This window comes from Telopea speciosissima, chromosome 2, assembly GCF_018873765.1.
Source record: "Telopea speciosissima isolate NSW1024214 ecotype Mountain lineage chromosome 2, Tspe_v1, whole genome shotgun sequence".
NCBI classification, from domain to species: Eukaryota; Viridiplantae; Streptophyta; class Magnoliopsida; order Proteales; family Proteaceae; genus Telopea; species Telopea speciosissima.
The window spans coordinates 16,442,261-16,506,432 of record NC_057917.1 but is presented as its reverse complement, the minus strand read 5'-3'; the positions used below and the strand labels follow the sequence as shown (position 1 = coordinate 16,506,432).

At 39.1% G+C, this 64,172-nt stretch overlaps 4 protein-coding genes across 4 annotated transcripts; 3 read left to right on the top strand and 1 right to left on the bottom strand.

Moving 5' to 3' along the window:
* The first annotated feature begins 11,465 nt into the window (after nt 1-11,465).
* LOC122649636 (uncharacterized acetyltransferase At3g50280-like) lies at nt 11,466-18,623 on the top strand. Its single transcript, XM_043842868.1, has 2 exons — nt 11,466-11,471; nt 17,089-18,623. The coding sequence occupies exon 2, from the start codon at nt 17,093-17,095 to the stop codon at nt 18,554-18,556; it is 1,464 nt and encodes a 487-aa protein (XP_043698803.1). The 5' UTR covers nt 11,466-11,471; nt 17,089-17,092; the 3' UTR covers nt 18,557-18,623.
* An 11,009-nt stretch (nt 18,624-29,632) lies between these two features.
* Nucleotides 29,633-31,099, top strand: LOC122649635 (uncharacterized acetyltransferase At3g50280-like). Its single transcript, XM_043842867.1, has one exon. It carries the CDS (start codon nt 29,633-29,635, stop codon nt 31,097-31,099), a length of 1,467 nt encoding a protein of 488 aa, XP_043698802.1.
* An 11,385-nt stretch (nt 31,100-42,484) lies between these two features.
* Nucleotides 42,485-42,880, top strand: LOC122650496 (secreted RxLR effector protein 161-like). Its single transcript, XM_043843908.1, has one exon. The coding sequence runs from the start codon at nt 42,485-42,487 to the stop codon at nt 42,878-42,880; it is 396 nt and encodes a 131-aa protein (XP_043699843.1).
* A 6,377-nt stretch (nt 42,881-49,257) lies between these two features.
* LOC122652676 (sulfoquinovosyl transferase SQD2-like) lies at nt 49,258-63,839 on the bottom strand. The gene is made up of 11 exons (XM_043846481.1): nt 63,452-63,839; nt 59,308-59,374; nt 57,607-57,677; nt 56,955-57,072; nt 56,780-56,853; nt 52,082-52,137; nt 51,909-51,992; nt 51,135-51,222; nt 50,969-51,046; nt 50,374-50,430; nt 49,258-49,841 (listed from the first exon to the last, which is right to left on the bottom strand). The coding sequence occupies exons 1-11, from the start codon at nt 63,802-63,804 to the stop codon at nt 49,346-49,348; spliced, it is 1,542 nt and encodes a 513-aa protein (XP_043702416.1). The 5' UTR covers nt 63,805-63,839; the 3' UTR covers nt 49,258-49,345.
* Between the last annotated feature and the right edge of the window lie 333 nt (nt 63,840-64,172).

Sequence of the window (64,172 nt, the reverse complement as noted above, 5' to 3'; positions counted from 1 at the left end):
TAATCTTAAGACAGAATATAAAAAAATAAAACATAATCGATATATTGAGAGAGAGAGAGAGAGAGAGAGAGCGAGAGAGAGAGGGGGGTGGCCCACGTAGGAGAGAGAGTGGGTGGCCCACGTCAATGGTAGGAATCCTTGAAACCTTAAAAAAAAAAAAAAGTCGGCTCAGATGCATGAACGTACACCCCTGCCCTATTGACCTATGTCTCATCCGCCCACCCATGACGCCCATGACGCCCCTTATCTTATATCTCTACGTCCTCATCTATATATTTATATTAGGGGACAGTTTTCATACACTGCTGTGTAAGCCGTGCATGTGAGAGGGTGAAAGTTTCGAGACATTAAAAATGGGTGGGAGGATTATGACTTTTCCAATTCTTTGTGAGAGGGACACGATCGTGCAAGGTCGTGTGGTATTATTCTTATTATTCTATACAGATTACGTACTTCATATATATAGACAAACACAAAAGAGAAAGAGAGAGAGAGAGAGAGAGAGAGAGAGAGAGATGCTCTTGCATGCGTTCTTATTGACCCTTACGTTGATGCATGCACTATATGACCAGACATTGATGTCTTGCATATTTTTTCTGGAGTTGGTTTGGATATATACTTATTAGGCTCTCATACGGCCGTATCTATGATTTGCTCTGCTTCATGCCATTGAGAATAGTTTTGATCAACTTATCTTCGAATAGGATAAGCTTGAGTTGATTGACTACATCTCTGGTATCTGTCATTTAGCTCCCTTGGCAGTTCGGCCTCTCATTGATGATATTAGTCATATTGCTTCTTATCTAGAGAATTGTTCTTTTGTTTTTCTTCTAAGGGCAACAAATACTGTATCTGATTCCCTTGCTTGGAAGGCCACATTTATCGTTTGTTTGGTTTGGCCGTTGTCCACTCCTTGTCTCCATGATGCTTGTATCAAGGATGCCTTGCGTAACACACGCTCTCATCAATAGATTCTCTCTTTCCCCTCCCCTCCCCTCCCCCCCAAAAAAAAAAAAAAAAATTTCTGAAACCTTTTGTATTTCATGGCTAAAATACTTAGATGATAATATTATTTATTAATCCATGGAATCCTTTTCTTATTAGAAGCATTCTACATTAATTTTCTAATGTACGAGTTAAACATTTCTCACTTCTAAGGCAGCCCAACCCAATCGATCAGTGGGTTAATGGCTAATGTTGTTCCATTGCAACCACTAAATAGCAAGTTTGGGTCATTAATTGTAGTTTTTATTAGTTTTAATGAGAGCTTCTTATGACAACCCTAATAATTATTAATTGCCACCTATGTTAAATTATTATAGGATTAATATGTCGGATCAAAGAACACATATATTTTCATGGGCCCTATTTTAAGTAATTGTTGATAACATTATTTATTTGTATTTGATGGATTAGGCTTGTTGAGGAGCCCACTAATGCACTGGCATTTCTTAAGACTTTTGGGCTTTGTTATTTGAACCCAAAAAATAAAATAAAATAAAAATAAAAAAATTTGTGTTTAAAGCCTAAAATTCTGTCTTTATGTTTAAAGTTCATCTGTTTAGTTTAAATAGATTATTGTTGTGAAGCCAATGTTATGTTCTTCATTAACTTATTAACATATATAAAGAATCATGGGCTTCATAGTTGGTAAGTTGTTTGTTAATTTATGTTTTTTTATTAGACATTAATGTTTATTGAGTCTAAAAGGCTAAACTTGTTACCCATGCTCTTATTTTTAATACATTAAAATTAAGATAGCATTTCAACCAAAAATGAAAATTAAGATAGCATGCTTTACGTATGAATGTTTATTGAATTGATGTCCTATATAGAGATGTTATCACCTATAGGGAGATAACTGAGAATTGAGTGGTTTGATTGCCATCGAAGTGGATCGACTATGAAATTCAAAGAAATCAAACCAGAATAATTAGAATAATAAGATTATAATTGAAATTAAGTGACATCATATTAAAAAAAAAAACGAAGAGGTTTAGGGCATTAATAATCATGTAATCGAGTTGAATGGAAATATCCAAAGGTGCTCATTCTTCTTAGTTGTGTTGATTTTGTTTGTTAGTCCTAAATATAACTGTAAAATATCTCAAACTAATGCAAACTGTTTATAGTATCAAGTGATAATGATGCAGTCAAGTTGGATAGAAGTATCTGAAGGTACACATTCTTCTTGGTTGTGTTAATATTGTTTGTTTAGTCCTAGACATAACTATGAAATACATAAAATTAAATACAAGACTTTTAGGGCCATATGTTGACCATTATGTGGAAGTTAGGATAAAATGAAAATATCCAAAGGTATACATTCTTGATTTATTATGTTGATCTATATATGATAGTTTAGCTGTCAGCTTAGGATGAGAATATCCCAAGGTATCCATCTTACTTGATTGTGTTGACTTAATTGTCTTGTTCTAAGATTGAGTCTGTGATTGAAGGTACGTTCATGGAGTCTGATATTGGGAAGGTTACGGATTTGGGTGGCTTCCCGGCACTATTGCGCTCACAGGAACCCACTGCTTGACCTCGTTCCTATGTTGCAGTGTCTAAACCTCGTCTGCCGGAATTAGCTAACCTCCCTTCGCCGGTGAGGGATGGCACGTTGACTCGTATCAAAATTCCCTAGGCAGCGTATATGGCCCAGTTGGAAAAGATGCAGTTTGCACTTTTGGGTAGAGTGAATTTTTGTTTCACCACCACCATGGATAAAGTCAGAGATGTTGCTAGGTCTTGGGCTTTGAAGGACACGGTGGAGTTGAGATCAATTGGCAAGGGATTCGTGATCTTCAGGTTTTAGAATGCGAGCGATATGACTAGCGTATGGAGAAAAGGTCTTGTTCGCGTCGAAGGCCAGATCCTACGCTTCCAACAATGGCGTAAGGACTTCAAGGTTGACACCTAGTCCATCACCCATCGGCTAACTTGGATTCGTTTTCCCATGCTGCCGCAGGAATATTGGCATGAGGACATCCTATTCTCAATTGCAAAAGCAGTGGGCAGACCTATCGCCATTGATCACAAGACTACAGACTCTTATTATGGCCATTTTGCGAGAGTCTGTGTGGATGTAGACATTTCATGCCCCAGAGTGGAAGAGGTTTATGTTGAGCGAGAACATGAAGGATCTACTGAACTGTACGTTTTCAAGCAGCCAGTGGTTTATGAAGACCTCCCTCATCGATGCACTATGTGTCACTGCTACGGTCATAGGCCGGAAGCTTGTCCTCAGCAAGAACTGGCTCTGCCTGTAGAAGCAGATGACCAAGGGGCAGGGTTGGTGCAACCAGAACATCCGAGACGCCGGCGACGTAGACGTAGGTTTTCGGCCAATAGGGTGGTGCAGTAGGTTGGTGCTCCAGAGGTAGAGGTGGATAAGAAAATGACATCTCTTTCTCCCCATGCCACGCCGCATATCTCGGATCCTATTGCGTTACAGAATTTAAATGCGGCTGCTAGTTTGGAATCTCCTAGATTTCCACTCTATCAATCCCCCCAAATCTGTGATGAACACGCTGAAGAGTCCACCAGTGAGGAGGATGGCAACCAAGACGGTTTTTGTGGTACCCTGGATTTGAGTCATGCATCCCACGTGTCCCCTACCCAACTTGTTGGAAATCATGAGGAAACTTCTCGGGCTGGTCTATATAGTCGGGTCGGCTCTTCAAGGTGGTCCAACCACGGAGAAGGGCGAATTGAAGTGGTCCTCTCCCCAATCGCAGTCACCAGCCAGGACCATTACAAACATCGGTGATCTTGTGAGTAGTCTTTTCCCATTGTTTGAAGAAGAGCTGCTGGTCGCATAATTTTTGAAGAACACTCAAAATCTCCTGGTAGAGTCTTCCAATTGGAGCTTGATCAATCCGAAGACCCAAGTGTTGTAAGGCCTTTGAAGCATCTTTTCCCAATGGTTCCGGGAAGGAATTAAGGAAGACCTGCTTCATATTGGGGTCATCAAGGCCACCAAGGATATAGAACCGTTCAACCATTCTAGTGTAATGCTTGGCAAGGTCGTTCTTCTGAAAAGAACAGCATTTCATCTGGAAATATTCCTCTCTGGCCTTTATGCGATTGTTTTCAATAGGACCAATCATCTCATTATAGAGTTGGGCAATGAAAGCATCAATCGGGATTTGGGTCCATCGAAGTTGTCGGTAGCCACCAAGTGCCATGAACCATTCTCGCAGAGTTCCGTGAGTACAGGCGAGGAACTTGGTGAAAACTGTATTATCAGTGGAGCCTTCTTGTAACAGTTCTGCAGTAAGCCAAGCATGGAACTCAGAAATCCGATCAGGCCATTTGTGGAAAGGAATGTCATCAAAGGTAAACAACTGCTTAGGATCCTGTGCATGCGGTGGTAACGCACGCACAAGATGCTTTAGCTATGGAAGTGGTAGACGAGGTACCATTTACCAAAGTACAGCATCGCCGATAGATAAGAGATAGGAATGTGGAGCAAGCTAACATCATTCCAGGGACTCGTCGATGTCGACGCGATGTGGAGGTTGATAAGGTGGCAGTAGCAATAGGCAACTCTCAGCAGCAGGGCACTACGCATGAGTGCCAAACTGATCTTCCCACTGTTTCCTCATGAAGTGTTTATATTGGAACGTGAGGGGAATTGGTAATGATAGGGAGCGTGCGCATTTGCAAGCGATTACAAAGGAACACAAGCCGGATTTTCTTTGTTTGGTAGAACCAAAGATTGGGGTTGAAAGATGCCCGCATTTATACTTCTCTCAGCTGGGGTTTAGAGCGGAGCTTATCTCTAACACCAGAAATGGAAGTAATCCGAACATTTGGTTTCTTTGGAAGGAAGGGCTTGCGAGGCTAGTGGTAGTGTTGGACTCGGACCAGCATATCTCTCTCTAGGTCGAGGTGAATGGCACTATAAACCTCATCTCAGTGGTCCATACAAGTTGTTTCAGGGCTGGGCATCGTCAGCTGTGGTGTGATTTAGTGTCGCTTGCAGGGGTGGGCCGTACTTGGCTAGTTATTGGAGATTTTAATGCTTGCCTTTATTCTTTCAAAAAAAAGGGCCTGGGCCGTTTTAACATTGGCTCTGCAGAAGACTTCGCAGCCATGGTGGAGGCAACCTCGTTTTTGCCACTCCCTTTGACAGGTGCCAAGTTCACATGGTCAAACAATAGAAGAGTGGGGAACATAAGAGCAGTTTTGGATCGCAGTTTTGGCATTGATCTGTGGTGGCAACAATATCCAGATGGTGTCCAACGCGTCCTGGTCAGGGGGCCTTCAGATCATTCCCCCATCCTTTTCTCTTGCGAGTTCCCCAGTCGGCCGCATAATTTGCCATTCCGTATGCAGCGCTTTTAGGCTGAGCATGCAGACTTTAGAAGCTTTGTTCAGAGCTCTTGGGCCGAACCTGTGAGGGGTTCCCCTCTCTTTATTGTGGCTAGTAAGTTGAAGCGGTTGAAAGGCCCTCTCTTAAACTGGGCTAGGGAAGTTTTTCCCCACATAGACCACGAGCTCTCTCGTACAAGGGCCCTTCTTGAGTCGGCTCACAATGCAATGGATGATCAAGGGGTCTCAGATGTTCTATTTGAGCAGGAATTGGAAGCTAGGAGGAATTATGATACGACAGTTTTGCTACAAGAGAAATTGTGGAGCGAGAAGGCAAGGGAGAGAAGGGTGAAATGTGGAGATCGTTGCTCGAAATTCTTCCACCTGTCAACCAAAATCAGATGTGCTCACAACGCCATTCGAGAGATTGTAAAAGAGGATGGCTCAGTCCTAACCGAGCCTGGTGACATTGGGTCCTGCATGGCTGAACATTTTGAAACTCTTTTCAAGAGAGGTGGTTCCACTAAGAAGGTTGACTTGCTCTCTGTAATTCCTTGCATTGTATCGGATGAGGACAATGCAATGCTCTCCAAGATCCCCTCCCTTCACGAAATAAAGGCTGATGTGTTTGATCTTGACCTCTCAAGTGCCCTGGGCCCCGATGGTTTTCCAGGAACCTTCTACCGTGTTTGTTGGGAAACGGTAGGAAAAGATGTCTGCCGCGGAGTTCAGAACTTTTTCAGAGAAGGAGTGGTCATCAAGGGGGTTAATTGTAATTTTTTAAGCCTGGTTCCAAAAGTGGATAACGCAAATAAGGTTGGGCAGTTCCTGCCTATATGCTTGGGGAACTTCTTTTTCAAGCTAATTCCAAAGATAATGGCAACCCGGCTGTCTTCTATCCTTCACAAACTAATCTCGGCTGAGTAGGGGGCTTTCCAGAAAGGTAAAATCATCTTTGAAAATATTGGAGTGGCTTTGGAGCTTGCAAACTTGATGTCTGTCAAATGTAGAGGAGAAGGAATGGGTTTGAAGCTTGATATCCAAAAGGCGTTTGACACCTTGGAATGGTCCTATTTATTTGATGTTCTCAGTGCTTTTGGTTTCTCAAGTCTATGGATCTCTTGGGTGCATCAAATTTTTCTTTCCACCAGAATCTCGGTGTTGATCAATGGCGGACCGGTGGGGTTCTTCGGTGTGGAAAGGGGCTTGCGCCAAGGGGACCATCTTTTCCCCCTTCTTTTTATTTTATCTGAAGAGGTTCTTTGCAGAGGTCTCAGGGATCTTCGTGACAAGGGAAGGATTACAGCGTTGCCTGGTCCTCGACAGGTGTTTACCCTTACCCAACTTTTATATTCTGATGACTTATTTATTTTTATGAAGGCAGAGCTACAGGGAGTTAAGCGGGTGAAGCATTTCCTCGACATTTATGGTTCTTACTCTGGCCAAAACATAAACCTTGCAAAAAGCAAAGTCTTCATGGGAAGAATCTCGGCTGCCAGACGCCATCGCTTGCTCTTAGAGTTGCAGATTCCTATGTGCAATTTACCTACGAGATATTTGGGGATTCAAATCAACAAAGGCAGGGTGAAACGGGAAATGGTCTTACCGCTAGTGGACCAATTCAAGCAGAGATTGGCTGCTTGGAAGGGGCGCCTCATCTCCATGGCAGGTCGTGTGGAGTTAGTTCGATCTGTTATGTGTAGCATCCCAGTACACAATTTCTCGATCTATCTTTGGCCTGCTTCGTATGTTGCGCTGATGGAGAGATGGATTCGCAACTTCATCTGGAGTGGTACGGCTGATTGCTCTAAAGCCATTACTGTTAGGTGGGACAGTGTGTGTAAGCCAAAAAGTGAAGGAGGACTAGGGATTCGTCGTCTTAGAGACCTTAACCTGGCTTTGCTCTCTAAATTTGCTTGGTCCATCAAAACGGACGGCTCTATTTTTGTAGCCTTCATGCGGGGAAGGCTAGTTAAGGCCGATGGCTCCCTCAAAAAAGCCATTGGAACCTCTTCTATCCTACTCGGCCTTCGCAAGGTGTGGAGCTTTGTGTCTTCAGCAGAACGTTGGGTAGTGGGTGATGGTCAATCAATAAATTTCTGGTATGACAAGTGGATTGGTCAACAAAGTGTGGAAGATCTAATGCAGCCTCTTTCGATTCCTCGCTCTCTCACGGCGACGGTCTTTGATTTCTTAGTGAATGGCTCTTGGGATCTGCCGACAACATAGGTTCCAGCCCTTCACAATGTTTTCACCCTCATTCAAAGTGTGGATATACCAATGTCCAACATGTCGGATCGCCGTGTTTAGGCCCACACAAGCTCTGGCTCTTTCATGGTGGCTTCAGCCTGGGATGAGCTTAGGACCAAGGCAGCGCCTATAGCTTGGGACTGGGCCATTTGGAAAAATGATCTGCAGCCCCGTACCTCAGTATTTGGATGGCGGCTTATGTATGAAGCCCTCCCAACAGACAATAAATTTTGTCGTAGGGGTGTAGCTCTGGCTTCAAAGTGTGATCTTTGCGGTGTTGCTTGTGAATCTGGAGCGCATATCTTTTTGATTTGCAGCTACTCAAGTGATGTTTGGAGGGAAATCTTGCTTTATTTCAATGAAAGCTAGAATGGGTTTCCAACCATTCAACTTTTATTTTCGTGGTGGCGAAGAAAACTTAAACTCATTCCCCTACCCAAAGTCTGGGGTCCTCTAATTGTTATTATTTGTCAATAGATTTGGCTGGAATTAACGCAATAGAAGGAGATATGATAATATTAAAAGAACCCATTCCCAGGTGGTGAAATGGTGTTTTAGAGAAGTCAGGGACTGCACCATGAAGAAAGGAGTTATGATTAAATCAGTCCATGATTTAACTCTTGCTAGAATGCTGCGAATTCCAACAAGCAGGTCGCCGACAAAGACTATTCTAGAAGTAAAATGGAAGCACCCTCCTTCAGGCTGGCTGAAACTAAACACCGATGGCTCATCGTTGGGTAATCCAGGATCAGCGGACGCAGGAGGGATTTTCAGAAACAACCTTGGTTCTCCAATCAAATGCTTTGCTGCTTTTCAAGGGGTTAAAACAAATTTCATGGCTGAGATGGCGGGGTTCTTGGTGGGAGTAAAAGAAGCTCGAGAGCTACACATCTCCAAGCTCTGGATAGAATGTGACTCTGAAGCTACTGTGCCGGCTGTCCTTTCCAGTAAGATTCCGTGGTGTTTCATGCAAAGCTGGTGGTCTATCTCCCCTTACCTAGACTCTATCTAGTGGAGAATCACACACTGCTACAGGGAAGCCAATGCGGCAGCGGATGCCCTTGCAAATCACGCTGCAAGAAGGAAGGAATCAAACTCTTGGCAACCCTCTCCGAGTTTCATCTCTCATGTTGTAAGCTGGAATGCCATAGGCTGGCCCTATTATAGGTTCAATTAGGTTGTATGGTTGGGCTTATGTCCATGGTTTGGCTTGAGTCTTCCTTTATGTGAAGCTCTCCTTGTAACAGCACCATTTATTTTCTCTTTTTAATACATTATTGATCATTAGCAAAAAAAAATTGTCTTATTCTAAGGGTGTTCCCATTGAGTGAACCACTGGCATATTGTAGTCTCTGTCCTAAAGGATAGATTGTAATGATGCAAGAGGTTGCTCTCTGAAATTTATTATTCTAGTATTATTAAAACTCAAAGTTTTGTGCTTAATAAGCATGTATTATCTGCACCTCTTCAGTAAGACCATCATCTATTATTGTTCCTATACGTGCCAATTTTGAATGGCTCAAATTTTACTGATTAGCATGAATAACTTTTGGTCACCTAACATAAATCTTGACATGAAAGTTAATGAGTCATTTTTTACTCAGATTTTATTGAATTTATTTCTTTAGAAATTTGGACTATTTGAAATCTATTATAACATAAACAGGTGAAAGCAGAGCGTAAATGAATTTCTTAGAATGTGTGTTCAAGAGGAATTAAGACTAAAGTAAGAGTGAGGACGGATGATTCACTATGTGTCACACTATAATAAAGAAAAGAGAAAGTTTGAATAGGTAAGAAAATAACACCTAGAAAGATAGTGAACCCTCCACAAGGACAAAAAATCTGACAAAGTGAAGTGTTTCTTCTATAATAGGTAGAGACAAGTTTAGGAAGATTGTCAGAAAGAACTGGTTTGAAAAGAATGGTAATGATTCTATCCTTTATGTTTTCAAACCAATTTAGTTAATGTGCCTTGTAATAATTGGTGTATTCGCTTGTATGTTATTGTCCATATTTCTAATTCCATGCAGAGATACCTTACAACACAGAGTTCAAAAGAAAGTGGGAATAGAGTCTAGTGGAAAACCGGATGGGGTTTAAAGTTTGAGCAATCAACATTCATAGACTCATTATGGATACCAGAGTCATAAGGATATGAGATGATTACAATGGTAGACATACAAACCTAGGGCAAAGTGAAAGACCTTTGCTCGATTACTCAAGTCAAATGGTATAACTCCTAACTCCTAAGTACACACCTCCAGGTATCCCTGAACAAAACAATGTCATAAAAAGACACAATAAACGATAGTTAGAATTGTGCACCTGTCATCTCAGCTAAGAAGGCTTACCATGAGCGGCTTCAGTAGTAGAGATCACCAATAGTGTCTTGGGCCATCGTCTATGATGGCCAAATACAATCCTCGCCACGGGAAATACATGATTTGCTGCTTGATGTACCGTGGTGATGTTGTGCCCAAGGATTTCAATGCTGCTATGGCGACCATTAAAATGAAGCGTACAATTCAGTTTGTTAATTAGTGACTTACCAAATTCAAATGTGGAATTAACCACCAACCACCGATTATTGTTCCAGGATGTGACTTGGCAAAGGTTCGAGGGTTGTTTGCATGATCTCCAACTTGACCAGTGTTGCAGAGGTGTTTTTCCTGCATGGAATGGAGCACATGTTTGATCTTTTTGTATGCTAATTGCCAAGCGTGGGGGAGGAGGAGGGAAAACAGGAATCGTTATCCTCTCCTATAACTGCATAGTGCAGTACTGCATCGTGCGGCGCAGTAGAGGCCATGTGGCACAGCGGGCCCCACATGGTGCACATGGCCTCTGCAGCCGCCGCACGATGCAGTACTGCACCATGCAGTAATTGCATAGGATAAAAATTCAGGAAAACAGGGGCTGGGGGGAGTTGAAGGACTAGGGTGCGTCGGGGTTGTAGTGGGGTCGTGGGAGAGGGGAGGGTGGGGCTTACTTTTCCCTTAAATAATTACTTTTTGCGGAGGTAAATTAACTACCCCTAAAATACTTATTTTTATAAAAATATTACTTTTAGTGGTGGTAATTTTTTACGGTAAATTAAACACCACAAAAAGGCCTTTTTTTTTATTTTTTATTTATTGAGTTTAATACGAACATAAGTACATTTATTGACTACAACACACCACCTCCAAATGTATTATTTTTGGTGATGGTAAGAGTACCGCCGCTAAAAACTTCATACTAAAATAGAGGATAAAGGTCTGTTTTCTTATAAGGACAAAGTTTTCCTTGACCGCGTTGTGATGGTTCAACCACCACTAAAGGAAAACTTGGTCCATATTATAATGGAGGAAATTTGAGATATCAACCATTATACAATCATACTTGGTAAGTTGGCGTTCACCTTACATGTTTTTTTTTTTTAGAAGTACATATTACATGGTTGATACAGAGCTATATACGTCCATCATTGTGCTGGAGTAGGGAGCAAGACTGCACCACGGCTATATCAAATCCATTCCAAACTCAAATTGACTTTGCTACTGTACAGATTCGAACCTGAACTGTGGTATACACCTTGATGTTGCAAGCCAACGAAGGGATATTGACTTGTTAATATGTTTTTAACATGGTCTATAACCAACATTTATCATTGGATCGAGTTTTCCTTCAGCTATAGTGAATGGGACATAGGACTTCAATCTTCAGATGCACACGAAAATTGGCATTCATAATCAGTCATGAGTTCATGACCATTTTCAATTTGAATAGTCCGATCCAATTCTAATTTTGAAACCATGATGACAACGGATTCATGGTGGGTGACAATAGGGGTATCATGTTCATACCTGTACCACCTGAATAAAATCAAAATCTGATCGGCTACTTATTAAAAGGAGTGTGTGAATAATACGTCTATAGGTGTATTTAGAACTTGACACCATAAATAGTGAAGCATTATACTTCACTAGACATAGTAGCATCTAAAAAGATCCAAATAATTTTATATATTTTTATCCTTCTAGTTAGGGGTTCCAAATGGCAATAGATCTTGGCATGATTCGTTTAGGATAGAGTTTTCCTTATCTATGGTAAAACAAAAAAATGGCAGGCATCCCATAATGTACAAAGCTGATCGTAACCCAAGGAATCTAATTCGATGACAATGAAGATAGAGAATCCCTTGACCTTTGGCGAAAGGAAAACTTGTCCATTTGTTTGTATTGGAAATGTAATGGCCTCCCTCAATATTTGTAAGCTTATCAAAACTCTTCAACTCCATAGGTCATACAATCATACTAGACCCTTATTAAGTTCTTTCCCTGTTTTTTTATCCTTTTTAAGGAGGGTGTGGGACCGGGGAGAAGATTTCTTAATCACTAGACCCAAAAAATGAGGGGATTCATTGTAGGAAACTAGTTTTCTCATATGAAAGGTCAACAGCAGAAACTGAAATTTTGTGGATAGTTAGATCCGAAATCGTTGTGGACATATAAAGTCTAAATTAAAAAGAATTGACTAAATGACAAAATAAAGTATTAAAATTTTAAAAGTACAAAAAAAATACATAAACATACATTGAAAATACGTACCCAAATACGTGGAACCATATACAATTGAATTTGGATTGAAAATTAACACATCAATCAATTCCAGTGGTTCCCTACTTCTCTAATGAATAGAATTGACAATTGACTAGGAAAACTATTGCCCTTTTTTTTTTATTTATTTATTGAAATGAATTATTTTTAATTTTTTAAACTTTATTTTATCATTTTATCATATACTTAGGTTAAATTTTTTTTTTTTAATTTTGATAAACCCAAGTTAAAATTTTCAAGTAGGAGACTCTAAATTGATTTGTCCACAAAAATTTGACCTCATAAGTCATAACATGCTCATGCAAAGTATAATTTTACAATTAAGGTGGTGACCAATTAATTGGTTAGCTAACACTTAGGCCAAGTGGACCACATGGGTTATACAAATCTCTCTCTCGCAATAGGGAGGATATGCACTTGAGTCAAATGCCAACCGCCCATCATCCCAAAGGATATTTAATAGGTACAATAGAGAGAGAGAGAGAGGTAACAGTTTTACCCCTGATTTTCTTAAAAAATCGATTTTTTGATCTTTTATCATTGGTCCATATCGTTACATTGATATGGGATCAGTCAGGAATCAATATGGGATCAGCTGATACCGTTGATACCAATACAACAGATCCAAGATCGATACCTAAAACCATGATCCCAAATCCTGCACCTTATTTTGCATTGTTTACAATGCTAGTCAAAAAATGAAATTGCACACCTCATACATATCGTTGTTCCTCATTCATCTGAGACTATAAAAACTATAAATTTAGGAAATTTTTATTCTTCTCCTCCATTAAAATATCTAAGGTTCAAGTCGATTCTGATCCGTTTGAAACTAAATTGGAGACTGATCCCATTATACTGAGGATTGGGCTCCTCTCCTTGGAGGGCATCGCCCAATGAGTGCCCAATGAGGCATCCAACGGTTGGACTGTGCTGCACACCTCTTGGCACTTGCCCAGTCAGCCATCGGGATGTGTGCGGCACAGCCAAGTCGTTGGATGCCTCAGTGGGCATGTTAAGAAAACAACGCTCAGGAGTAGCGATGTGCAGAAGAAAAACAAAAATGAAAAAATCACACAACACACAACACACAACACAAAGGGATTTATGTGGCTCACCCCTAAAATGGGAAGCTACGTCCATGGCCAAGCAACAAAACGGATTTCACTATCTTTGAATGTTACAAAACCTCTCATACAACCCTCCCAGAGAAAAAAAAAAAATTATATAGAGAAACCCTAACCCAGAAAGTACAGAATTACCCCTAGAGCCCAAAAATGACCAACTAGTCAGGGTCGGACCAAAACTAAAGATATATCTTAATACATATCGTTTCGAAGGTCTCGACGAACTCTACACAACACAATGCCAAACATAACCGCTTTTTAGGACATCCGAGATCATTTCGAGACTGAAATGACCCTCCAAAGATCCTCCGAACCACTTTCTGAGCCGAAATCAAGCTTCACCAATAACATGGTACTCACTGGGTGATGCCCTCCAAGAAGAGAAGCCGAATCCCATTATTGATGAGTCCAGGTCAGGTCCTTGTACGAAGACATTTCTTTGACCTTGAGCACCACCCATATGGAATCAACTATTCGGATAACAAATGAACTTAACTTCTCCCGATATGAAAGTCTCTCTCTCTGTTTGTGTGTGCAACATAATGACATAACCCTTTTTTTTTAAGGTGTACATGTACGTGACAACCGTTTCATATGCAACAATTAATTGAATGGAACTCCTCTGGCTACTTAGAGAATTAGTTAATGAACCTCTCCGACTACTTGAACAATCAATTTTATATTTTTTCAAAAGATTTGGACAATCATCTGGAACCACATGAGTTGACTCAAGCTTAAACTCTTTTGCTCAATTCAGAAGAAGTCTGACTTTATATTTTAAGAAAAAAGTATAAGTCAACGGTAGTAGATTGGTAGGCTCTCAAAGCGTTAAGGAACTAAGGATATTAGTATTCTCTTCAAATTAAAAAAAAAATAAAAATTAGTAAAGGTATCAAGGTGTTTTAAGATCTATTGTTTTGACTTGTAGAAATATTGCAAATATTTACAAGTCAAACTTTATTTTGAGTTATTTTTTTCAAGGTCAACTAATTTTTTTATATTTTTTGAGTGCAATTCAAGGGCCATAGGGCAACTACTGGGAAGGGGAAGGGGTAGAGGAAGGGAGGTCAATAAACTTGACTTTAGGTTTTCATCGCAACAAATTGAGGATCTAGGCCGGGTTACAAAATACTTCCTAAGATTTGGAATTTCCTTTGGCGCATTAGGACTTGCTTCGGCCCAAGCCCTCTTACATTGTAATATTCTAGTCTTTGTCCTCGATGTGGAGTGGCGTCTGAAACGAATTCACAGATTCTATTGAGCTGCCCTATTGAACGGTAGTTTGGTGTGGGAGTAGTCTATCTTATGTTGTTCCGATTGGTTTTGAACCATTTATCTCGGATTGAATTCCAAGGAAGAACACTTTTTTCTAATGAGAAAAAGACTTAGCCATGAGACAATATCACCGAGCACTTTCATTTGCTAGTTCCTATGGAAATCCCATAATGATCTCATCTTTCGGTAGAAAATCATGGTCTCCATCTAATGTTACTAGTGCTTATCATGAATTCTGGTCTAGTCATCGGCCATCTTCTTCCACCTCTGCACCATCCATAACATTAGAGTCGTCTTCACCAACTACAAGTGCCCATATAGAATCGGAATACCTTGAAACTGGGTGGCCCCTCTCTCTTCCTATTTGAAGTTTAGTTGTGATGCCAGCTTGCATCCCGATTCCAACAATGATGGCCTTGATTTTATTTTTCAGGACTCCCTAGGGAGACCATGATTTGCAGTGTCTAAACCGTCCTCCATTCAGTTGTTTATTATTGGTGAAGTATTGGCAATTCGCTCTGGAATGCTTGAAGCAATATTTGAATGTTTCTTACGATTAATTGTCGAGTTGGACAACGATGATGTGATTGCCTATCTTTAAGACAACTCGATGACCTCACCACTAATTATCAAATCGATAGTTGATGATATTTGGCATTTACTTCCTTATTTTGAGTTGTAAGTTCATATGTATGTTCCACGAGAAGTAACACAGCTTAGCTAACTCCCTAATAATGAGGACATTGTCTTTGGTATGTACGACAATTTGGCTTCATTTACTTCCTTATTTTGAGTTGTAACTTCATGTATGTTCCACGAGAAGTAACACAACTTAGCTAACTCCCTAGTAATTAATGAGGGAATTAGCTTTGATATGTACGACAATTTGGCCTCTTTTCGATCCGTGGATATAGAAACAATGCCGTCCTTCATCCATGAGTTCATCACGGCTCTCTGAATAAATATTTTTTTGAAAAAGAAATATTTTACATTAATGTTTTTAATGTTTTACATTAAAACAAAATAATAGAAAATCCTATTTTAAAGAAATTTTGTCCTTTTATGCTTAGTTGGAAATCCAAGTTTTGTGACTTTACTTGGTTTTTAGAAAAACCTAGTGACTCAGTCTTGTCAAACCCGATCAAGGTGAATCACAGTTTCTTTTAATTTTTAATGCAATAAATATGTATTAAAAATCAGAAAAATCACGTATCAATGCATTTTGAACTTGCTGAAGCTACTATAAACTTTACTAGTGCTCAGTTTATGTGGTGTAATCCTGATGAATTTCCCATTCCTCCTTTGCTATAATCTTTTTCTCCTTTAATATATTTCCTTTTCTCATAAAATAAAAAAAAAAACTCAGTTTTTAAGTGAACCGGATTTATGTTTTTAGTTTTTTTTTTAAATGACAAAACTTACCAAGTTTGTTATGAATCGGGTAAAAATACCAAGTCTTATTTGACTCAAATAATTTATGATTGAGTCTTGTCATTTTTATCCTGGCTTAGCCTATATGATTCTTGACCAAAATTTTGACTCAACTTAGATAAGTCGTCTCAGTAAAAACTCAGTTCTCCAACTATGTTTTCATATTTTATTACACAAAACAAACAGAGAATAGGTGAATTATATCTCCCATGCGAATCCATAGCAAAGGAACTGATCAAAGAAAACCAAAGCAATACTAAACTTGAGAATCTTTGATTTTCAATGAACCTAAGACCTCCATTTATGAGATATAATAGCTAGTTTTGATAGTTTGAAAGCTCACAAGTCATTTCTCCCTCTATTTCTACTCTTGGTAAAGAGTTTTTCCATTCCAACAGGATTACTATGCGTTGAAAAATGATTATAATAAATGAGGGTGATGTAAAAACAGGACTTTCCATTAAAGACCATCTGTCATTTCATCAGAATTGCTCCTCCATTTTGTCATTATCTATTTTCGCCGTCTTGGAAAAGGATCTTATCCCGCCGCCGTGGTGGGAGCTGCACCTGTGCAGCACCATTAAACCACGAGAAAAATAGGGGTAAAATAATCATTTTATAGGTGAGTCCCACCTGGCCCCACATGTGAAATGACCACCTCCCCCTGTATTCAGAGTGGGTTTTAGTGCTGCACAGTGCAGCTCCCGCCACAGCTGCACTAGATCCAAGTCCTCTTCAATTCCCTTCCCGGATACAGATCACCTCTCTTCTAATCTGCTCTTCTCTTGAAGCTCCATTATTTTAAGAAAATGATTTTTCCCCACCCCCCACCCCCCACCCCCCACCCCTCCTCCTACAATCCTACATTCCTACTAAGAAAATTAACCAATTAAATTATTTAATGAAATAAATAAAAGCTAAAAGCTAAAAAACCTTACCAAATAATGGCAACAACCAAAGTGCATGAACCCCCAACCTCTCCCTACTCCTATATAAACCTCCCCCCACCTCTCCCTCTCCATATCCCATTCTCACTCACAGTTTCACAGAGAGAGAGAAGGTGAGCTAGCTAGTAGCTAAGTTAGAAAAATGCCTTCTGCTTCATCTTCTCCAATTCTCATCTCTAGATGCACTGTTCTTCCAGAACAGAAATCCTCAATTGGGTTTCTCAAACTCTCTGTTTCTGATCTTCCCATGCTTTCATGTCATTACATACAAAAAGGGCTTCTCTTCACTCTCCCTCCTTTCTCCATCGACGTTCTCGTTTCTCTTCTCAAACGAGGCCTTTCTCAAACTCTCTCTCATTTCCCACCTCTCGCTGGTCGTCTCATCACTGACTCCAACGGATACGTCCACGTGTCCTGCAACGATTCGGGCGCTGATTTCTTCCATGTCAATGCCACATACCTCTCCCTCCGTGACATTCTTTCTCCTCTCCATGTACCTGATTCCGTCAAGAAGCTTTTCGTCTTTGACGGTGCCGTCAGTTACGATGGCCATTTCAAGCCTATAACTGCTGTCCAGGTGACGGAACTAGCTGACGGCGTCTTCATTGGATGCACCGTCAATCACGCTGTGGTGGACGGAACCTCCCTCTGGAACTTCTTCAATACTTTCGCTGAGGTTTGCAGGGGAGCGAATAGAATCTCTAACCCACCGGATTTCCGCCGGAATTTGGTGAAGGATTCCCCGGCTGTTCTCAGATTCCCTGACGGACCTCCTAAGGTGACGTTCTCTACAGATGAACCGATACGTGAGAGAATCTTCCATTTCAGCAGGGAAGCAATTCTTGAGCTCAAATCCAGAGCTAATGCTCACTTGCGTAAAAGAATTTTCCCCGTGGAAGCTGAGATTCTTGGAAAGCAGAGCAACGATGGTTGGAAGGGTAACAGTAACGGTAACGGCAAGATGATGGCTCTGTTAGAGAGCTTGTTATGGAAGAGTAACGCCGTTTCGAGTAATTCCGTAACGGATACGGCGGAGAAGGAGGAGGTGGTGGTTTCATCTTTCCAGTCCCTCTCTGCTCAGCTCTGGCGTTCAGTCACACGTGCGAGGAAGTTCTCGTCAACGAAATCCACCACCTTCCGAATGGCAGTGAACTGTCGTCACCGGCTAAAGCCACGTGTCGATCCGTACTACTTCGGTAACGCAATTCAGAGCATCCCAACCGTTGCTACCGCGGGTGAAATCTTGTCTCACGATCTACGCTGGTGCGCTACCTTGCTACACCGAAACGTGGTGGCGTATGACGACGCTGCTGTACGGCGTGTAGTGGAGGAGTGGGAGAAGAATCCACGGTGCTTCCCGCTGGGTAACTTCGATGGTGGAATGATCACCATGGGGAGCTCACCTAGATTCCCTATGTTCGACAATGATTTCGGGTGGGGCCGACCGTTGGCGGTCCGAAGCGGTCGAGCCAACAAATTCGACGGTAAAATCTCTGCGTTCCCAGGGCGGGAGGGTGGGGGAAGTGTGGATCTTGAGGTGTGTTTGGCGCCTGAAACTATGGCTGGGCTGGAGACAGATATGGAATTCATGCAATACGTATCGTGAGAGGAGAGAAGTTCCACTAGTGCTCTTGCCACTTGTTACCATGTGTTATTAGTGTTGTATTTTTAGGTTGAATTAAATTTGGTTTTCTTACTTTTTTTCGTATGTGCTTTGTTTAATTAAGGAAAATTTACATGTACCTCCCCTGAATTATAAAACTACCTGTGGATCTTAGATATTTACACATGTCACCCTGCTTTCTAAAATAATTAATAATTAAATTCTCTCCGTTAACCTGGGATTAATTAAAACGATAGAATATATCATATATTAACCAAATTACGTACCTTTTCTGTTAAATTTTTTTTTTTTTTGTTTTGATCTATCCTACTCAAGGGCCCATAGGCCAACTACAAGCTAAGGAGAAGGCTAAGACAAGGTCACAATCTACAACTAAGGAAGGGGAAGGGGAAGGGGAAGGGGAAGGGGAAGGGGGGGGGGGGGGAAGGGGGAGAAAGGTGCCTTTTTTTTTGGCACAAATGCAATCCAGGAGAGTCGAACCCTTGACCTCCTGGGGGGCATGCGCTAACTTGCAATGCCTCAAGCCAACCGAGCTAGCGGTTGTTTGCTTCCTATTAAAATAAACCTCTTCTTCCCGTATGTTTGGATCTAAATGGCTCCACAACTACTGATAGAGTTGGTAAGTTCACAACAACAAGGAACAAAGATGAATAATCTCGGAGAAAATTTGAATCTAAATCAATCCACATATATTGGTGGAGTCGGTCATAATAATAGAAATTCTAGTTGCAACATTCAGGAATTAGCGAAAAGATGTGGAGTATTGATCATGGAAATCGAACGAGTTGGTGCAATTACGCTAGAGAAGTGCTTCGCTCTTTTTCTGGTTGCTCAAGCAAATTGGTCTATCGCTTGATTGGTCAACCGTAATGAACGATATGTGATAGATAGCGTGGACATGCCAGAGTTGTACGACTCAATGAAATGTGATGGAATAAAAATTCAATTTATAATAAGAACGGAAATGAGATATTTCTAGTGCCTCAATTACTCTAAGGACTTTATGAAAATCGCAATGGAAGAAGAAGAGGAAGAATATTGAATTTTAAATTGATAACTTACCAATAACATAGCCGTTGAAAACGCTTAGACCTGGCCGTCTATGGACTGTTGAACACATACAACTTGGTATTGAACTACACTAAACTACACTAACCACATCAAATCTTTTGTTTCCAGTAGCGCATCTGTGGAAGTGATCACATCTTATTTAGCGATGAACTGTTGAAGTTTTCCAACTTGATGTAAAGCTGTACTGTTGATGTTGATAACATAGCTAGTTGAAAAATACAACCAGTGATGATGTCAATTCTGGATTGGGAAGGAACAAATATTCTATTGAATTCAATATTAGTACATTCAAATTAAAGAACATACTATTGAGAGAAATAAAAAGAAAGACTTAATCGATAGGAAAATCAAATGGTTAAAATAAAGATTACACTAAGAAAAGTAAAAGATAAACCGTTAAATGACATTTGGAGTATCCAACGTTTGGTGAAATTGTAAAGTAGATATCCAATCTTTAAAATCTTATCATTTGAGGTATCTCACGTTTCAAAATATGATGTTTGATATACCTTGTGTTTTATCATATTACATTTGAGGTTTCATATTTTTTTTAAATCCCAATTTTACCCCTCCCTTACCCACTTCCTCATTCCTCCCTTGCAACCCCACGCCAGGGATGTAAATGGTTTGAATTCGGTCGGATAGTGGCATTATCATATTCGTATCCGTTTATATTCGGACGGATTCGGATAATATCCTATCGGTATTCGGACAGATTCGGATAATTTTTGGATAATGATTTTTTGAATACAGGTTCTCCTAAATGGATATGAATACAGATAGAATGCAATTTTTTGACTATCCGTTGACATATTTACCATTTTTATGATGAAGATTAGGGTTGAAACTTGAGAGTTCAGTTATTACCCTTTCTTCTACTCTTCTTAGTCTTTTATTCTCTTACGTTATTTACTTTTGATTTTTTAATAGATATGTAATTCCATGTAGCACATTGCATAAAATAATATATATAAACCAATAACAAATCTAGAAAAAGAATCACATTATATTAACTTATAAATTTATAAAAATAAGATAACAAAATCCAATAAGGTAACTTAAAAAGATAGACAAACACATAGTTATATTTCAGATATTTTATTACCGTTGGACTGCTAAACGAATCGGATAATAATCGGTCGGATAGGGGGATTATCATATTCGTATCCGATTAGTTTCGGACGGATTCGGATTCTTCTAAACGGATATGAACACGGATCGAATACGGATTTGCGAATATCCATTTACATCCCTACCCCACGCCACCAAGCCGCCTCAACCCCAACCCCAACCCCAATCCCCTCTTGTTTTGTTCTTTTTTGTTATTGAAATAAACTACAATGCTCTCATGCTCAAACCGTTCTCAGAATTCAAGGGATTTTGAATTTTCCAACTATTTTAAGCAGTTGGAGTGACATCACGGACTTCCACAACACTGATCCAAGTCTGAATCTAACCGTTGCTTGCTACGAAGATAGCATAACCCAATTGCATAAAATTGGGAGCAAGGGGACTCCACCATTACCTCAGATTTCTCGATGGATTACTTTTTCACCAAATTTGTCAGGTTTCCGAGCTTGAAAGTCTCGTCTTTGGTGTCTGTGGGTTTACGGGGTCCATTATCTAGTAAAATCTCTTGCCTTTTTTCACTGAAGGAATTCAACATTAATTCAAATTTCTTGTCCGGTACAATTCCTTAAGAGATTTAATTTGTTGATCGAGAAACTTCAAACGCTCATGCTAGTTGACAATATGTATTGGATTGTGAAATAATGTTATTGTCTTAAATTTTGAGATATTACAAGATTGTATATATATAGATATGGTAAGAGGAATCCATAGGTTGGAAACTCAATCACCATTACCATATAGAGAGAGATGTGATTGAATGAATATAGAGATTGAGAGAGATCACAGGGATTGCATACAATAATGGAAAGGTAAATAATGGAAAGTGGGATTGCATGGGATTGCATGCAATAATAGAAAAAACTAAGATGGAAGGCTGTTATGGATGATACACCCCCTCACGATGAAGATTCGAGAGATCTAATCTTCAAATTATCCCGAAGGAAAGAAAATCGCGGCGTGCCGAACCCCTGGTCATGATGTCCGCAATCTGATCTTTTGTGGAAATAAATCGGACCTGGAGTTCCTTTTTGGCAACTTTATCACGCACAAAATGGAAATCGATCTCCACGTGTTTGGTACGGGCATGAAAGACTGGGTTGCAGGAGAGATATGTGGCCCCGATGTTGTCACACCATAACATGGGGGTCTGGGTCTTGGACAGAGCAAGCTCACCAAATAGAGACTGGAACTAGGTCAGCTCGGCACAGGCATCAACAAGAGCCTTAAATTTCGATTCAATGGACGATCGGGCAACTGTCTTTTGGTAATGTGAAGTCCATATTTAATTGTGTATTTGAGGTAGCATAGAATCCGCTTCACCATGGACCAATGTTCTTCAGTTGGGTTATGCATAAACTGGCATGCCCGGTTTATTGAGAAGGTCACATCGGGGCGAGTGAGGGTGATGTACTGAAGCACACCAACTATAGACCTATACTGAGTCAGAACTGAGAATACGACACCCCCTGCAAAGGAGACTTTAATGGTGGTGGCCATTGGTGTGAGGACTGGTTTGTAGTCAGCCATGCCAGCTCGCTGTAGGAGATCTGTAATGTATCGGGATTGAGAAAGAATAACCCCATCCGACTAGTATGTAGCCTCAATACCCAGAAAAAAGCTCAAGCGACCAAGGTCCTTGATTGAGAACTCCGAAGCGAGTTGTTGAAGTAGAGTGGTTATATGTGTGGGTTGGTTCCTTGTAACCAGAACATCTACATTGACAAGAACATAAGTTGCCGTGTGGCCCTGTTTGTAAATAAATAAAGATGGATCAGTCTGTGATGCCCGAAAACCAGTCCCAAGTAAAAATTGAGAGAGACGGCTGAACCAAGCCCGAGGGGCCTGTTTAAGCCCATATAAAGACTTGTGTAATTTGCAGACATGGGTGGGCCGACTGGAATCTTCAAACCCCTGAGGCTGGGGCATGTAGACTTCTTCATTGAAAACGCCATGTAAGAAGGCATTTTGGACATCAAGCTGACGAACGGCCCAACCATTGGATATAGCCATAGTGAGGACGGTGCGAATTGTTGTGGGCTTGATAACTGGGCTAAAATTTCGTCATAATCTAGGCCTTGCTGCTGATGAAACCCTTTAGCAACAAGACAGGCCTTATAACGCTCGATCGTGCCAACTGCTTTCCGCTTAATCTTGTACACCCATTTACAATCAACCACATTTACATTAGTAGGTGGTACTAAAGACCAAGTGCCATTCCGTAGTAGGGTCGCAAACTCATTAGACATGGTCAATCTCCACTCAAGGTCCTTGGCAGCCTGAGTATAACAAGTGGGTTCAGTAGGGTGAGGTGGTGGGGTTTTGGAGGGAGAGATAAGGGTATGCAAGGTAGTAGAGGGGTCATTGTAGAGGTCACTAAGAAGGCGAGTGCGAAGTGGAGGGGTAGGTTGAGGGGTCACGGATGGTGTGGGGGGCGGACTAGGTGAGGGAGATGTGGAGTCCATATTGGATGGGGGGGGTAGGGGTGGCGGTGGTGTGGTGGGTGGTGGCGTGGGATTAGGAGGTGGTGGGTCAGGAAAAATGGTGAGGGATAGGGAAACCTAAGAAGGAGGGGAAAGTGGGGAGGGGGGGAGGGGTTGGGTGCTTCCTGAAAAGGAAAGCGTAGTTCATCAAACCGGACGTGGTGAGCGATGTAAATTCGCTTAGATTCAAGATGCATACAACGGTAACCATGGTGATGGTAACTAAACCCAAGGAAGACACAAGGAGCAGACCTTGGATCCATTTTATGACTATTGTAGGGTCGAAGAAAGGAAAAACAGAGACACCCAAAAACTTTAAGAAAGTTGTATTCAGGTGCATGATTGGTGAGAAGTAGATATGGGAAGATATTTCCAATGATGGGAGAGGGCATCCGATTGATCAGATACACTGCCATTTCAAAGGCATAATCCCAATAAGCCTGTGGGACAGAGCTTTGGGCCAAGAGAGTGAGCCCAGTTTCAGCAATGTGGCGATTGCGCCTTTCGACAGTGCCCTGCTGTTCATGAATATGGGGGCATGATATACGATGGTGGATGCCAAGATTGGCAAAATAGGAGGTGAGGGAGCGGTACTCCCCACCCCAATCAGTTTGGATACTTTTAATTTGCCTAGAAGATTGCCGTTTAACAAGGGCTTAGAATTGCTTGAAAATATTAAAAGCATCAGATTTAACTTTTAGGGGATAAAACCAAATAAACTTTGTAAAATTGTCCACAAAAATAATAAAGTAGCAATGTCCAAGAGAGGAAATAGTAGGGGCGGGTCCCTAAATGTCACTAAAAATTAAATCAAGAGGAAAATTGCTACGACTATCTGTTTCGCGAAGAGTTAAACGGTAGGACTTTCCAATTTGGCAGGCAGAGCACAAATGAGGCAATGAGGGCAGCTAGATATCACGGAGCATGAGTCGAAGAGAAAGATCATTGGGATGACCAAGCCTTTGATGCCAACGATCATAAGATGTAAGGTGTGCAAGGTGTGTTGATGGAGAAGATGGCTGGATCGATGGTAAGTAGTAGAGACTATTGTGACTAGACCCCGTAAGCAGGATTTGATTGGATGTCGGATCCTTCACATTGAAATGAGAAGCATGAAATTCAAAAAACACATTATTGTCAGAAGCAAATTTATGAACAGAAAGCAATGAAGTAGTAAGAGATGGAACATGTAAAATATTAGAAAGAACTAAAGGACGAGAGTTGGATGGAAGAGAAGAAGACCCAACATTTGAGATAGGGACATAATTACCATCACCAACCATGAGACTATTTTTACCATTGTATGGTGCATAAGATGACAAAAATTGTAAATCAGGTGTTGCATAATATGTTGCGCCAGTATCGGGAAGCCAATGGGTGAGGCCAAATGGGATGGCAGATGGGGTAGGTGGCGGTGGGAGTTGTGGGTAATGGGGCTGGTTTGGTTGGTAATGATATTGGGTGGGTGGCGTGGGCAGCAATGGGGGTTGGTTTGTGGTTAGATAGGCAAAAGGTTGTGCATATGAGGGATTGGTAGAGGGTAAAACAGTTTGGGTGGATTGGCCAAGCTGCTTGTTGTGATAATAACATGTCGAGGCTTGATGATTGGTCCGACCAGAGATCGTGCAAGGACTATGGGCATAGGCATTGGAACGCCCAAACCCACTAGGGCCATTTGGAGCACCACGGCCTCCCCTACCACGACCACAGCCAGTGGAAGAGCCACAACCATAAGATTGAGAGGGGGGCCACGAGATTGTTAAGCAAGGTTGGCAGTTGCATTGGCAATAGGATCTGGCACAGCTTGACGAGATGCAATGAGATACTCACGGCTGAGGAGCAGGCCATGAAGTTCAGTGTAAGAGATTGGTTCCCTACGATCCATGACTGCGGAGACCACAGATTCAAATTCAAGGCATAGTGCACAAAAAATATGTATATTCAGATCCTCCGTGGGGAGGGGTTTGCCAGTAGCACTGAGCTCATTAGAAAGGGCCTTGGCCCAATGGAGAATCTGAGTGACGTTCTCCTTGGGTTTCTGAACAAGGTTTTGGAGGGCCACATTGAGGGAGAGAATGCGTGTTGTAGAGGCAGAACTGAAAGCTGCATGAAGTGCATCCTAGATTTCTTTACTTGTCTCACGCCCGACAACGAGAGGCATTGCTTCATCGGAGAGAGAGGAGATTACAATACTCATGATTGAGGCATCCTTTTCGTGCCAAGCATCAACTTTGGTTGCATCGGTAGGGCATGGATTGGAGCCAACAACATATCCATAAAGTCGTTGGCCTTTGAGGTAAGGGACGATTTGAGTCCTCCAATAAACATAGTTTTTAAATGTTAATTTGTGAGAAAGGATTTGATTGAGAGTGGGAGTATGAGATGGAGAGGAGGGAGGAGAGGCCATGGCTAGAAATTCGTTAGAGGAGGGAAGTGGGATCGGTTTTTGCTCTTTGGAGCTAGGAGCTATTGGTACCATATTGGATTGTGAAATAATGTTATTGCCTTAAACTTTGAGATATTACAAGATTGTACATATATACGTAAGGTGAGAGGAATCCATAGGTTGGAAACTCAATCACCATTACCACATAGAGAGAGATGTGATTGAGTGAATATAGAGATTAAGAGAGATCACAGGGATTGGATCCAATAATGGAAAGGTAAATAATGGAAAGTGGGATTGCATGCAATAATGGAAAGATGGGATTGCATGCAATAATAGAAAGAACTAAGATGGAAGGCTGTTATGGCTGATAATATGTTTACTGGATTTGATATTGCAAGGATTGAGGGTTGGGTGTCGGTGATTGAGCGATGGGGTTGCACTGATGGAGCGGTATTCAATGCTTGATGGGCTGGGTGGTGAGAAGGGGATTTGGGGAGGGGGTGGGGGCGGATGGTGGTGCTGAGACACCATCAGGAGAGGAAGAAGGGCGAGGTCGGGGTTGCAGGGGCAGGGCTGGGCAGGGTAGTGAAGCTGGGCTTGGGATTTTGATGGGGGTGGGGATAAGGTTTGATTGTGGTTGGGGTAAAATTGAAATTTTCAAAAAGAGCACCTTAGATGCAATTTTCCAAATGTTAGGTGTCCAACATGTAATTTTATGAAACATTGGGTACCCTAGATGTTATTTACCCAAGATAAATTGTAATGTGAAGACATGCTTGTGTTTTTCGGGGGTCTGTTTTCTTCGCATTCTCTTCTTTTATAGTTGTTGGGTAGTTTCAACAACTTCCACACCTTTTGAATTTTAAATTTAGACATCTCTAAGTGGTTAAGTAACTCTCCACAACCTTCCACACCACCTTCCCACTTTGTTGTTCAAACTAAAAAAAAAACCCCTTTCATGATACGTGCAATGAACGACATTAAAGTATGCATGGTGTTTCGGTTAATGACCAAAAGTAGGGTATAAAATTTGTACATTAGGGTGTAAACAAGAAGCTTGAGCAACCAAGGAGTAGATGTCCAACCTAAAGCTTCTACCATTAGAATAATCCAAGACAACTATCTCCAAAAAGTTAAATTTTTTATTTATAGAATTGCAATACAAGTTTCTAATGTTATGCAGATAAATAAGACAATTTTATGCTGTTATCATGGTAAAAGAAAAAGACAATTCTATTTCATGCTATCCTATTGTTGAAAGTATTCACTAGGATAGTATCTGTCACATATTTAAGGCACAAGGTGGGAGAACAGCACACAGCCATACATATGGAATCCACTCCATGTAATATTTCAGTTGATTCGTTTGTCCTTGATGTGGAGTGGCATCTGAAACAAATTCACATATTCTATTGAGCTACCGCTTTGTATGAGTAGTTTGGTTTGGGAGTAGTCTATCTTACGTTGTTCCGATTGATTTTGAACCATCTATCCCAGGTTGAATAAGGGTGGAGCACTCTTTTTCAGCGAGAAAGAAATTTAGCCACAAGACAATATCACTGAGCACTTTCATTTGTTAGTTCCTATGGAAATCCCATAAGGATCTGCCCTTTCGGTAGAAAATCATGATCTCCATCTGATGTTATCGGTGCTATAGAGCGTGGTTATCATGAATTCTGGTTCAGTCACCGACTGTCTCCATCCACCTCTGCACCATCCATAACATTAGAGCATGGAACAAAAACTCGACCGAAACCTATTGAAACCATCGAGTTAACTCGGTTTCTCAGGTTTCCGAGACAAGTTGAAGGGGGATTTTATAAAATCCTTGGATTCGACTGGGTTTCGATGGTTTTGACCAATTTCGACCATATTTCGGTGGTTTCGACACGTATACCCATCGAAACTAGGGGAAACTTCGCTCGAAACTTGAACAGACAAGTATTTATGCTAGAAACTACCAGAAACCAAGACAGACACTTAGCTATATCTAATATCATTTAAGAAAATATTTCATTTACTTAAGATATTATTCATAAATAAGCAAATACCCCCCTATTTGAATCCAACAAAAATAGTTAAAAAATCAAATTCCAAAAGGAAAAAAACTCAACCCAGTTCAAGAACAAAAACTGGATTTTCGATGTGCAATTTTCAACTTTCTAATATAGGGGTTTTTCTCAAATCTAAAAGTTCCATAAATCACAATATGGCAAAACATTGCTAAAAACCAAAAGTGCGGTAAAATATTCATTTGTTTTGATGTCCAAAAAAATATTTTCATTCAGAGTGATTTTGACAGCATTCGCGCACACCAAATTAAGTTTGACCGGTACATAACTCCTTCAATATAAATCAGATTTAAGCAATCTTGGACTTATTTGACAGCTATCAAAACAAAGTTTTCCAACAAATCCAAGATTGCTTAAATCTCATTTATATTGAAGAAGTTATGTTCCGGTCAAACCTTATTTGATACCATGTCGATCCAAGAATAATATACAGTATCAAACTTGGATCAAAACCACAAGTAATATTTTTAGTGTTCTCTATGTGAAACTAATGCATGGATTGAGTTTAAAATGTCAAAAATAGGCAGCACAACAAGAATCAGGGCAAAAAACCAACTTGTGGGCCTCGAAACCAAGGTTCGAGTTAGCCTGGAGAAAGTGCCAAGTTTTGACCGAGATATGGTCGAAACCGAGACGAACTCGTTTTCTGGCTGATCAAAACCCAGTTGAAACCCGAGTTTTAGAACCTTGCATTAGAGTCGTCTTCACCAACTACCAGTGCCCATAATCGAAATACTTTGAAACTGTGTGGTCCCTCTTCCTATTTGAAGTTTAGTTGTGGTCCCTCTTCCTTATTTTGAGTTATAAGTTCATGTAGGTTGCACGAGAAGTAACACGGCTTAGCTAACTCCCTAGTAATGAGGGCATTGTCTTTGGTATGTATGACAATTTGATCTCTTTTCGATCCATGGATATAGGAACAATGTTGTCCTTCGTCCATGAGTTGATCACGCCTCTCTGAATAATTTTTTTTGACAAAAAAAAGACATTTTACATTTGAAATAATAGAAAATCCTATTTTAAGGAAAATTTATCCTTTTATGCTTAGTTGGAAAGCCAGTGTTTTTTGGCTCGACTTGTCTTTTAGAAAAACCTAGTGACTTAGTCTTGTCAAACCCGGTCAAGGTGAATCACATTTTCTCTTATTTTTAATATAATAAATATGTATAAATGAATTATCAATATATATATGTATAAATTAGTAAAAAAATAAAAAAATATGTATCATTCTTCCTGTCCCTCTATCTCGATTCTTGGTAGAATATTCCATTCCAAGAGGATTACTATGCCTTCGAAAATGATTATAATAAATAAAGGTGATGAGGATAGGGGAGCATGGTGATGTAAAAATAGGATTTTCCATTAAAGACCATATGTTGTTTCACCAAGAGCTTCATTCTATCATTATATATTTTCACCGTCTTCAATTACCCTGGCCTGATATGGATTGGATTTCTCTCCAATCAATCATCGTTATGTGTGCAACACAATCCTGCCATTGGATGCCTCATTGAATACTCATTGGACGATGCCCTCCAGAAAAAGGAACCCAATCCGCCCGATAGAGATCACCTCTCTTCTAATCTGCTCTTCCCTTGAAGATGTAAGCATTTATTTCTATTATTATTTTATTTTTAAAGAAAATGTTTTTTCCTCCCCCTCCTACAATCCTATACTCCTCACTAAGAAATTATCCAATTAAAATATATTCAATAAAATAAATAAAAGCTAAAAGACCTTTCCAAACAATGGCAACAACCAAAGTGCATGAACCCCCAACCTCTCCCTACTACTATATAAATTCCCCCCACCTCTCCCTCTCCATATCTCATTCTCACTCACAGTTTCACAGAGAGAGAGAGAGAGAGAGAGAGAGAGAGAGAGAGAGAGAGAGAGAGAGAGAGTGAGTTAGAAAATGGCTTCTGCTTCATCTTCTCCAACTCTCATCTCTAGATGCACTGTTCTTCCCGAACAGAATTCCAAAATTGGGTTTCTCAGGCTCTCTGTCTCTGATATTCCCATGCTTTCATGCCACTACATACAAAAAGGGCTTCTCTTCACTCTCCCTCCTTTCCCCATCGACGTTCTCGTTTCTCTTCTCAAACGAGGCCTTTCTCAAACTCTCTCTCATTTCCCACCTCTCGCTGGTCGTCTCATCACTGACTCCAACGGATACGTCCACGTGTCCTGCAACGATTCGGGAGCTGATTTCTTCCATGTCAATGCCACATACCTCTCTCTCAGTGACATTCTCTCTGCTCTCCACGTACCTGATTACGTCAAGAAACTCTTTGCCTTTGATGACGCCATCAGTTACGATGGCCATTTCAAGCCAATAACTGCTGTCCAGGTGACGGAGCTAGTTGACGGTGTTTTCATTGGATGCACCGTCAACCACGCTGTGGTAGATGGAACCTCCCTCTGGAACTTCTTTAACACTTTCTCTGAGGTTTGCAGGGGAGCGAATAGAATCTCTAACCCACCTGATTTCCGCCGGAATTTGGTGAAGGATTCCCCGGCTGTTCTCAGATTCCCTGACGGACCTCCGAAGTTAACTTTCTCTATTGATGAACCGTTACGTGAGAGAATCTTCCATTTCAGCAGAGAAGCGATTCTTGAGCTCAAATCCAGAGCTAATGCTCACTTGCGTAAAAAAATTTTACCCGTGGAAACTGAGATTCTTGGGAAAGTGAGCAACGATGGATGGAAGGTTAACAGTAACGATAACGGCAAGATGACGGCTCTGTTAGAGAGCTTGTTATGGGAGAGTAACGCCGTTTCGAATAATTCGGAAACGGATGCGGAGAAGGTGGAGGAGGAGGTGGTGGTTTCATCTTTCCAGTCACTCTCTGCTCAGCTCTGGCGTTCAGTCACGCGTGCGAGGAAGTTGTCATCAACGAAATCCATCACCTTTCGAATGGCAGTGAACTGTCGTCACCGGCTTGAGCCACGTGTCGATCCGTACTACTTCGGTAACGCAATCCAGAGCATCCCAACCGTTGCTACCCCGGGTGAGATCTTATCTCACGATTTACGTTGGTGTGCCACCTTGCTACACCGAAACGTGGTGGTGTATGACGACGCTGCCGTGCGGCGTGTAGTGGAGGAGTGGGAGAAGAACCCACGGTGCTTCCCGCTAGGTAACTTCGATGGTGGAATGATCACCATGGGGAGCTCACCTAGATTCCCTATGTATGACAACGATTTCGGGTGGGGCCGGCCGTTGGCGGTCCGAAGCGGTCGAGCCAACAAATTCGACGGTAAGATCTCTGCGTTCCCAGGGCGGGAAGGTGGGGGAAGTGTTGATCTTGAAGTGTGTTTGGCACCTGAAACTATGACTGGGTTGGAGGCAGATATGGAATTCATGCAATACGTATCGTGAGAGAAGAGAACTTCCACTAGTGCTCTTCCCACTTGTTACCATGTGTTATTAATGTTGTATTAACGTCCTACTTTCGGTTCTGCTTTGTTTAATTAAGGAAAATTTACATGTACCAATCCTGAAATATCACGTAATTATAGAATCATCCTTGAGTTTTAGATATTTACACATGCCACGTTATTTTTTAAAATAATTAAGAACTCTTGTTCTCTGTGCCGCAGCGCAGGTTGCGCCGAGATACATGAGCCTGCCATTCAAGAGGGTAGCGTGGTCATTGCACCCATCTCCATGTGTCTAGGCGCAGCCTGCGCCCCCGACACAGAGAACATTCTCTCAATAATTAATAAGTAAACTCACTTTGTTAACCTGGAACAAAAAATGTTAGAATATATCATATATTGACCAAATTGCCTTTCCTGCTAAAATAAATATCTTCCTCCATTATGTCTAGATCTAAATGGTTCCACAATTACTGGTAGAGTTGGTAAGTTCACAACGGCAAGAAACCAAGATGAATTATCTAAATTCACAAGAGAAAATCTGAATCCAAGTCAATCGACAAATATTGGTGAAGTTGGCAATAAGTTATTCATAATAATAGAAATTCAAGTTGCAACATTCAGGAATTTGCGAAAAGATGTGGAATTAATATTGCCCGTGAAAATCGAACAGGTTGATACATCGATCTACGCTAGAGAAGCTTGGGCAACAAGGAGTAGATTGCCAACCTAAAGCTTCTACCATTAGAATAATCCAAGACAGATATCTTCAGAAAGTTCTTTTTTTTCCTAGAAATGCAATACTAGTTTCTGATTTTATGTAGATAAATGATAAAAAATTTTAGGGTGTTATATATTGTGGCAAGGGAAAGAGACAATTCTATTTCATACTATTTTGTTGTTGAAACTATTTGTTACGGGTTTACATGGGGTAGTAATGAGCAATGTTGGTTATCATGTAGTATTATTTGTTATTGGTTATTATTTTATTAGTCATGGGGAATTATTATTAGTGTATAATAGTGGAAGGAGAAGTTATAGGAAACAGTGGTGGAGTTACGTAATTACTTTTATACTTATTTATAGAAGTATTCGATGAATGAAAGGGGATCAACTTTGGGAAATCTAAAATTATTCTTGAGTTTATCTTGAGAGAGGCCGGCTACCTCCCAGCAAGCTAGACGCCCGGCTTCGCCCGTAAAGTTCCTATATTTTCTCTCATATTTCTTCTCTCTCCATCTTTAATTTCTATTTTTATTTTTTTTTGGTATTTTTTCTCTCCCTTTTCCTATTATTTCTCTTCTTTTTCTTATTTTATTTTTCTGGATTATCTTGCATGTAACACTATACACTAGGATAATATTTGTTAGGATAAATTACACGTCACCCTCTGATTTTCAAACAAAACTCAGATCACCCCTAGTTTAGACCCCAATATGACAAATTAGTCCCTAGTATTAGTTTTATGCTGTTGAAGATGAAGAAGGGTAGTATTGTAAATTTAATTCTAATGTTTTAGTACAAGGGTAAAATAGTCATTTCACATCAATAACTAACAACAGACTAACACCGTTACTGTAGAAAGGGTGATTTGAGTTTTTCCAAAAACCAAGGGGTGATCTAAGTTTCTCTTGAAAACTAAGGGGTGACATGTAATTTACCCTATTTGTTACATAGTTTAGGCATGAGGTAGGATCCTGTTCTTGTAGGAGAACGGCTACAATCGTACAGATGGAATCCACTCCATGTGGATCCCACAGAGTGGATTCCATCTGTTCGACTGTGAGCCGTTCTCGTGCAAAAACAGGATCCCAACACTTGAGGCACCACCTGATGCACCGGGGAGGACTAGAAGCTTGGCTATTGATATTGCACAAAAGGATGTTAGTTCGTTAGAAGGTGTGAAGATGGGGTGGGGCGTTGAGTTGGGAGGAGAGATTTTCTAGCACCATCTCACTTGCAATGGAAGGTAATTGCAGTGCTTGAGCGATGGCAGCAATAGATGTGAAATGGCAAGGGAGGAATGTGAAAGGCAGGAGCGGTGTGCAGTCGCAAGCACAAATAGCAGTGTGCGATGGCAGGGCATAAATGGCACAGGTGGTGTTTGCGGCGGTAGCTGTTTTTGCCCATTTCTTTGATGATAAAGAAGAGAACAGTACTGTCATTCTACCTTATCAAGGGGGTATATTGATCATAAAATATCCAAAACAATCTTATCGTTCACAATTAACGGTAACAACTGACGGAGTGGGGTCAAATCAATCTATTTTTAGGGTCATATACATAGTTTTATCAATGTCATCATCGATATCGTCACTTATTAATTAATTATTTTAAAAAACGGAGATGACATGCGTAAATATCCAAAATTTATTGATGATTCTATAATTATATGATACCTTAGGGAAACATTTGCGGCCGTATGTAGGAGCAGTACCCGGCCAGTACACGGGGGGGAAACATTTTCCACTTTTTTTTATTTTTGATGATTAAAAACAAACATTAAAAGACTATAGGTATATAGCGTTCCTCGCCAGGTTGGTAGCTAGGGTTACTCAGAGTCTGTTCCACTTGAATTTTGAGAGAGAGAGAGAGAGAGGGATGGGTCCTACACTTCTACTAGTAATGGTTGTCCTTGTTTCCCATGGGTCACGAGCCGCATGAGTACTTCGTGCTTCCTTCTACATGTATCTATTTGGAAACAAATGCAAGTAAAATTCATTATATCTAAATTGACTGAATTTTATTCCCAAAATGAAAATAAACAAAAATGTAAATTAAGAGATTTTTGTCAAATGGGTTCACTCTAGTGTATGAACGTTAGATAATCTAGTTTGAGTCAGTCTAGTATGAAATAAATTAAAGGATTTGATTTAACGTGTTCCATAAACTTTGGAACTTTTGGCATATTAGACAAGTATCTAACATTGAGTGAGTCTGATTGAGTTAGGATGAGTTCAAGTTATTTTGATCAAGTTTGATCAGTGTCCGACTAATTTGAATATGAATTGATGGAGACCAATCCTATATTCGGTTCAAGTTTTTAAATCATGTGGGTTCAATTAGGATTATAGCATTTAAGTCAAATTCTTTCCCTATTTATTGAAATGACATGCGAGTAGAAATCAAAGCTCCTATTACCTCCTCCAAAAAAAATGAAAACAAAGCTATAGCATCGAATCCAAAGGGAAGTACACCTTAATATTTGGAATAGAAAACAATAGAACGTATTACAAAAAAAAACTAAAAAAAGAGAGGACGGTTTACCCACCATCCTAGGGCTTTGGTATGTTTCAAAACACCCTCCAGATACCTATTCCTTCCCTCTCCCGCCTCGTGGTGAATAGGATCCCATTCACCGTGGGTGGAAGGAAACTTTGTTCAAAAAAAAAAAAAACAATACAAAACAAAAAACAAGAGGCAAAGAAACAATAATAATAAAAAAAACAGATTTTGGGGCAATTTTGGGAGTTTGCTTTTATTTTATTTTTGTGTGGCATGAGTACTAACCCACTTTAGGGATTGAGTAAATCTTTTCAAAATGAAAAAATAGTGGATGTAAAACAAATTTGAAACCTACTTATCATGTAATTTTCGTTCTTATCCCTTATCCAATAGACCTAAGAAATTGTCCCTAATATTTACTATTATTATTATAATTAAAGGCATATAATGGGACATGGAATGATTTCTTACCTGGGAGGAAATCTATGTCAATTCATGTGACGAGGAGAGAGATGAAAGAGAGTGTCGTGCTATCCTTTCCTGGCGGCTCAGAGAACCTTTACCTAATAAATTGTCTTAAGCAGCACTTTTAACTCTTTTTTTATTTTATACACACTCTAGCTAAAAAGATTTAAAAAAAAAAAAAAAAAAAAAAACCAGCCTCCACTTTTTGACTAATAAATTCTTGGGAAGAAGAATGCTGCCTGGTCGTGTAGCTATGCACCAGTGCGGGGCCAATGAAGGGACACACTGGAGCATCCAATAGGAGGGGAGGGGTGGACAATCATTTCATTCCCTTATTGACGGACGCAAGAGTCATGAGTGGGTTTTCATCCTCTCAAGTGCGGTGTACTATCCAGTGCACAATTAAAGTGCATCGAAGGATAACCACTCCACTTGAGAGGATAAAAATCCAAGAACATGTTCTTAGACACCGTCGAATGCATTTTAAAGGTGCACCGCACTTGAGAGGATAAAAATTTGTCACGGGCTTTTGATCTAAAGTCTTATCTTTTGAATCTCTTGAATTGTCTTTTCAACTAATTGCTAATTCTCCCTCTCTCTCAAATAAATTGTGAGTGAACGAATTATTTAGCTCATAGTTAGTTACTAGAGGAATTTTTCTCCTCTCAGGTTCCCTGCCCGGCCAGGTTCGTAGGTTCCTCTCATAAGGAGGGCAAAAATGACAATCTCACTCCACCCAGGTAGTATGTTCGGGTAGGGGGTGAGGTCGTCATTTTCGGTCCCCTATGAGAAGAACCTACGAACCTGATCGGACAGTGAACCTGAGAGGAGTTAAGTCCTTAATAGAGACGGTGAAAATTTTTAAGTTCATGGTTCTTGCTTTTGAAAACTAGGTTGTTTCTGTCTCCATTTTTGTGGAAGGGCTACTAGTAACTTTCCCCACCTCACCCATCACTAAAAAAAGGGAAATGTATCTTTTTTATTAATACCATTACCCCATGCCTTTTGGGGTTCCTAGAGATTATGGGATTGAATCTCTTTTTTTAAGGGTTGGGGTTAAATATAATATCTCTTTTCTTTTATCAACAAAATAAAATGGCTTTAGTGATCATCATTTTTTTCTTTTCCATCCCTTAAAAGACAAAGATACTCTTGTTTTATGTTTATGATCCTATTCTTTCTGTTTAAAGATTGAACCTTTCAACTTGAACATCACCCTTTGTCTATGACAATTTCTCCCAATCAAGTGGGATGTGGGAGACACAACAAAGTATAGAAAAACAATTCATGAGCATCATCATGGCTGAATCTTATTCTCAGGTATGGATTTCATCATGATTTTGTACCTAGCTAGTATCAAGGGACAATGATTCTTTATTCCTCCACAATCTCGTTGACAAGAAAAGAAAATAAAATTGGGTTGAGAGGGAAAAAAATACAGTTCACTTGTAGTGCCAGAGTCTATATGAATTGCTCTTTTCCTCTTTTTTTGCCATTCAATTCTCTATTTTCATCATTCTTGCTAAGAAATGTTGAATGCAATACAATCATTCTCCATTGGAAACCTTTTGGACAATTGGGTTTGCCGAGGTATCTTAAGACTGACTAATTGTACATATTACTATCAACTTGTGTGGTACATGTTTGGCTAAGCTTTTGATTCTCATAATTCTAGCTTCTAATTGGATTGTAAAAATTCACTTATGAAGTTGGAGTCTTATAAGCTTAACCACATATATCCTTATTTTTGGGTGAATATATAAAATATAAAAACCTGAAAAGAGGAAGAAGAGATACAAAGGGAGCGAGCAAAAGGCCAAGCAAAACAACAAAATAGAATGGACCTCATTAAGCACATAAAAGGAAGAGGAGAGGAAGGGGAGTGTTGAGGATTACTAAGAAGAGAGATATCCCAAGAGGTAGCAATAGAGTTGTGTAGGAAATTTTTGATTGGCCAATTGACCAACTCTCCATCCTATTCAATGGTTCCTGTTATGGGTTCCATTAAACTTGATCCTTTATGTTCTATTACTAAGCTTCATTATGGGAGTTTTAATCCTCTAGTTTAACCGTCAAATCTTTATGGGAGATTGATAGATTATGATTATTTAAGGAGGAGAAGGTCCATCCCCTCATCTACGCACAAGCAACTCTTTACCCATTGAAAGAATTGCATATAGAAGGATTGAGGGAAGAAGTCCTTCTCTTTTTGTTTTGATATTCTTCTCATCAAAACGCTACAATGGCTTCATCAAGTTCCGCCACAACTAATGACTCAACGGTGAACGGTATGTCATTGTATGTTATAGCATTGTAGTGATTCATTGTATAGGACAAAGATTCAAGCGAGAATTATAATGTTACCAATTCTCCTACAGTGGCATCAGAGCCAAGGTTATAGCCCTCATGCTTTAAATCACATTATTGATTTCTTTCTATGGAATCCCTTCTGCTAAATAACTGATTTAAAAATATATATATATATATATATATATATATTATTAAAGAGGATGTCGAACTGTTTTCAAATACCAAAGGTTTTGTAGTTTGTTTATTTGTGTTTGAAATCAATTCATGAAAAGGGAACTCCTAAATAAATCATCAGATTAATGATGGTTTGATGTGTATTATTTGATTCATTAAATACAAGGGGATTGGGACATTGGAATCAACCATTAAAGAGGGGTTTTGGGTTTTATATCGATTTCTATAAATGGGATTTAGGCTCAATTCTACCGACAATGGTCGCTAGCATAATGTTTGCCGGACCAAATTTGAATATTCGTCAGAGATTTGGAGCCTAGCCATCGTGGCATGTGGGTGCTATTAGGGGCATAATGGGTATTATAGAATTATTGTTATTATTATTATTATTATTTTATTTTAACAATGTTTCTATTGGGCATTTATTTAATAAAAGAAGTAATGAGCTTAAGCCCGATGTGATGGTTTTAATTAAAGAAATTGATCCAAATTTATAGTGTAGTGACCCATTAAGACGGCCTATGGTTAGACCATATGGCCCAACAATTAAAGCAACAAAACAAAACAGAAATCAGAAATTCATTTATTTAAGTTTTTAGAATTAATTTCTACTTATAGTTATTTCTATTTTTTTGTTTATGTTTATAAACAGAAATTGTTTTGTTTAAATTCATTTCTGTTTTTTTTCTATTTATATTATAAATAGTAATTGGTTTGTTTCTGTTTATGAATTCAAATTTGTTTATTATGAATTCTATTCCTGTTTATTTATGTTTCTGAAAACAATCATGTTCTATTATATTAGTTTCTATTTATTTTTTATTATTAGTGGCAGAAATTATTAGCAACAGAAATCTGTTATTAGCGACAGAAACAGAACCTTTAACGACGAAAATTCATGTATGACAGAATTGTTACATAACCGCTTCCGCTGTCATTCTGTCTTCATTTTAAACCCGATTATAATTTCGTCTTCTCTTATGTTTGTTATTTTAAGAGAACCTTAAGATAAAAATTATTAATGAACTTAGTTGTATTAGTTTTGAATAAATAAATTAATAAATTATTGATGTCATATGTGACTAGATGTTGAATTTTCAAGGATTAAAAAAAAATAGTGATTTGATTGCCGTCGAAGCGGATCGATCCTGAAAATTTAAGGTAATTGAACTTGAAATACCTGAACCAACCATCATTAATGAAAAGACATCATAATAAGCCAATTTAGGGTATAAGTGTTTATCACATAGTCGAGTTGGATGGAAGTGTTATTATGTTGTGCAAAGTGTAATCATACTGCGAGGGTGATCCCTGTTGCACCTTACTAGGTGCATCATACTAATCACTCTGGTGTATTATGATGGCTGCTCCCTGCACTACTTTCTGCAAACACACATCTTTACTTGCCTAATTTGATTCACCCTAGATATAAATGAAAAATCATCTGAAATATAAAGCAACTATTTTAGGGTATTAGGTCATGCAATTTGGATTGAACGGGAGTATCCAAAGGAACACGTTTCATCATGGTTGTGATGACCATAACTGTTAACCCTAGATATAAATGTAACAATATCAAATTAAAGGTAAAATAGGGCATTATGATAAATCATTAGTCTCACAGTTGGGTTGGAATGGGAGTGTCCAAAGGCACACATCTCTACTTGACTGTGTAGATAGATTTTTTTAGCCCTAAGAGGTGACTTCCAACACCCATCGAGTGAACCAATAGCCTATTACATTCTCAATCCCGAAGGATAGATTGTAATGATGCAATAGGTTGCTCTCTCTAGAATTATAGTTCTAGTATTATTGAAATTCAAAGCATTATAGATAAGTAAGCATGTATTTCTATTTCCTTTAATTAGGACCATCCCCTATGGCTGTACCTAATTCTGTCCCTATCCTCATCGACTCAAACTATTCGGATTGGCACGAGGAGTTGATATATTACCTGACTGCTGTTAATCATGATTATTGCTTCCGCATTGAGAAACCAGCTAATCTTACTGATAAGAGTACACCGGCTGAGATAACTCTTCATAAGAAGTGGACCCAATCAAACCAGTTGTGCCTCTTGTTTATTAAGAAGACTATTGGCAAGACTATCAAAGGTTCAATCCCTGCCTCTGATGATGCAAAGACCTATTTGGCCTCTGTTGAAAGGCGATTTTCTTCCGCAGACAAATCTCTTGCAAGCACTCTTATGTCCAAATTAGTCAACATGAAATACAATGACAGCAGTGGCATTGGGGATCACATCTGTGAGATGGCAAGCTTAGCTATACAACTGGACAAGTTAGACCAGAAACTGAATAAACCTTTCCTTGTTGGGTTGAGCCTTTAATCTCTTCCTTCTAAGTTTGAACCATTCAAGATCCATTACAACACTAACAAAGATGAGTGGGATCTGAATGAGCTTCAGAGCAAGTGTGTTCAAGAGGAGCAGAGACTGAAGCAAGTAAGAGGACAAGTGGCGAACTTGGTGTCACATAAGGGTAAGAGAGGAAAGAAGAGCAACAGTGCAACAAAGAAGAAGACCGACAATCCACAGGAGCGGAACAAGGAAAAGTCTAACAAAATGAAGTGCTTCTTCTGCAAGAAGATCGGACACCTTTAAAAGGACTGTCAGAAACGTCGAGCATGGTTTGAAAAGAAGGATAATGATTCTATCCTAGTTTATTTTCAAACCAATCTCGTTGATGTTCCTTGTAATACATGGTGGATTGATTCTGGTGCAACTGTGCATATTACGAATTCTGTACAGGGATTCCTTTCAACCCGAAGCCCAAGTCCCAGTGAGAGTGTCGTCAACATGGAAAACCAGATGGAATCTGAAGTTCGAGCGATCGGCACTTACAGACTCATTATGGATACCGGATATCAGCTCGACATATCGGACACCCTTTATGTCCCCTCTATTTTCAGAAATCTTGTTTCTTTGTCTAAACTTGATGTTGAGGGTTTTGACTTTATATTTGGGAACAATATTTTAAAATTTTATAAAGATAATAATCTGGTATTTACTGAATATTTATGTGATGGTCTTTATAGATTTAATTTTGACTCCGATTATGAAAGCTCTTTGCTTACCCTGCATGTGAATGTTGGAACTAAACGTAAATCCAACAATAATATTTCCTCAACCTTGTGGTACAAACGTCTAGGTCATATCTCCAGACCTAGGATGGAGAGATTAGTGAAGGAAGGTATATTGCCTAATTTAGACTTCACTGACTTTGGAATTTGTATAGATTACATAAAAGGTAAACAATCTAGGACAAATAAAGTTGCTGCCACAAGAAGTGATGCATTGTTAGAATTAATTCACACAGATATTTGTGGACCATTTGACCCCTGCATTACTGGTGAGATGTATTTCATCACCTTTATTGATGATTATTCACGGTATTGTTACGTCTACTTGTTGAAGGAAAAGTCTGAAAGCATAAATGTCTTCGAGACATTTTGTGCTGAAGTCAAAAATAAGTTAGACAGAAAGATCAAGCCCGTGAGATCTGATAAAGGGGGTGAGTATTACGGTAGACATACAAACCGAGGGCAAGTTGAGGGACCATTTACCCGCTTCCTCAAATCAAAGGGGATCACTCCCCAATATACACTTCCTGGTACACCTGAACAGAATGGAGTTGCGAAAAGACGTAATCGTACCCTTAAGGATATAATTCGTAGTATGATAAGAAACTCATCGCTGTCTGAGTTTATGTGGGGCGAAGCTTTGAAAACAGCTGTGTATATCTCTAATCGAGTTCCCAGTAAGTCAGTTTCTAAAACTCCTTATGAGTTATGGACGGGAAAGAAGCCTAGTTTGAGACACTTACACGTATAGGGCTGTCCGGCTGAAGCTAGATTGTATAATCCACATGAAAGAAAACTCGACCCTCAGACTATTAGTTGTTACTTTATTGGTTACTGCCAATGGTCAAAGGGATTTAGATTTTATGCACCTAATCATAGTACCAGGATTGTGAAAACTTCAACTGCTAGATTCCTAGAGGATGGCGACATTAGTAGGAGTGATAAACCACGTAATGTGATATTTGAGAAGCTCCAGGTTACACTTTCTGCTCCTGTACATCATGATAGTGTTGTTTTTCCACAAGTCATCATTAATGATGATCTCATGGAACAACAAATTACAGAGGATGTACCACTCTATGTAGATGTTGTCACTGAGAACACTGTGGATTTACCTCCACCTCAGCCGGAAGTACAGGGTAGACCTCAAAGAGTGAGGAGGTCTGCTATTTCGGATGACTACATAGTATATCTCCAGGAGTCTGAGTTTGATATAGGAATCAATGATGACCCTTTAAGTTTTTCACAGGCTATGAATGACAATGATTTTAGTAAATGGGTAGATACCATGAAAGATGAGATAAAGTCCATGAGCGACAATGATGTCTGAGAGCTTGTTGAGCTACCTTCAGGGTCTAAAGTAATTGGTTGTAAGTGGGTATTTAAGACCAAGGGTGACTCAAAGGGTAAAGTTGAACGACATAAAGCCAGATTAGTTGCGAAGGGTTTCACTCAGAAGGAAGGCATTGATTACCATGAGACCTTCTCTCCTGTTTCTAAGAAGGACTCACTTAGGATTATTTTAGCATTGGTGGCTCATTATGACCTAGAGCTTCACCAGATAGATGTGAAGACGGTATTCTTGAATGGGGATTTAAAGGAAGAAGTCTACATGAACCAACCAGAAGGGTTTAGGGTTCAAGGAAAGGAAAGTCTGATGTGTAAATTAAAGAAATCAATCTATGGACTTAAACAAGCTTCTAGACAATGGTATTTAAAGTTCAACCACATCATCGTGTCTTTCGGATTTGTAGAAAACACTTTCGATAAGTGTATATATCTGAAAGTCAGTGGGAGCAAGTTTATATTTCTGGTCCTGTATGTAGATGATATCTTGCTTGCAAGCAATGATCTTGGTTTGTTAAAGGATACGAAAACATTTCTCTCTAAGAATTTTGAAATGAAGGATATGGGCTTGGCATCTTACGTTATCGGCATAGAGATATTTCGAGATAGATCTCGCCGACTGCTTGGGCTATCACAAAGAACCTACATTGATAAAGTTTTTGAGAGATATGGTATGAAAAGCTATAGACCCAGTGTTGCTCCCGTGATTAAGGGTGATAAGTTTAGTTTGAACTAGTGTCCGTAGAATGATCTGGAGCGAGAACGGATGAAAGACATTCCCTATTCTTCAGCTGTGGGAAGTCTTATGTATGCCATAACTTGTACTCGTCCAGATATTAGCTATGTAGTTGGGATGTTAGGCAAATATGTCAGCAATCCTGGTATCGATCACTGGGTGGCTGCCAAGAAGGTGATGCGTTATTTACAAGGAACGAAAGACTACATGCTTATTTATAGAGCAACTGATCAGTTGGAAATGATTGGTTATTCGGACTCTGATTTTGCCGGTTGCCTCGATAGTAGGAAGTCTACGTCTGGTTATGTCTTTCTATTAGCTGATGGGGCAATTTTTTGGAAGTCCAAGAAACAGACTTGTGTCTCCACTTCCACCATGGAAGTGGAATTCGTGGCATGCTTGGAGGCCACATCAATGGCGATTTGATTGCGGAATTATATCTCAGGGCTTTGGGTTGTCGACTCCATCATGAAGCTGCTAAGACTTTACTGTGACAATGTCGCCGCTGTGTACTACTCTAAGAATGACAAGCATTCTAGCAGAGCTAAGCATATTGGAGGGAAGTACAACTTTGTGAAGGAAGCTGTTCAGGAATAGAAGGTATCTGTATCTCATATAAAAACAAGTCTGATGATTGCAGATCCGTTGACCAAGGCATTGGTGCCTAAGCTCTTTGTAGACCTTGTATCTGATATGGATCTTACTAGAGTTTGATGTATTGGTCACATTTTGTTATAGACACCTTCTATTATTTGATATGATCATATTTATGGATGTCCTAAACATTTTTCATCTCTATCTTTGTGTATACATTTATTGTGATATGAGTGAGATATTATAGTTTCCCTACTTAAGGACCTGCTTGGATGGATTTATTGGTGTTGTGATTATGGAAGGGAATATGTCAATATAAATGACATATAACCATCATGATTCGCATTGATACGACTATTCATTCAAGGTATTATGTTGTGTAAGCTTTGTATGGGATATTTTGATCGGATCCAAGTATTATTGTTATGAATTGGGAGATTATAAGTTTGGTCATATGGTCCAAGTGGGAGATTGTAGAAAATTTTTTATTGGCCAATTGACCAACTCTCCATCCTATTCAATGGTTCCCGTTATGGGTTCCATTAAACTTGACCCTTTATGTTCCATTACTAAGCTTCATTATGGAAGTTTTAATCCTCTAGTCTAACTGTCAAATCTTTATGGAAGATTGATAGATTATGACTATTTAAGGAAGAGAAGGTCCCTCCCCTCATCTACGCACAAGCAGCTCTTTACCCATTGAAAGAATTGTATATAGAAGGATTGAGGGAAGAAGTCCTTCTCTTTTTGTTTTGATATTCTTCTCATCAAAAAGCTGCAATCGCTTCATCAAGTTTCGCCGCAACTAATGACTCAACGGTGAACGGTATGTCATTGTATTTTATAGTATTGTAGTGATTCATTGTATAAGGCAAAGATTCAATCGAGAATTATAATGTTACCAATTCTCCTACAAGTTGGGCTCACGTTCACGTACGTGAATGTACGAGAACGGCTCACAGCCATCAAGATGGAATCCACCCCATGTAGGTCCCACCGGGTGGATTCCATCTTGACGACTGTGAGCCGTTCTCAACGCTCATGTACGTGAACGTGAACTAGACTCGTAGCAATATGTCTATTTCTTTCATTGTCTATACATGAGGAGACGATAGAAAGGACCTTTTGCCTGACTTCAAAGCTTATGAATTTCTAATAAGAATGAACAAAGTTAGACCACCTTCTCATATTTCCAATCCCAGCAAATGTGGTAAATCATCGCACAAAAAACAATTTTACCAACAACATCATAGAAAGACTTACCACCCAAAGTGGGAAACCATCCAACCACATATGTCCTCTTAGTAGATAAAAGGAGGGATTTTTCTGTTCCCTTTTTGTCTCTTAATCTCACATTTATAATGCAAGAGGGGAAAGCTAGATTTGGCACAAGGTTTTGCAATGACAGTGATCTTTTAAAACTTTTGGCAATACAATGACAACAATATTGAAACGATATGGAGAAATTAGAACTATTTTTTACTAATCTCCACACATAAAATGGATAAAATTAACCACCTAGCTAGTATAAACGCGATGTATAGATGAGTCTTTCACTTCAAAAAGCAAAAAGAGCAAAAAAGAAAAAAGAAAAAAGAAAAAAGCAACAACAAATTGATTGCTTTCTTCTTTCTTTTCGGCAGCCGACAGCAATAAATGACGTTTGCTAATAGTGATGTAAATTTAGATGGGGATGCAATATTATTTGCATGACTTTATATTTGGAGTTTTGGGCATGTGAAATACGTGGCCGGTAGGGGGTTTTGGAACTATCAACTTACTATCCTTTCATATTTTCCTTTCATTGTTGTATTGGTTGGCGATCATTCTTTCATATAATCATTTTTTGGAATATGCGTGTACTTTTTTCACAAAGGCTCCATTTGTTTCGGCATAAAATTTTACCTGGGAAATTTTTCTTGGTAAATTTTACTTTGTAAATGTAAAATTTGATATGTTGAGAATTTTTTCAATACATTGAAACACTTTTCAACACGTAAAATTTTAATGTCAAATTTTTTGAAATGAAAATTTTCAAGTATAATTTTTCTGATAAAATTTTACGTCGAAACAGAGTCAAGGAATTATATAATATGGGAAAAAAATATCTACTTGGTGTTTCCCACGCCCTCTCACTAGGCACCGTGAGATGCCGCCTCTGCCCCTAGGTAGATACCTAGGCGTGCTCACCCATTGACCTAGGCGCTTGTGTAGAGACCATGCGACCAAGTAGAGATCTCTTGCCCATAAAAAAATAAAGGGAGAAAGAACGCTACTTGGTTGCGCAACATAAACCATCCTTGCACCAGACATAGGGGTGGCATTTTTATCCCATAAAAAATAAATAAATAAACACGTAAAAAGGTAAATCAAAAATGTGTAGTCCATGGAAGACTCCCACGTAGATAAATAAGACATAGCTAGGTATATATTTTTTTTGGAATGAAGTTCTTTACACTCAAGGTGGAAGAGGAATTCCTTCATTAAGGGCATTGGTACCTTCTAATACCCAAGGGGAGGGATACTTTTGACCTTAGTTAGTAAATACGTGTATAATACATGTATTATACACGTACCCAAATTTTTAAAAGTATAATACTCCTGTTCCCATATTTTTATAATAAAAAAAGCATTTTTTAATCAAGCGAGTATTATACTCGTATAATACGCAGAAAAAAAAATTACCCAAAAGATTAGAATTTAGGGAAACGATTTCACTTTCCCTTTCGTCCCTTTCGATGTGCGTTGAACATCCAACCGCAGGCAACACTGTTGCCGCAACAGTAGCCGCCCTCCATCTCCAATCATCCTCCCCATCTCCGTTCAACAAAGCGGCACTTAAGTCTTGTACTCTCCTCTTGTTTCTTTGGTCTTTGAACTTTGATGGTGGTAGTGAAGCAAATGAATCTGGTGTGATATTGGCGAGAACGGCTCAATCTCTATTCTATTTTATTCTTGTTTTTCTGTCTCTTGTAGCTAATGTGTACAGTGGAGATCCATATCTGGAACTCTCCCTCTTGTCTTGTGTTGGTTAATTAGTGGGAACTCATCCCCCTTCACAAGAACACATCTGGTTAAAAATATATGGTTATCTCATTGTAGATAGAAAGAAATGTAATGTTGGAAGAATGATTTAATGATAAGGTAATCAACTTGCTCATCTCATTTTCAGACAATCTACATTCATTTCTTGTAGATTATTGATATTTTGGTATGTTAAATGATAATCTTAGAGATGTTATATAGCATATTATATTATTGTGTTTATTTTAGTTCATAAAATCATGATATTATTTTGTTTATTAGGTGATGAATGCATGTTATATAATGAATATATGTCTGTTTTTTTAAAAGTATTATTGCCGTCTATGCCGTATTATACCCGTATTAAACACGTACCGTATTATTACCGTATGCATTTTATGAAGCCGGATTTTTGAAAAGTATTATTACCGTCTAGTCCGTTTAATTGCCGTACGTATCCGTTCCCGTTCAATTGCCGTTCCCGAACTTACTAACTAAGATTTTGACTCCAAATAATAAGGGCTGGGAGTCTTGGTGGGACAAGAGTCTCATCACATGGTCACATTACCAGTGGTGTAGGATTCTTCCTCTCCATTGGTGAAGGAAAACTTTTGTCTGCTTGTCGGATTTGATAGTGCGTGCATGTCAATTCATTGGCTCACCATCTTTCAACTATTTTCTACCAAAAAAAAATCTTTCAACTTTTTCATTCATTCCCCCCAAGGTTTAAGAACATGGGATCCAACTCTATTGATTCCATCTGATTGGAGCCGGTCAAAACTTTAGAAAATAAAATTAGGAGAAGCTAAGATTTCTCAAAATCTATGATTGTTGGAGTTTTTGATTCAATAGACTTAAGAAACTTGCTACAACAGATGAATTTCAATGATTTTCTGGTTTTTACAGATTAAAAGAAGAACACGATAGCAAAAAATGAAAATCAAACATGAATCATGGGCTTATCAAAATATGCAACAGATGGAGAACCAGGACCCAGGTGGTTGTGGAACTTCCTACACCACTCCTCCCATTAAAGAGTGGTGAGAGCTCAACCTTCTATCATGTGTCCTCAATAAAAGATCCGTTACAACCCTTTTACCTAAATGAGTTTGTTACCTCAGTAAGTTGTTGTGCTTACACGATAATGTGGGTCATATCAGCCAACATTCTCCCACTTGGCTCATATTGCCACATTGTAATAATGTCTTAAGTTGGAACTTGATGTATAGCCATACAATCACTTTTTGGCTCAAATCAAATGGACTACTTAAGTTCAAAATGAAAACCCTAACCCATAAATAATGGCAATACATTTCCATAATGAATTGCATATCTTCCATGTATTACAGTAGTTGTTCATTTCAAAATGAATGCTTTATTTGACATCTGGCAGCTGTATATTGCAACATCCTTAATAAAACATAGTCACATAATGAATTGCATATCCCATACAACCACATGAGCTACAAATAAGGATAAGCAAGGAGTTTGATAAAGATGGGGTAGGGGCCATATGTCATGGGGGCTTGGCTGAGAATGGGTTTGGGTATTGAAGGGACAGGGTCAATGGTGGATTCGGATAAGGGTGGGGTTGGACCAATGATGGGTTCGGTTAAGGGTGTGGCTGGGCTAAAAATAGGTTTAGATAAAGGTGGAGTTGGGCCATTTATGGGTTCAAGTAAAGGGTCTGGGCCTAAGGTTAGGGTTGTAAATGGATAACCAAAAATTGGAATTCGATCCACATCCATATCCGTTTAGGGCCATCCGTATTCAATTAGAGATATCCGGAAAAAAATCCGAATACTTTGATAAAAATCCAAATCTGAATACTTAATTTTAAAAAATTAAGTAAATAACGATCTTGAGGGTTTTTGAGGATTCAACAGGTTCTAGAATATGAGGAGATGAGAATCATGATCTAAAACTATGGATTGAGAGTGAATTCTATCCACTAGGGGGAGGAAGGTTCGGGTTACACAAGGCTGAGGTGTAAACGGATGGTCGAAAATCCGAATTCGATCCGCATCCGAATCCATCCGAATCCATTTAGAGGTATCCATATTCGACCAAGAAATATCCAAATCCGATTACATCCGATCCATATCCAAGCCGAATCCGATCCGTTTACAGGCCTACCTAAGATGGTTTTATGTTGGGCACTCTCAAGAACCGACGGCTTAACATTGAAATAAGATGGGCCTAACACATGGGCTTTGGGAATGGATAAGGTTTGAAGAGTAGGAGCTGAGGTATATAGGGAAGAGGAGGGATTTGGTTGACTGATCTCTTGGGAAATAATGGAAGGCGGAGCAAAGCTATCAGCTGAAATCAAGCAATTACCAGAATCAGATCGGTTACATGGATCATTTCCCTCCAATCAGCTCTGTCCAAAGTCGTACTTGATATAAGATCTAAACTATGCAAGTCTTTCCTCACCACTTCTCTTAGAGTCATATTAGGTCTACCTCTGGTTCTTTTAGCTCCTTCAATCTGAATCAAATCACTTCTCCAAAATAAAGCATCTGAAGGCCTTTGTTTAACATGGGCATGCCACCTTAAACAATTTTCTTGTAATTTGTCATGCATCTGAGTTACTCCCAAATCAGCTCTAATATGATAATTTCTTATTTTATCGAACAAGAAATAGGTAGCAGAAAAAAAGTTCATCGAAGAAGAGAAGGAACAAGACACCTAGGGGAAGGAGGAGAATTTCAAATTGGGACCAAGATGCCGCGGAGGAGGGAGGAGGGAGGAGGGGAAAGGAGGAGAATCCATTAGTTTTAGTTGAGTTGAGATATGATAAGGAAAAATACTTGAATGTAGTTGATTAAAGATAAAAATCTAATGATATGATGGAAGTAGAGTCTACCATTTGTTGCAATTGTATCATTAACCAAGATACCCTAACTGTTTTTTTTGTTCCAAAGAAATGATCCGATTGTAAGTTGCTTTCCAAATGTTTCTACTCCACACCCCCCCCCCCCCCCCCTCTCCTCTTTTCAAAAAAAGAAAAAAAGGAAAACAAATATTACAGAACAATACACAAGATGACCTAACTTCACTTTTCAATGTTTATTCCAATTTCAATCTGAATCACTCAATTTCAAGGCCTTGGAACAGCCCACAAATGACAAGATTTTGTATCTGTCCTGAATATATGTCACTAACCTTACAGAACCAAAAGGAAGGGCTTCGTTTTAGACAAGGAGATCTTAAAGATCATCAAAAGTAAACTTTGTACAGTCAGCTTTTTGAGCTCAGGTGATCTTAACATCATCCATAGTTAACTTCTGGTGAGCGGAAAATTCGTCTCACTATCCATTGTATAGGTCTCAGAAACTGTGCTCTTTTCTTTCTCCAAAACCAAATTGCAGCATTGTATTGCTCATTCCTTATTGTTCGGGTGGCTGCTCGCCAATCATATTTCTCCATCTCCTGACGTGCAGCTTTTCCAATGGTTTCTCTCAACTCTTGGCTTAACAATAAAGGTTGCAATTTGCTCAGGCAGTCCTCAATATCTCCTGGATTATAAAGGAAGCCTGTTTTTCCGTCCTGATCTGTGGGAATAATGTCAGGGATACCCCCAGCCTGGGCTGCCACAACTGGAACTCCTGATGACATGGCCTCTAAGACAACAAGTCCAAGGGTCTCTGATTCAGAAGGCATCACAAACACATCCCCACTAGCATATGCCTGAGAGAGTTCCTCTCCTTGCAACATTCCTGTGAATACGGCAGGCATGCCAGAGAACATCTCTTCCAGCTCACCCCTGCCACAACAGTAAAAGAAAGGAATTCATGAACAGCAAGCAAGAAGGAATGTTTTAAGGGATTTTCGCAATATGAGTGCATTGGAAATGAGACATATTTCTCAATCTTCATGATCTTTGTTTGTGAAAATGATACAAGTCAAAGGCCTTTACAGTCTTCCAGGATCAGATGGCATATATGCAAGAGTTCAGGGTTTCATGCAAGAACCATCCTTTGCATAAAACCCACACTAGAATGGGTCCCACCAATACTTAGCACGCACGTGCGCGCACGCACACACACACACACGAGCATGCATACACAGAGAGAGAGAGAGAGTCCAATCAAATTCATTCATCACATCCAAACAAATGACAGCATAAAAAAGAATTAGTCCAAAAGTTTTAATTTGGATACGTTAATGGGAATTTCATTATTCAACGGTAATTTTGGTCAACTCAAACTTTCAATAGATTCTGGTTTTGTGGTATACTAGGAAGTGTCCATGGCTCATCAAGTTACATGAGTAGCTGAGATGGCAGAATAGCATACCTATATGGCCCATCCCCAATAAAAGCAATCCGCACTTCTGGAAGCCTATCCATGACCCTGTTCAATCAATGTTTCAGATGTCAAAGCTTGCAACCAAAATCAGCAACAACACCCAAACAGAATCGACTACATCTACCAATTCCATAAAAAAAATTATAAAAATAAAGAGGAAAGAGAAGGAATTCCCAGGTAGACTCAATTGACTCGGGACAAATACTATAAAACCACAACTGATCCCCACTTGGTAGAGACCTTTAATCAACTTCTGAAGAAATTGAGAAATGAAACAGAAGTTCTGGATTGGAAAATGTGGTCATCGAAATAGCTGAGTTTAAACCAAGGAATCATTTTAGTTTTTAAACTCTTTTCAAGCTATGGCAAACTTGTGCATCGATTTTTGGATTTTCTTTACACATACAGAGAGAGAGAGAGATCAGTTTTCAATTCTATGAAGTAAATGATTTTTCACTTCATTGGGATATGACCAAAAGGACCAAAACCATAGGAACCAACAAACATACGGGTCATATAACTACAAAAAAAATCACTAACCAAAGGAAAAGAAACCAACCATTTAAAATGAAAATAAACTAACCTCTTTAGAAAATCCAAACTCTTCTCAACTCCCAGCCGCCCAACATGGATTATCAGCGGTTTCTCAGGTTCCCCATTGCTGGTTAAACAGGGGAGGAAAAAGGATTTAGGGCCACAATCCTCTCTGAAATGGATTAGAAAGGAAAGACATGGCAAGTGCAATATACCTTAGTCTAATACGCATATCATAGCTGCGGTAGCATGGATGGAAGCTTTCAGAATCAACACCTTTATTCCAGAGACGTATCTTATTAGCTGGAAAAAAAAAGGACAAAAGGAAGGAAGGAACATATGAGCAAGCAGGGAAAACACACATAACCAAGGAAACAAGATTGTAATTAACTGGATGTGATTATGTATGGTAAAGAGAGCAATTTAATAATTGACAATACAAATAAAAATATTGAAAATTTTATATGACAAGAGGTAAATAAACAAATATTGTTCTCCAATGAGAGAGGACATTTGAGAAATAATGATATAAACAGGATTTATAGGTTCAGAACCTGCATAATAGCAGATTTTGTGATCCATTGTATACATGTATAGGCATATTTGAAATAAAAGCATCAGATTTTGGTTACGAATGAACTAAATATTTCACATAAATTATAAAAGAACTGATAGGTCAGGTAGTTTGATAAAGTAAAATGTTATTGGTATTCATGGAATCTTGTGGTTAATTAGGGTCAGAGATTAGCAATTCGACATGCTGGAGCAAGTTGACTTCAAATAGATATGAAACTATATTGTGATTGTCAATATAGACACGGTTTGATTTGTAAGGCAAATAAAGAATTGAGTATACAAGTCCTGGGCACAATATATTAATTTAATTCTGACTATCTGATATGATGTGGAAACAAAGGTTCACACTTAGAGAGTTCTATTCTACAGTAACTATAGAATAAATGTTGCTAAGAGTAGAGTGTCATTTTGACCTGCAGTTACGCGAGCTGCCTGAAGATCCCTCCCAATGGCAGCAGAAGGTACCAGAGTAAGATCAGCAGCTCTGTGAAGAAACTCTGACAACAACACAAAAGTTTAGCACCAACCAATATGAATATTAAGCATAAACCTTCAAACAGGGCCCAGTAAGGAAACCAAAACATACTTATAACTAACCACATAGGTGTCACCAACCAGCTAAAGGTGTATCTTGGAATGTACCTGCAAGGACCACGACAAAAATCAGTTCATGCTCTAAAAGGTGTAGAAAACCTAGGACCTGTAACCAGTAACTTGAGAGAGAAGAAAAGATGAGGAAGAGGAGAGAACTGTAAAACTTTTCAGTCTCCCTCATAATGCTTGTATTTATAATCTCAAATTACAATAGAAAGGAGAACTCCTAATCAGATTAGGAATTCCTAATCATGATAGGATTCCAAGTTACAATAAGAAAAGAACTAAAACTAACAACTCAAACTGAAACTAAGACTAACAACTCATAGTAGAATTAGAAGTTGACATAATTAGAAACTAGGACTCCAACTAGGACTAGGAAAATAGAAGATACACATATCAACCAAATCACTGTTCACGTGAACAGTATCACGTGAACAATACTTCAACACTCCCCCTCAAACTGGATTATACAAATAAGTAAAGAAAGAAGATCCAGCTTGAACTAAAAGGAAAAAAAAAAACTCCATAATAATGCAAACACTCCTCCTCAAGTTGGCGCATACAAGGTATTAATGCCCAACTTGAACAAAATGAGAAGAAAAGATGAGGAAAAGGAGAGAACTGTAAAACTTTTCAGTCTCCCTCATAATGCTTGTATTTATAATCTCAAATTACAATAGAAAAGAGAACTCCTAATCATATTAGGAATTCCTAATCATGATAGGATTCCAAGTTACAATAAGAAAAGAACTAAAACTAACAACTCAAACTGAAACTAAGACTAACAACTCATAGTAGAATTAGAAGTTGACATAATTAGAAACTAGGACTCCAACTAGGACTAGGAAAATAGAAGATACACATATCAACCAAATCACTGTTCACGTGAACAGTATCACGTGAACAATACTTCAACACTCCCCCTCAAACTGGATTATACAAATAAGTAAAGAAAGAAGATCCAGCTTGAACTAAAAGGAAAAAAAAAAACTCCATAATAATGCAAACACTCCTCCTCAAGTTGGCGCATACAAGGTATTAATGCCCAACTTGAACAAAATGAGAAGAAACTAAGTTGCAGCAGAATCCAGCTTGACAGATGAATGTAGCTCCCAAATAAACTTTCAAGAACTTGAAATAATTGATCTTCAAAACTTGGACAGACATGATCAGCAAACCGGGACTAGAATTTCTTCCAAAAAAAGGCAGCTTTTAATGATCTTCAATAGCTAACCAGTAATGAATCTCAGATTGTCATAATGACATAAAATCTTGAAGTTAAATAACTAGAGAAGCAAGTAGCGGAAACGAGCTGAATTAGGCAGCGGAAAAACACTGTATCAACCCAACTGAAAGTCCTCAAATAGGCAACAACCAAATATCTTCAATACTCTTCAATACTTCAATCTCCCCCTTACGGCAAACTCAACCCAATAACAAAGGATACCTAATAGCAATGGTGGAAAACACTGATCTTCTATGTTTTGCACCAATGTTCTGCGTTCTGCAATGTCTCAGGTATACTGTACATAATCCCCCCCTCACGTGTAGTACACGTGGACATAACAGAGATGATGTAAGAGATAGGGCAAAAACATAATATTCCAGATTTTTCCAAGAGGTGCTAAGGGTAATTGAAAAGGAAGAAATGGCAAATTAGAAAATACCATGAACTTCCAAAGGGGTTATGGGTATATGCCAAAGGTATGTTTTGGGATATGAAGGGAATTAGAATTATTGAAAGGGAACGGTGTTGGAAAAAAGGATGGCATGACTGTAACTTGGTGGAAATCCACTTTTAAATACAATCCAAGCCAAAGGGCAAACTGGTAATAAACCAGAATTTTCAAGGGTCAATTGGGTAGTCAAATAGGAGAATGTATTAAAAAGGTAATGGCAGTTCCGTAAATAACCAGAATTTTGCAAGGGGCCCTTGGTAAATAAGAAAATAATGGGTCATGTAGGGAATTAGATTTATAAATGGGGGACAGACTTGGAAGGAGCAAACTCTTAATGGCAATATGTAAATAGACATGAAAAAGATGGGTAATAAGTAAGGAAGGGTAATAGGAGCATTAAAAACCAAATAGGTTAATAGGGGAGAATGAACCGTGAGTATGGAGAACCCATCGTTTTCAACAGTTCAACCTCAAGGCTCCAAACAGCAGCGAAAACCAAGGAAGAAGAGGAACTAGCGGCAGCGGCAGCTCCAGCTCATCGACTTCAACCTTACGAAACCCAGCCACAACTCCAAAACTCTCCTCCAGATGCAACGATACAAATCAAATACAAAATTTGAATCGCAGGCAGCAACATCAGCATCGATAGGAGCATTACAAGTGCAAATAGATTCAGCAAATCAATACCCAAATAAGCAAACGAAGCAGCAATCGACTCCAGGAGACAGCATATACTCCATCGACAAACCATATTCAGCGATTTCAAAACTCCAAAATCGATAGCAGAAACCAGATAATCCATGCGGCAGAATAAACACCACGGCCAGCAAACCTGAATTTTATTCCACAAATATCAGAAATCATCAGCAGCAGCGACAATGACGAGTTCGATCAGCATATCATCCCTAGTTCAGAAAAAAATCAAATTGGTAGAAGCAAATCATCAGTAGCAGCCATCGACTCCATCCTTCAAACCACGAAATACCAGAACCCTAGCAGCAGCAGCCAGAGGTGTAGAACCAAAGGCTGAAACAACATCTCCTCGTTGAGGTTGATTGTAGCAACGATACTTGGGAAGGACTTACAGAATCGTGGGCCAAGGCAGGGAACGATGAAAGCAGATTCGAACAAATTTGATGCAGCAAAAAACAAGAGTTCAAAACAGATCAATTCAGCAAATTGATATCTGTTCTTCAAAAAACCAGATCTGAAACTTGGAAGACAAAATCGAGTTTGGAAATCCCTGCAAGATGGAGAAGAAAAAACCTGCAACTGAATCTGGAGGTAGCAGCTTGATCATAGGGACTCCATAAAAAATGCTTCAAACGATGGGTATCGTAGTAGCAACAGGGCATCCACTCTACCATATTCTGCAATCAACTCCTTTAGAGTCAATTCCAACGGCAAAAAAGGGCATAATAGCACTTGATAATTATAGCAGCGGCAATAAAATGTTGATAGCAGTAGCAGCAGATGCAAACCAAGAATGATAGCCTGTGGTGCTGAAACAACCAGAAGAATAAACCAATACGAAACCGAAACGAAGCCCTAGTTCTCTTTTTTTTTATGAACTAGGGTTTCTCCATAAATCGGAGAACCTTGAAACGACTCTCAAACCGGCAATCTTGGAGAGAATCAGTCACTGGTTGCCTAGCTCTAATACCATGTAGAAAACCTAGGACCTGTAACCAATAACTTGAGAGAGAAGAAAAGATGAGGAAGAGGAGAGAATCGTAAAACTTATCAGTCTCCCTCATAATGCTTGTATTTATAATCTCAAATTACAATAGAAAGGGGAACTCCTAATCAGATTAGGAATTCCTAATCATGATAGGATTCCAAGTTACAATAGGAAAAGAACTAAAACTAACAACTCAAACTAAAACTAAGACTAACAACTCACAGTAGAATTAGGACTTGACATAATTAGAAACTAGGACTCCAACTAGGACTAGGAAAATAGAAGATACACATATCAACCAAATCACTATTCACGTGAACAGTGTCACATGAACAGTACTTCAACAGAAGTCAAACAATGATCTATTTCAAATACTAATGAAGCAAGACTCATTTGAAAATTGGCCCAAAAACAAAAAGTTCTGATTATAAGGATACATGCAGAAGGTTGTAGCACTTCAATGCCATGAATTCAAAAGACCACTGGCCCAACTTTAGTGGCAATAGCATTTATGGAGTGTCTTGGTGTTGACTAGGGGTGCGAGTTTGGCCCTATCAGCCCAAACCCGCCCTGGCCTGCCCTGAGCCCGAACAGGGTCTGGGTTGAGATATTTGGCCCTGAGGGCGGGTTAGGGCTGGAAATTTATGACCTTGAGTCAGGGTCGGGTCGGGTTAAGGTTGAGGCTTCAGGCTAAGCTTGGCCTGGCCCGGACCGACCCTAATTTAAGTTATACTATAAAATATATATTGATATAATATATACATTATAAACTTTAAATGTCACCTACATTTTTTTATATAATATATTATATATGACGACAATAAGTGATATAATACTTTTTATTATAGTGTTATTTTATGTAAATTTGATAATGTTCTCCCCGGCCCATTCCAGCCCATGCATTTCTTTCCCCTTCCCCATGATCAAGGCTAATCAGGGTCAGCCCGGCCCGACCCTGAGGGCGGGTCAAGGTTGGATTTTTCTGGCCCTGAGTAAGGGTCAGGTCGGGCCTGGGCCCAGCTAAGGGGACTTAGGGTTGGGTTAGGGTTCTATAAAGCCCGGCCCAACCCGACCCTGTTGCAGCACTAGTGTTGACCACAGGGCCAATACATTGTTTTGGTGCCCTTCTAACTTAATCAATGGCCTTAGGTTCAAAGGAGTAGGACAAATGTGTACATAGTATGGGCCAGGCTTCTAGAAAATCTTTTGGGCAGGACGTCATCCATGTGCATCAGCCTATGGACCAGGCATGGACTTAAATGGCTCGGTTCAATTTAAGCCTATGTAAACCCCTAGTAAAAATTTTCTCCAAGGATCAAAGACTCACACTGGAACGTGAGTATGATATGACATCACAATAGGCACACAGAGTAGTTTTGCAATGATCAGAGCGCCAAATACCTGTGACAAGTAATATTATATCAGCAATGCAAAATAAGTTGATTTTTTTGTTCCGTTTTTGGAAATCAACAAGTTTACTGACAAAGAGAATAGACATCTACCATTATTCCAGGTGACGATGCATGTATTATGTCAGGCTTGAACTTGGCAACCTCGGAGATTATTCTAGGACTGAGTGCTAGTGAAAGGGGCACCTTTTGATACCAGGGGCAGGGGAAGCTGCAAAAGATTTGAGAACTGTTAGGAAGAAGAATGGGAAGACACAATCAAATGAAGAATCCCAAAAGTTGGAAATATCAAAATAACTGCCACAGTGAAGTCACCACATGAAAGAAAAAACCAGTGGAGTTGGTAACATGGATATTTTCCAACATAAGTTTCACAATGCAGAATTCAAAAACAATTGATTTAAAACCAAGTCAGTTGACAACAAAAAATATCAAGAGCAGACTTGAAAGCCACTAGGAAGAAGGATATGAAGGCAAAATAAATGTAACTGTCTAACTACAAAAACTACAAAGGCTTGGATTGGGAGAAAACTTTGACATGCCTAAGTAAAGGTTTGGTCACCAGACATGTTAAAAGATTCCACTATATTTTGTAACTCCTAGTTGGTAACATGGTGCTTAAACTAAGGTTGGAGAATTATATAAACTAACAAAACTGTTAAAACAAAAGAAGAAACAAAAATCATAAGAATGCAAAATAATGCCATATCTGCCATATCCTTTGAATGTAGGTAGTTCAAGTTACCTTCGTGACCCAATTAATTTTGCTCCATAAAATTCCTGGGGTACCCCTTCGTGGGTCGTTACAACCATGACCTACACCATGCATCACAAAGCCAATTTTCAGAAAATTATGTTTTCTATGAATATAATAGGACTGATGTCAAAAACTCAGCAGGATATTTGAAACCAGTCATGTATTCCACAGAGAGGCAGAAGTAAGGAAGGTTTGGAAACCAACACCTATAAATCTGATGTGAGTTTATTACCAAAAAAAGAAACATTTCTGATGCTAGTAAAATGAAAGGTTTTTTATAAATAATGGAACTAGGTGACCATTGACAAGTATTTCTTGAAAAGACAATGTTCTGAATTTGAAATCAAACCCTTTCAATTTAGTTGATGTAGGCACCAACTTGATCAGTGAGTTTCTGAATATGTTCATCAATAAGACCTTTTTATTCTTCCCCCTCCCCCCAAATGAAACAGTAACTGAATTTTATTCACATTGATGCGATCCCGGGTTCAATAACCCCAAATTAAGGTCGCTATGGGCCCACAAAAATGAATTAAGATTCAAAATAATGAGATCAGTGGCAATTTCATAAATAATAAGAATGGTTAGGACCCATTTGAGAGGGGTAAACAGAATACGGGACGTAATAGTAAATAAACTTAAAAAAGGAACCAATCTAATATTAGAATAGTCTAAGGAATTAAAATAGAACAATACAGAGAAATAAGGGCTGTCGTGTAAATGAGGAGGAATCTTTCCTTATTGGTAATTTCAGAAACTCTTCATCTGCAGCCCCACGATAACGCTTACCAAGTGGTAAACCAGAATTGTTTGGATTAGCTGTTCTCACTCATAAGACCATGATTGACCTGAGATTTCAGGAAGTGATTCGCACCCCATGGTTTTCTTGAATGCAAGCATTAGCAAATCAAATATTTGTTTAAACAACAGAATGAAATCTCTGAGAGTGTTCCTGGCAGCACCTACAGATTCAGACTTGATTAGGGTAAAAATCTCACAGAGAGGAAACTTATAAAGGATGATATTCTGGATTTTAAGTTGCCCACAGCAATGGCATTGATGCACAGAATTTTAGATTGAGAGAACAAGAACCATGAGAGATTGAGCGCACTTTTATGGATCTCAGATTCATACCAAAACAGTGTAATATCAATGAGAAGGAAATAACAGAAAGAAGAGAGAAGAAATCAGAAGAAAGGAAAGGAATAAAGGTAATGGTGTGGATCGGCTGAACCTGAAATGAGAGAGGAGATCAAGGAGGGAGACAAACCTGTGCACCCACAGCTCTTGGCAGCAACATGGTAAAATTTCATTCATAATCCAAATCCTCAATTGTAGATTGCATGCCAGTTTTATAAAGAAAATAAAGTCTCCTAATTGGAGTCTAAAACTGAAAACAAGTTTGAATGCAACTGAAACTCTACCTCCTACTAGTACTAACGAATCTAACAAGATAAAAACAATACATAAATATCTCTAATTATCCCTACATTTAACTGCATCACACATACTTCAAAAACCACAGCAAGTGTATTCCATAGCATCTATACACAAATATGTGTAAAGTGTAATTTAATATCCTAATGGATCTGGATAGCCTTAAAAGCTAGAAGTAGATCATCCCTTAGCCACATGGAATCTAAACTTGAGAAACTATATTATAAAGCTACAGAAAAATAAATGATTCACCTCATCGCCCATCTCCCGCAGATATTTGATGAAATTCTGAAACCGATTTTTGTATCCAGACACATAACTGCAAAATCACCAGCTAGTATCAATGGTTTGCAGATATTTCTCAAACACTAAGCATATAGAAAGGGATCAAATGTGGAATCTTAATCAGCCTACGCAATTGTCACAGATTTCCAGACAGGCAAACTGTACGGCAATGTGTTTCCCAAATTAGAGCATGCAATTGCAACAATTACAGATACGATTTATGGAAAATGTAAATATGTAATGGAATATAGATCAATACAAAGAGATGTGGGTTTAAAGTTTTGTAGTTCAAGAAGTTTGGGCCTCATCTTTATTCTTAAATCTGACACTCTTGGCAGATCAATTGATCAAAAATGGTATCTTTAGGCTATCATGATACGGAACTAAGCTTGCATTTGCATTGTCTCCCTTGGAATCTCCTTTATCTCTACATCACACTAATGATCAAAATATACTTGAAGAAAATGGAAATGCTAACCCTGTTTAAATTGGTTTTGTTGCACAACTATGAAAATAAGAAGCTTCTTCTGTCAACTATCATTTCAACCTAGGCATGCTACACTTCAAATGCAGCAGTAGTATCATCTTAAAAATCCCTTTCCTGGATACATAATCTATTATTATCATCATTACTTTCATCAACTTTGGGCATATTCCAAAACTTTTGCAACTAATAGTGAATGACCTAGAAACTGCATTGCTTTGAAAATAAGCAAGTAAATGGCATCAGAGTAAGATTATAGTGATCCACAGCTGCAGAGAAAGATTATAGAACACATCTGCAAGAAAAAAATCAATATGTTTTCAGCAATTAAGATCTAACTCAGGACATTGTCAGTTTTAATAATGTATAGCTTAAAAAGAACTTAAAGGAAGCTTTGGCAACTTAAGTTCCATGTTGGAGTTTTCCACAAACATATAGTTGGTGATATAAACGGAGATAAGAACAGAGTTTCAAAATATCATACTCATAAGACCTATAGATTCCAAGCCTACTAATTAATTAATAGATGTGTAAAACAAAGTCAAATTTACAGGAAACGAAAGCAAGAAAAGTCTTAAGGGGGAAAGAAATGGGAGTACCTATTTTAGCTAGACACACAACCAAGAATAGCTATTACCTAATTTAATGCAATGCACGGAGCCTCAAGTTACAGATGAAACTATATAGCTCATGAAACTATCAAAAAAGTACAGGATGCATTACAATCAAAGCTAAACAAGCTTCAAAAGACGAATTTTGGAAACAGAAAGGAACTATTGAAGCGAAATACAAACAAAAATTCTCGGCAATAATAATGCAAACCGACAAAAATAAACATCTAATTTACATACCAAATAAAATTGCAGCAATGAGGACAAGGTGCAATTAGTTTAAGTGCAGAAGCCAGCAAACAGTAGACAAAGTAAAGAAGCCCACTAAGCTGATAGCCAAACTCAATAAATTAAACATCTATAACAGAACCACAAAGAAAAAAATATATGAATAATGAGAGTGATTTCGGTGGACGGCAATCAACAGTGAAAAATGTTGGGTGAGTGTCTAGATCTGTCACATGGCAGATTGTGTGGGGCTAAAATTTTATGGACAGATAGACCCAAGGTCCCTCGTTTATTGATGCAGTAGCCTTGGACTAGATGAATCTATACGACAGGATTAGCCCAAGACACATCGGAGGTAAAGCAGAAAGTATTTTTTTAGTTGGGGCTTATTGTAAATGTTTGGAGTTTTATTTATAATTCTTATTAAGTCTAGGGGTTTTCTTGTAATTTCTAATTTACCCTTATCTATTTGATAGTTGTGGGGCCCAGTTTTGGTTGTAAGGGCAGTTTGGGTAGTCTTTTATTCTATTTAAAAGTCTTATTTTAATATTTACTTGATATTACTGTTAGGGAGGCCAAATCTACTAGACTTCTAGTCCTTTTTTATTTAAAGAGTTGTAAACCCACCCCCCAATCGATTATTGAATGAATCTGGATTTTTTTTTTATTTGAAAGCTGAGTTGACCTCTCTACTAGATCTTATCTGGATTCACTGTTAGCAAATCAGTTATTAGCCAAACCAGTCGATCTTTAATTTTATGATTGGTAATAAACCAGTGTATCAGATCTGGCTTCACTGTTAGCAACTGTTTTGAACTGCTGGATTTGGATCCGAAACCCTGCTCATTCTGAGTTCTGTTCTCTAAGCTACTAATCTGTTTCTGTAATCTTTACTGATTTGGAAAATAATCATAGTTCTGCTCCCATCTCCTTTGTTGATTCAATAATACATCTTTGTTCTGGAGTAACATATCCAAGTATTCCTCTGTCTTGCTGATTTCTTCGCTGATATTTTTATTCTGCCTATTAGTATTACATGCTTAATTGATGAAGATTTTTTCTGATTCAGTATGTTAAGCTACTGCATGTCCTTATGCATTTGGTTTGTTCTGCGAAGCCTGAAACCTATGTAGACCATAGTTGTCACGGCATCACGGCGATCCAAGTCGGTGGAGGGATGTCACGTCGATATATCGACATGTCGCCCGCCATGGCAATGTCGACCATGTTTTATTTTTTATTTTCTCTATTTTTAATGTTTTAATAGATGTAAACTCAAGCCATGTTTTATTTTTTCTCTATTGTTTCTCAAGTTTTAAGAAGAAAATTCAGAAATCGAAGAAGAAATCGAAGAGGGAAAGAAGAAATCAAAGAGGGAAAGAAGAAATCAAAGAAGAAATCGAAGAAGAGGGAAAGAAGAAATCAAAGAAGAAATCGAAGAAGAGGGAAAGAAGAAATCGAAGAGGGAAGAAGAAATCAAAGACAGGAAGAAGAAATCAAAGAGGGACGCCATGGCGTAGGTCGCCATGCAACCTTCTCCAGCGCCAGGCCGCCATGGCGACACCATGACAACTATGATGTAGACAGCCCCTAGTTCCTTAATTTTACACTTTAAAACCTGGGCCAGTCAACAGCCTAGTTGACCCTAAATTCTGAGTTGGGATCCAAGGTTTAAGGACTGCATTATTTTGGTCTGTGTCTAGGCTGACTGAGCTGTTCTGACCCTCACACTCTTTCCCTCCATTTTTTTCTTCATTGGTTATTGTTATACTGCTATTCTACTCTATCAAGCATTTAGCCAAAACCCTAAAACTTTCTCTCTAAACCATGTTGCTAATAGTGACGTAATTCAGCAACTAAAGTCCTACAAGGAGGACAATAGGGTAGAAATGGCCCATCTCACAAACTGGGTTACCTACCTAGAAACTACTAGCAGCTCACTTCAGGCCAGTATTGACAACCTCAACACTAATGTCACCGCTCTTCAGACCATGATGGCATCTACAACCTGCCATACCAGACTAGCTCCCTCCCAACAAAGGAAAGAGTCCAATTCAGTTTTGTGACTCTTCAAATTCCATTCCACAGCCCTTTAGCTCTTCTCACAGCCAACCTCCACTGACAATTCTCATCCCTCCCAATCCGGGTGACTTGAATTCTTTCGAAGGGAGTGTGGGTTCTCAGCAAGGGAGAACCATCTCACGTTGTCCCTCCACCACCACCACTATATAGTATTGGTTGAGCTCTTGACGATCCTCCCTATGGATATGCAACTGTCTGAATTACCACATCACTCTTCCACATGGCAGAATTGCTGCCCCCAGCCACCAAATTTATCCTTGGATTGCCACCACAAAATCTTTCACCATAAATAAATATAGGTAAAGCTAGAGACTCACTAGAATTTCAGCTATCCTTACAATATCCGTCAAATTAACAGATAAAACTACAGAACCAATTAAACAACCACAAACCTCCCAAACTGCAACAGAGCTACTCATACAGGAGTTCAAAATGAGTAAGTTACTAAGCAATAATGCTAAACTAAGGGAAATCACAACCCACTCGGTAAACAGGCTAAAATGCAGCTAACAACTATAAGAACAAATGAATCACAGCTAAATTTCATAAATTGACACCCAGTCACAGCCAAAACTAAATAAAATCGAACTTCAGTAAAATGAATACATAGAACCTGCTCACAAAGACATCAAATGACAGAAACAATAAAAAGAAATGTTTCAACGTGTAATGGGTTCTTACTAGAAAGCAAAAATAAGACACTCACGCAAAAGGAGAAGGCTCTACAAACAGAGCGATGCGCCGAGGCTTGAAAGCCCCTTCAATTTCCTCAAGAAGCGGAGGCGCCTCTTCTTCCTCTTCTTCTCTTATTTCTGTAATGGCCATATTCTTTACTGAAAGAGGTGCTGCACTTCTTTTCCCAGTCCCTCTGTTTGCTTCAGTGAATCGCAAGAGGTGCCTCTGTTTGCAGAGTAGGCGGCAACTACTAATTATTGCTGAAACTGGAAGATGAGAAACAATGACAGTAGAAGAGAAAATCGGAAGAGAAGAACAATTTGTAGTCGAGGAACAACTGGGTGTATACATAGGGGAGAAGGCACGATTTATAGAAGAAGTCATGATATTTATTATAGCGGTTTTTGCTGAGTTTGGTTGATTATTTAGAGCTGTGATGGAAAATATGAAATGGGAAGGTGCTTCAAAGGAATCTGAACTTTGTTAAGGAGTGACTGAATGGATATTCCTCTACGGCTCAAATGAGCAAAGGAATCAATGAATACTCCATCGGAATATGCCCAAGTTGCCTCCCTCAGTTATTATTTCCTTCTTGCTCCCTTCCTTTTATTGTCCTTTTTTATTTTGTGAGTAAATGAACCATGTGCCGTCCTTCACAGATTCTTTTATACCCTTCTTATATAATCAACAGTGGGCCTACACTAACACACTCTCTTTCTATGGACCCCCAATATCAGGGTTTTAAAAGATGA

Excerpts from the sequence above, each read along its gene's own strand:
- LOC122649636 (XM_043842868.1), top strand. The coding sequence starts at position 17,093 with ATGCCTTCTGCTTCATCTTCTCCAATTCTCATCTCTAGATGCACTGTT.
- LOC122649635 (XM_043842867.1), top strand. The coding sequence starts at position 29,633 with ATGGCTTCTGCTTCATCTTCTCCAACTCTCATCTCTAGATGCACTGTT.
- LOC122650496 (XM_043843908.1), top strand. The coding sequence starts at position 42,485 with ATGAAAGACATTCCCTATTCTTCAGCTGTGGGAAGTCTTATGTATGCC.
- LOC122652676 (XM_043846481.1), bottom strand. The coding sequence starts at position 63,804 with ATGACTTCTTCTATAAATCGTGCCTTCTCCCCTATGTATACACCCAGT. Across the intron at positions 59,375-63,451 it reads GTAGAGCCTTCTCCTTTTGC|TTATGTGTCTGGATACAAAA; the intron begins GTGAGTGTCTTA and ends GTGATTTTGCAG. Across the intron at positions 57,678-59,307 it reads TGCGGGAGATGGGCGATGAG|GTCATGGTTGTAACGACCCA; the intron begins GTGAATCATTTA and ends TGCATGGTGTAG.